Raw genomic sequence first — 70891 nt, 5'->3', positions numbered from 1 at the left:
ATCCTTATTGAACCTCATCAAATTTCTTTTGGCCCAATCCTCCAATTTGTCTAGGTCCTTCTGTATCCTATCCCTCCCCTCCAGCGTATCTACCACTCCTCCCAGTTTAGTCTCATCCGCAAATTTGCTGAGAGTGCAATCCACACTATCCTCCAGATCATTTATGAAGATATTGAACAAAACCGGCCCCAGGACCGACCCTTGGGGCACTCCACTTGACACCGGCTGCCAACTAGACATGGAGCCATTGATCACTACCCGTTGAGCCCGACAATCTAGCCAACTTTCTACCCACCTTATAGTGCATTCATCCAGCCCATACTTCCTTAACTTGCTGACAAGAATACTGTGGGAGACCGTGTCAAAAGCTTTGCTAAAGTCAAGAAACAATACATCCACTGCTTTCCCTTCATCCACAGAACCAGTAATCTCATCATAAAAAGCGATTGGATTACTCAGGCATGACCTTCCCTTGGTGAATCCATGTTCCTGATCACTTTCCTCTCATGTAAGTGCTTCAGGATTGATTCTTTGAGGACCTGCTCCATGATTTTTCCAGGGACTGAGGTGAGGCTGACTGGCCTGTAGTTCCCAGGATCCTCCTTCTTCCCTTTTTTAAAGATTGGCACTACATTAGCCTTTTTCCAGTCATCCGGGACTTCCCCCGTTCGCCAAGAGTTTTCAAAGATAACGGCCAATGGCTCTGCAATCACAGCCGCCAATTCCTTCAGCACTCTCGGATGCAACTCATCCGGCCCCATGGACTTGTGTGCGTCCAGCTTTTCTAAATAGTCCCTAACCACCTCTATCTCCACAGAGGGCTGGCCATCTCTTCCCCATTTTGTGATGCCCAGCGCAGCAGTCTGGGAGCTGACCTTGTTAGTGAAGACAGAGGCAAAAAAAGCATTGAGTATATTAGCTTTTTCCACATCCTCTGTCACTAGGTTGCCTCCCTCATTCAGTAAGGGGCCCACACTTTCCTTGGCTTTCTTCTTGTTGCCAACATACCTGAAGAAACCCTTCTTGTTACTCTTGACATCTCTTGCTAGCTGCAGCTCCAGGTGCGATTTGGCCCTCCTGATATCATTCCTACATGCCCGAGCAATATTTTTATACTCTTCCCTGGTCATATGTCCAACCTTCCACTTCTTGTAAGCTTCTTTTTTATGTTTAACATCCGCTAGGATTTCACCATTAAGCCAAGCTGGTCGCCTGCCATATTTACTATTCTTTCGACTCATCGGGATGGTTTGTCCCTGTAACCTCAACAGGGATTCCTTGAAATACAGCCAGATCTCCTGGACTCCTTTCCCCTTCATGTTAGTCCCCCAGGGGATCCTGGCCATCCGTTCCCTGAGAGAGTCGAAGTCTGCTTTCCTGAAGTCCAGGGTCCGTATCCTGCTGCTTACCTTTCTTCCCTGCGTCAGGATCCTGAACTCAACCAACTCATGGTCACTGCCTCCCAGATTCCCATCCACTTTTGCTTCCCCCACTAATTCTACCCGGTTTGTGAGCAGCAGGTTAAGAAAAGCGCCCCCCCTAGTTGGCTCCTCTAGCACTTGCGCCAGGAAATTGTCCCCTACGCTTTCCAAAAACTTCCTGGATTGTCTATGCACTGCTGTATTGCTCTCCCAGCAGATATCAGGAAAATTAAAGTCACCCATGAGAATCAGGGCATGCGATCTAGTAGCTTCCGTGAGCTGCCGGAAGAAAGCCTCATCTACCTCATCCCCCTGGTCCGGTGGTCTATAGCAGACTCCCTCCACTACATCACTCTTGTTGCACACACTTCTAAACTTAATCCAGAGACACTCAGGTTTTTCTACAGTTTCGTACCGGAGCTCTGAGCAGTCATACTGCTCCCTTACATACAGTGCTATTCCCCCACCTTTTCTGCCCTGCCTGTCCTTCCTGAACAGTTTATAACCATCCATGACAGTACTCCAGTCATGTGAGTTTTCCCACCAAGTCTCTGTTATTCCAATCACGTCATAGTTCCTTGACATCACCAGGACCTCCAGTTCTCCCTGCTTGTTTCCAAGGCTTTGTGCATTCGTATATAAGCACTTGAGATAACCTGTTGATCGCCCCTCATTCCCAGTATGAGGCAGGAGCCCTGCCCTCACAGACATTCCTGCCTGTGCTTCCTCCCGGTATCCCGCTTTCCCACTTACCTCAGGGCTTTGGTCTCCTTCCCCCGGTGAACCTAGTTTAAAGCCCTCCTCACTAGGTTAGCCAGCCTGCTGGCAAAGATGCTCTTCCCTCTCTTCGTAAGATGGAGCCCGTCTCTGCCCAGCACTCCTCCTTCATGGAACACCATCCCATGGTCAAAGAATCCAAAGCCTTCTCTTTGACACCACCTGCGTAGCCATTCGTTGACTTTGACGATTCGACGGTCCCTACCCAGGCCTTTTCCTTCCACGGGAAGGATGGACGAGAACACCACTTGCGCCTCCAACTCCTTTATCCTTCTTCCCAGAGCCACGTAGTCCGCAGTGATCCGCTCAAGGTCATTCTTGGCAGTATCATTGGTGCCCACGTGGAGAAGCAGGAAGGGGTAGCGATCCGAGGGCTTGATGAGTCCTCTAGTGCCTTCCCACTATTCCCCTAGAGTGCCCAGAAAGGACAGAGAAGTTCTCCCACAATTCATCTCTAAGAGCGACGGGACATGCCCCCAGAATCCACAGCCCCACGTGCGAGCGAGTGTAGAGCCAGTGGGGGCACAGCAGTGTGGCTGTTCTCGCAGGAGCTCGGCTAACTCGAGAGGAGTCACCAGAGGTGGATAACTTAACTCTGCCAGGCAGGGAACTAGGCATTCGTGATGAATTAGATGAGAAACACGCTTGGCTGATGGAACGAGCTGTCTCTCTTCTCATTGAAATTAAAATAAATATGGTGCAAAGCAGGAGATTTAAGACTAATTCAGTCTAGTGCAGTACCCTGGTCTCATTAATACACTCCTGTATTAGCTCCAAGCCTGCCAAGATTTACATATGGAAAGTTTGTTAGATATGTATCCCAGTGACACTGGGCCAGATTCCCGGCTGGTGTAAATCGGCACCACTCCATTGGAGTCAGCAGAGCTATGCTGATTTATACCTGCTGAGGATCTGGCCCAAGTGTGCTTCATTTCCAGTCATATTTATGGTGTGGCACTGTGAGAAGTCCAATTTACTGTTTGATTACGAGGATTTCAGGCAGCAATCATGCAAGAGGCATTCCCCACCCATCCCCCTCCTACACCTTCCCATCTGCCCTCCTGTTGCCATTGTCAGGAGTTTCACTCCTTTCTGTGTCTCCCCTTCTTCCACGTCTCTTATGCTTTTGCTCACCAGGGGAGCTGCAGGGCTCCTGGCCTGTGACCCCAGCACCTGCACCAGACAGCAAGAGAGCGGTGAGTGGCAGTCCCTGCGGCTCTGACAACACACACAGCTACTCTGGGGCAAAGTTAACATTGATAGTTAAGCAAAGAAAAGCCAGAAAACCCCAAGTTAAGGAGATTGCAAGATTTGTAGGCCCCAATCCTTCAACAGGACACGTGGATTTGATTGAAAGATCAGTCACTTAATGGGCCCTAGCCCGGTCATTGGAGCCCCCACACCAGTGCAGATACCGTTCCAATTGAGACAATATCGATACAAATATAACAATACGGGGCTGAGCCTCAACTGGTGGAAATGGGCACACGGCACCGACATCAGCATGGACTTCCACCCGCTGGGGATTGGCTCATTGGGCAATACAATCCCTATGACACAACATCAGAGTCATAAATCACTAGGTCATGGCAGACACGTTATTAGCTGGATTACTGTGAATGCTACAGAGAGAGATTAAGGGTATGCCTACACTACGAAATTAGGTCGAATTTATAGAAGTCGGTTTTTTTGAAATCGGTTTTATATATTCGAGTGTGTGTGTCCCCACAGAAAATGCTCTAATGTGCATTAAGTGCATTAACTCGGCGGAGCGCTTCCACAGTACCGAGGCAAGCGTCGACTTCTGGAGCGTTGCACTGTGGGTAGCTATCCCACAGTTCCCGCAGTCTCCGCTGCCCATTGGAATTCTGGGTTGATATCCCAATGCCTGATGCGGCAAAAAACATTGTCGCAGGTGGTTCTGGGTACATGTCATCAGGACCCCGTTCCCACCCTCCCTCCCCCCGTGAAAGCAAGGGCAGACAATCATTTCGCGCCTTTTTTGTCTGCTGCCAGCCAAAGATGTAAAGGATCGATGGAGTGGGTCAGAACAAGACATAGACCAGATTTGTTTTGGACTCATTTTCCTCCTCCCCTATCTAGATCACACTGCAGTCAGTCACAGAGAAGGCGCAGCGAGGTTAATCTAGCCACGTATCAATCAGAGGCCAGGCTAACCTCCTTGTTCCAATAAGAACGATAACTTAGGTGCACCATTTCTTATTGGAACCCTCCGTGCAGTCCTGCCTGAAATACTCCTTGATGTACAGGCACACCCTTTGTTGATTTTAGCTCCCTGAAGCCAACCCTGTAAGCCGTGTCGTCAGTCGCCCCTCCCTCCGTCAGAGCAACGGCAGACAATCGTTCCGCGCCTTCTTTCTGTGCGGACGCCATACCAAGGCAAGCATGGAGGCCGCTGAGCTCATTTTGGCAATTAGGAGCACATTAAACACCACACGCATTATCCAGCAATATATGCAGCACCAGAACATGGCAACGCGATACCGGGCGAGGAGGCGACGTCAGCGCGGTCCCGTGAGTGATCAGGACATGGACACAGATTTCTCTGAAAGCATGGGCCCTGCCAATGCATGCATCATGGTGCTAATGGGGCAGGTTCATGCTGTGGAACGCCGATTCTGGGCTCGGGAAACAAGCACAGACTGGTGGGACCGCATAGTGTTGCAGGTCTGGGACGATTCCCAGTGGCTGCGAAACTTTCGCATGCGTAAGGGCACTTTCATGGAACTTTGTGACTTGCTTTCCCCTGCCCTGAAGCGCATGAATACCAGGATGAGAGCAGCCCTCACAGTTGAGAAGCGAGTGGCGATAGCCCTGTGGAAGCTTGCAACGCCAGACAGCTACCGGTCAGTTGGGAATCAATTTGGAGTGGGCAAATCTACTGTGGGGGCTGCTGTGATGCAAGTAGCTCACGCAATCAAAGATCTGCTGATATCAAGGGTAGTGACCCTGGGAAATGTGCAGGTCATAGTGGATGGCTTTGCTGCAATGGGATTCCCTAACTGTGGTGGGGCTATAGACGGAACCCATATCCCTATCTTGGCACCAGAGCACCAAGCCGGCGAGTACATAAACCGCAAGGGGTACTTTTCGATAGTGCTGCAAGCTCTGGTGGATCACAAGGGACGTTTCACCAACATCAACGTGGGATGGCTGGGAAAGGTGCATGACGCTCGCATCTTCAGGAACTCTGGTCTGTTTCAAAAGCTGCAGGAAGGGACTTTCTTCCCAGACCAGAAAATAACTGTTGGGGATGTTGAAATGCCTATATGTATCCTTGGGGACCCAGCCTACCCCTTAATGCCATGGCTCATGAAGCCGTACACAGGCAGCCTGGACAGTGGTCAGGAGCTGTTCAACTACAGGCTGAGCAAGTGCAGAATGGTGGTAGAATGTGCATTTGGACGTTTAAAGGCGCGCTGGCGCAGTTTACTGACTCGCTTAGACCTCAGCGAAACCAATATTCCCACTGTTATTACTGCTTGCTGTGTGCTCCACAATATCTGTGAGAGTAAGGGGGAGACGTTTATGGCGGGGTGGGAGATTGAGGCAAATCGCCTGGCTGCTGGTTACGCGCAGCCAGACACCAGGGCGGTTAGAAGAGCTCAGGAGGGCGCGGCACGCATCAGAGAAGCTTTGAAAACCAGTTTCATGACTGGCCAGGCTACAGTGTGAAAGTTCTGTTTGTTTCTCCCTGATGAAACCCCCCGCCCCTTGGTTCACTCTACTTCCCTGTAAGCTAACCACCCTCCCCTCCTCCCTTTAATCACCGCTTGCAGAGGCAATAAAGTCATTGCTGCTTCACAGTCATGCATTCGTTATTCATTCATCACACAAATAGGGGGATGACTACCAAGGTATTCCAGGAGGGGTGGTGGAGGAGGGAAGGAAAATGCCACACAGCACATTAAGCACAGCACTTTAAAAGTTTACAACTTTAAAATTTATTGAATGACAGCCTTCTTTTTTTTGGGCAATCCTCTGTTGTGGAGTCGCTGGTTGGCCGGAGGCCCCCCCACCGCGTTCTTGGGCGTCTGGGTGTGGAGGCTATGGAACTTGGGGAGGAGGGCGGTTGGTTACAGAGGGGCAGCAGTGGCAGTCTGTGCTCCAGCTGCCTTTGCTGCAGCTCAACCATACACTGGAGCATTCTGGTTTGGTCCTGCAGCAGCCTCAGCATTGAATCCTGCCTTCTCTCATCACGCTGCCGCGACATTTGAGCTTCAGCCCTGTCTTCTGCCCGCCACTTACTCTCTTCAGCCCGCCACTTACTCTCTTCAGCCCTCCACCTCTCCTCCCGGTCATTTTGTGCTTTCCTGCACTCTGACATTATTTGCCTCCACGCATTCGTCTGTGCTCTGTCAGTGTGGGAGGACAGCATTAGCTCAGAGAACATTTCATCTCGAGTGCGTTTTTTTTTCTTTCTAAGCTTCACTAGCCTCTGGGAAGGAGAAGATCCTGTGATCATTGAAACACATCCAGCTGGTGGAGAAAAAAAAAGGGACAGCGGTATTTAAAAACACACATTTTATAAAACAGTGGCTACACTCTTTCAGGGTAAACCTTGCTGTTAACATTACATACATAGCACATGTGCTTTCGTTACAAGGTCGCATTTTGCCTCCTCCCACCGCGTGACTACCCCCTCAACCCTCCCCCCTCCCCGTGGCTAACAGCGGGGAACATTTCTGTTCAGCCACAGGCAAACAGCCCAGCAGGAATGTGTCCCTGAAGAAAAGCACCCTATTTCAACGAGGTGACCATGAATTATATCTCACTCTCCTGAGGATAACACAGAGAGAGAAAGAACGGATTTTGGTTGAATGCCAGCAAACATACACTGCAATGCTTTGTTCTACAGTGATTCCCGAGTATGTGTTACTGGCCTGGAGTGATAAAAGTGTCCTACCATGAAGGACGAAATAAGGCTGCCCTCCCCAGAAACCTTTTGCAAAGGCTTTAGGACTACATCTAGGAGAACCGCAAATGCCAGGGCAAAGTAATCCTTTCACATGCTTGCTTTTAAACCATGTATAGCATTTTAAAAGGTACACTCACCAGAGGTCCCTTCTCCGCCTGCTGGGTCCAGGAGGCAGCCTTGGGTGGGTTCGGGGGGTACTGGCTCCAGGTCTAGGGTGAGAAACAGTTCCTGGCTGTCGGGAAAACCGGTTTCTCCGCTTGCTTGCTGTGAGCCATCTACAACCTCCTCCTCCTCCTCCTCATCTTCTTCGTCCCCAAAACCTGCTTCCGTATTGCCTCCATCTCCATTGAAGGAGTCAAACAACACGGCTGGGGTAGTGGTGGCTGAACCCCCTAAAATGGCATGCAGCTCATCATAGAAGCGGCATGTTTGGGGCTCTGACCCAGAGCGGCTGTTCGCCTCTCTGGTTTTCTGGTAGGCTTGCCTCAGCTCCTTCAGTTTCACGCGGCACTGCTTCGGGTCCCTGTTACGGCCTCTGTCCTTCATGCCCTGGGAGATTTTCACAAAGGTTTTGGCATTTCGAAAACTGGAACGGAGTTCTGATAGCACGGATTCCTCTCCCCAAACAGCGATCAGATCCCGTACCTCCCGTTCGGTCCATGCTGGAGCTCTTTTGCGATTCTGGGACTCCATCATGGTCACCTGTGCTGATGAGCTCTGCATGGTCACCTGCAGCTTGCCACGCTGGCCAAACAGGAAATGAGATTCAAAAGTTCGCGGTTCTTTTCCTGTCTACCTGGCCAGTGCATCTGAGTTGAGAGTGCTGTCCAGAGCGGTCAGAATGGAGCACTCTGGGATAGCTCCCGGAGGCCAATACCATCGAATTGTGTCCACAGTACCCCAAATTCGAGCTGGGAACGTCGATTTAAGCGCTAATCCACTTGTCAGGGGTGGAGTAAGGAAATCGATTTTAAGAGCCCTTTAAGTCGAATTAAAGGGCTTCACTGTGTGGACGGGTGCAGGTTTAAATCGATTTAACGCTGCTAAATTCGACCTAAAGTCCTAGTGTAGACCAGGGCTAAGACGCAGGTGATAACAGCAATTCAGCTTTGTTGCCTAAACCAGCGGAGATAAAAGTAACAGTTCAAAGTTCCTGCCCAACCTCTGAGACCTTTCCACCTCGCCAGGTTTCACAGCCCACGCTCCTGCCCAAGAGGGAACGTCTACACTGCTATTTTCAGCCTCGTAGCTTGAGCCCCACAAGTCCAAGTCTGTGGACCCAGGCTGTGAGACTTGCTGCCATGGGTCTTTCTTTGCAGTGTAGACACTGTCAACTTTGAGACCATCTCTCACTAATTCCTTTGTCCTCAATATTACGTGTACACGTAGGGTCCTATTTCCAAAGCCCTCTCGGGGTATGGTGGGAGTTGTGTGTCCAAATCCTTTGAGCGGCTTTGAAAATCTCAGCCATAGAGATTATTATACATTAGCATAATTACAAACAATTTATATAACCCCCAGGGTATTAGCTGTACTGCAGAACAGGGGATTGTTACAAACATCTCCTGAGGGCTAAATATTCTCTCTGATCTGCCTCAGGAAACTTGTGCCAGGAATTTATACCCAGCTTCTCACTCCTCCTGCACCGTGTGGCTCCCAGTGACCCATCCCCACATTCCTGCTATTCCCCACTTGTGGTGCTCACCCAGCCCGGTTCGCATGTTCCCCCGGTCCAGGCAGAGCCATGAGCCTGCCTCTCCCCCTGCTCCCCACCTCCCGGAGACCCCTTTCCCAGTCCATTGGAAGGGAGCTCTCCCCAAACTCACAGAGCAGCCACAGCAGGATCATGGGGAGTGGGAGCCAGGGACCAAGCCAGGGACCCTGCAGCAGCATCTGGGCCTCCAAAGAGAATCCACCGCGGCTCTGTGCCCCCGTCCCCTCCTTCTCACCACGCGGTGGGGAGCAGAGGAACCGGATGGGCTGTGGGCTCTAGTAGCGTGTCTGGGAGCAGCCCGGCCCTCCCCCACTGAGACGAGATGGAAACAACTCTCAGATGCTTCTCTTGTGAGGCTCAGGATGGGCTGTGTCTTGGAGTGTCAGACACGCGGGTTCCCCAGAGACAGCCCTCCCCCATATGACAGGCACAGGGTCCCCCAGGTGTGACAGGGTCAGGACCCCCAGGTGTGACAGGGGCAGGGCCACCTGAATGACAGGCACATGGTCCCCCAGGTGTGACGGGGCAGGGCCCCCCGGATGTGACAGACACAGGATCCCCCAGGTGTGATAGGGGCAGGATCCCCTATGTGTGATGGGGCAGGGCCCCTCAGATGTGACAGGGCAGGGACCCCCGGATGTGACAGGGGAAGGACCCCCCTGGATGTGACAGACACAGGATCCCCCAGGTATGAGAGGCGCAGGGTCTCCCCCGTGTGACAGATGCAGGACACCACCACCACCCTCCATGCAGATATGACAGGCACAGGGTCTCCCCCATGTGACAGATGCAGGGTCCCCCAGGAGTGGCAGGGGCAGGGCCTCCTGGATGTGACAGGCACAGGGTCCCCCAGGTGTCACAGGCATAGGGTCTCTCCCAGCTGACAGATGAAGGGTCCCTGCGTGTGCTGGGCCAGTGTCCCCCAGGTGTGATGGAGCCAGGTTAAAGGAACACCCTGCCTCTCACACTGATTTTTCTCACAGTCTAGCCCTGTGGGTACATCCAGAGCCACAAAGGGCAAAGACAGAGCAGAGACACAGAGACTTCTGGGCAAAGGGTTCCTTGTTCTTTGCAAACAACCCTCAACTCAGACAAACTCACAACACTGAACATACATCTTACAGGATATTATCCATAAAGACAAACGTCTAAGATACCTACAGAGACTGAGTAACTTGTCACGACTCATAATCATTGTGAGATGTTTGTACGGGTAATCTTTAAGGAATAATGAATTTATTTCCAGACTTGGAGTAGAAACTAGTCACCAGGGGAGAATATGTCTCGGTAATGGTCCATTCAGGTACGGGGAACCTACTTTATTAGCTAGGAAAGGTAACTTAATCAGTGTATTAACTATTTTTCATTTGGGGACAATGTATACCTTCAGATCAGCGGCACTGCTATGGGTACCCGCATGGCCCCACAGTATGCCAACATTTTTATGGCTGATTTAGAACAACGCTTCCTCAGCTCTCGTCCCCTAACGCCCCTACTCTACTTGCGCTATATTGATGACATCTTCATCATCTGGACCCATAGAAAAGACGCCCTTGAGGAATTCCACCATGATTTCAACAATTTCCATCCCACCATCAACCTCAGCCTGGTCCAGTCCACACAAGAGATCCACTTCCTGGACACTACCGTGCTAATAAACGATGGTCACATAAACACCACCCTATACCGGAAACCTACTGAACCGCTATTCCTACCTACACACCTCCAGCTTTCACCCTGACCACACCACACGATCCATCGTCTACAGACAAGCTCTGCGATACAACCGCATTTGCTCCAACCCCTCAGACAGAGACAAACACCTACAAGATCTCTATCAAGCATTCTTACAACTACAATACCCACCTGCGGAAGTGAAGAAACAGATTGATAGAGCCAGAAGAGTTCCCAGAAATCACCTACTACAGGACAGGCCTAACAAAGAAAATAACAGAACGCCACTAGCCGTCACCTTCAGCCCCCAACTAAAACCCCTCCAATGCATTATTAAGGATCTACAACCTATCCTGAAGGATGACCCAACACTCTCACAAATCCTGGGAGACAGGCCAGTCCTTGCCTACAGACAGCCCCCCAACCTGAAGCAAATACTCACCAACAACCACATACCACACAACAGAACCACTAACCCAGGAACCTATCCTTGCAACAAAGCCCATTGCCAGCTGTGCCAACATATCTATTCAGGGGACACCATCACAGGGCCTAATAACATCAGCCACACTATCAGAGGCTCGTTCACCTGCACATCCACCAATGTGATATATGCCATCAAGTGCCAGCAATGCCCCTCTGCCATGTACATTGGTCAAACTGGACAGTCTCTACGTAAAAGAATAAATGGACACAAATCAGATGTCAAGAATTATAACATTCATAAACCAGTCGGAGAACACTTCAATCTCTGGTCACGCGATTACAGACATGAAAGTTGCAATTGTTCAACAAAAAAACTTCAAATCCAGACTCCAGCGAGAAACTGTTGAATTGGAATTCATTTGCAAATTGGATACAATTAACTTAGGCTTGAATAGAGACTGGGAGTGGCTAAGTCATTATGCAAGGTAACCTATTTCCCCTTGTTTTTTTCCTAACCCCCCACCCCCCCCCAGATGTTCTTGTTAAACCCTGGATTTGTGCTGGAAATGGCCCACCTTGATTATCATACACATTGTAAGGAGAGTGGTCACTTTAGATAAGCTATTACCAGCAGGAGAGTGGGTTTGTGTGTGTTGGGGGGGGGGGGGGAGAAAACCTTGATTTGTCCTGGAAATGGCCCAACTTGATTATCATACACATTGTAAGGAGAGTGATCACTTTAGATAAGCTATTGCCAGCAGGAGAGTGGGGTGGGGGGAGGTATTTTTTCATGCTTTGTGTGTATAAAAGATCTTCTACACTTTCCACAGTATGCATCCGATGAAGTGAGCTGTAGCTCACAAAAGCCTATGCTCAAATAAATTGGTTAGTCTCTAAGGTGCCACAAGTACTCCTTTTCTTTTAATCAGTGTAGACCGGGGTTTGTGGTTTATGATTTTGTTCTCTGGTATAACCATTTGTTGTTGTCACTTTCTCTTGTTTCTAGTTAAATCTTTATCCTTTCTTAAATAACCCTGCCTGGGTTTTATTGTAAGTGCTCACGAGCGCTGCATGGTTTACAGGCATGGGGGGTTAAGGTAAAACCAGTACATTGGGGTACCTTGCTCCTGTGGGGGGCAGAGGCTCTGGAATTTCTGTGAGTAGCCAGTGACAGGGGCTAGGTATCACCAGGGAATGAATCACAGGGACTCAGGGTCTGGGCTGCACCTACTGTTAACCTTCAAGGTGTCACCCACACAAGAAGGCCTGAGCAGCTGACAGGCTGGTGGTGTCAGGGAGCCGGGCACAAGCAAGACTTTGCATGCTGGAGGTGGGGATGGTGGTGGACGGGCAGTAACAAGGTGACTCACAGTCCTGGGTACCTCCCCGCCCACCTGTCTCACCTCCCTGCCCACCAGAATCAGTCTGTGCCCTCCCAGCCCTTCCCCATCACAGCTCAGCATTAGTATGGGCTGGGTGTAGAGAGTCTCACACACCCATCAATATCCTCAGTGATGTCACTAGAGATGAGCTTTGTGGAACGTTTCCTCTATCAGCTAAGAGGTTAATTAGTTCTGGTTTAGAATTTGAGTTGGGCTGTGCACCCACCCGGGAGAGGAAGTAGGAAAGAACCCCCAACACGGGCCACCAGGCTCACCGGTGTAATAGGCCTGACCCACCCCGATGCAGAGAATGGGCTGGGCTGTGTCTTAAGCCAATGAAAGCAGGATGGAAAAGACCACTGGGAAGACACAAAACATGATGGCTGACTGATGTCAACAGACACCTCTCCTTCATAGGCATATTACCCTGTAAGGCACCAGATCTGGTTCAGGAGAGAACATTATGGAGGTTCATGATGTGTTTGGTGGCCACAAGAATGATTACAGGATTGGAAAACCTGTCTTATAGAGATAAACTCCAGGAGCTCAATCTATTTAGCTTAACAAAGAGAACGTTAAGGGGTGACTGGATCTCAGTCTATAAGTACCTACAGGGGGGACAAATAAGTGATAATGAGCTCTTCTGTCTAGCAGAAGAAGGTCGAACACGATCCAATGGCTGGAAGTTGAAGCTAGACAAATTCAGACTGTAAATAAAGCCTCAATTGTTAACAGTGAGAGAAATTACCAATTACCAATTACAATTTACCAGGGGTTGTGATGGATTCTCCATTGCTGACCATTTTTAAATCAAGATAGGATGTTTTTGTATGAGATCTGCTCTAGGAATTACTTTGGGGCAGTTCTCTGGCCTGTGCTACACAGGGAGTCAGATCAGAGGATCACAAAGGTCCCCTCTGGCCTTGGAATCTATGATTCGGTGTTGTCCCAGACACCAGGAGACCCGACTAACTTGTCTCAACCCCCCCTGCTTATGCACCTATCAGCACAGCTGAGCCCGCATATGGGGGAGGGGAGAGGTTGCCATCACTGGCTGCTGGTTTGGGCCATATCCAGTGTCACAGCCGTGCTCTAGCCTTGTGTCTACGTCAATAGCCAGTTAACAGATAAGTGGCTCTCAGGAGCGCTGGCGTAGTGCCTGGGTGCTCAGTGAACAACCACACTTGCTGTGGGAGCTACCGGTGGCTTCCTCTAGCTGCTCTTTGCACCAGCACTTGATATGAGAGGTTTGCAGTGGATGGGGTCGATTGTGGGGGCCCCACACTACCTGCTGGGCCCTGAGCAGGCCCATGACTGCATGTGTAAGGGCCAACCCAGGGGAGGGGACTCTGTGTCACAGGAGCAGCCTCACTCCGGGTCTGTGTTGTTAAAAATACTCCTCAGTGCCGTGGTACAAAGGGCTACGAGCTGCTAGCGAAGCCGGGCCCACAGGGGCTGGGGGAGCAGCTTCTGCACTGGAGATGCCTCTGGTAATACAGTGACCACAGCCCAGGGGCGGCCTGCGGCCGGGTCTCTGTGTTTGTGCATTGCACCAGCAGCACGTGTCTCCAGAGTCGCACAAACTCGCTTCCTGACCACAGCTCAGGCTGGGCTTATTTATAGGCGGCTTGTGGCTCTGCTCTTTCTTCCTGCGATTTCTTCTCATGTTATATTTTCTCTTCTCAACCCTGACAGTCAGTGCCCTGCTGTCCCAGAGCTGGGCTCCCAGCCACCCACCCACAGCTCTGCCGGTGCCCCTCGGATTCTGGCTTCACATTCTCAGGCCTCCTCCACTGGAGATCCTCAGTCTTGGAATGAAACACACTTGGCAGCGCAGCTGTTACTGCTGGTGTGTGGTTTTGCCCTGGCAATCAATGTGTGTAAAGTGCAGTGTCCCCTGTGTGTGTCTTTCAATGCTTAACACAATGACTGGGACCCAAAAATCCACAGTCAAAGGGCCTGTTTTTTAAAGCAAAACCTGAACTCCAAGTCCTGTCAGTTCAGAGGAGACCTCTAAATTGACTCCAGCGCCCCCTGGTGTCCATCAATCTGCAGCTGACAAAACGCTATAACAACTAAACACCATTGGGAGGGGTTCTGGTGAGAGCATTGCTATTAGTCAGCACGCAATCTACCTCCAAAGCTAGGGGGTAAATCTTGGCCCCACTAAAATCAACAGGAGTTTTGCCCTTGACTTCAATTGGATCAGGATTTGACCCAAGTGTGACCAAACTGTGATTGTTCCATATTGGGGCACTGTATTCCCACCTGGCCTCTGAGGCTTCATTGTAGTGTGGCCTTTTGGAAAGTGATGGCAGGTCTCAGGGCCATGCATACCAGTTTCTTATTGGAGGAGAATTCAGAGATGTCGACTTTGTATGGAGCCTTAGTGCAGCTTGTTTAGTTATGCACCAGCCCTGGAACAGAGATGGCCATAAATGGCACACAGACAAACCCTTCTTTCAGGGATCTCAGATCAACACCAATGCCTGGTTTCCAGGGACCAGCTCCGCTCCAAGAATCAAATATGTAGAAAGAAAAAGGCAAAGGGCAAACTCTCCTGCCACTTGCCACAGCTCACCCCAAAGTAATGTGCATCATAAAGCTGACAACAATATAGCACGTCCTCAATGACTGCGGACAGCTTGCAAGCAAAAGAACTTGTCAGACTATGTAGTGTCACTACCTGGTGACTGCTGCCAAAACAGCATCATGAAAATAACTCTGGTTTTAGATTCCATATTTTGATCCTTCAGTAAAAATTTCTCAGCATCTCCCTGTTAACACCCAGCCCCAAATTTCTATTTATTTACAAAACATGAGCCCCCACTCCCCCAATCAAAGCAAAGAACCCACCTCCCAGCTAAAGCAGGTGCCATAACTCTGAGAGTCCCTGTCTTTGATACAATGCCAGCTCAGTCGCACCCCTCTGCCGTCACATGGCAGTAGGTTAGATGCATTTGTAAGGGGTAGCATCTGCTGCATGTGTATGTTCTATTAAAGGCATCAAAATCATAGAATCATAGAATATTAGGGTTGGAAGGGACCTCAGGAGGTCATCTAGTCCAACCCCCCAGGACCAATTCCCAGTTAAATCATCCCAGCCAGGGCTTTGTCAAGCCTGACCTTAAAAACCTCCAAGGAAGGAGATTCTACCACCTCCCTAGGTAACGCATTCCAGTGTTTCACCACCCTCTTAGTGAAAAAGTTTTTCCTAATATCCAATCTAAACCTCCCCCACTGCAACTTGAGACCATTACTCCTCGTTCTGTCATCTGCTACCATTGAGAACAGCCTAGAGCCATCCTCTTTGGAACCCCCTTTCAGGTAGTTGAAAGCAGCTATCAAATCCCCCCTCATTCTTCTCTTCTGCAGGCTAAACAATCCCAGCTCCCTCAGCCTCTCCTCATAACTCATGTGTTCCAGTCCCCTAATCATGTCCTGCTCTCTCTCCACTCTCCCCCCTCACTCTCCCCATAGACATCCATCTGGGTCAGGTTCTGCCTCTCCAGAGATGAATCCCCATTAGACTTGCTTTGCTGCAATCTAGGGGCATATCTGCTACAGCCCTGCCAGTGTATTATAACCCCAGCTGCCCTGGTTACGGACGAGGTGGCAGTGACTTTCCCCCACTGCACAATCAGGTGCGACGCGGTGCAGTCAGAACTCGCGGCAGGAATAGCTTCCAAAACAGCTTTGTTGTAAATCTTGTTTTCAGGGGATTGTAGCTTCGCTCAGAATTCAGCGGTGTGAATGAAAATTACCAGGCTTGGTTGCTGCCCAGAGATAAAAGTTTGAGCAAAAACAGCTGATCTGCTTTGGAGTGGGAGGAAAATGGAAAAATGCTCATTCTCCAATGATCAAACCATTCTCGCTGCCATTATTCGAGCTGCCCCATAGACACAGGGCCAGGGTTTCCACAGTGCTCTGCTCCCAGGGAGGCACCTGAGTGGAGTTCATTGCAGGGACTGGCCCCAAACGGCTGGCCCCTGAGATGCAGTTTGGTCTGGAAACAGTCACCTCTCCAGTTTCAAATTCCACAGCCCAAGAGCTCAGCCCAGAGGAGCTAACGTGATCCAATATCACAGCCTATGGCCTGGGCGTTGGGCTCCAGCAAAGGGGCCCAAAGGGCTCAAGGAGTTAACATGGCTCGGTCACGCTCCAATATTAAACAGTGACCGAGTCACATCAGCATGTTAACGCTTTAGGCCCATATAGTCCCCGAAAGTAACACGCCACTTCGGGCACCCTGTGTAAGCGGCTGTAGCAGTGAAGCTTGCTTCTTCCAGTTCTTCCGTCAGACAGCGTTGTGGCCTACGGACAGCTTGATTCTCCCCTGCCACCCCTGTCTTTAAAAGATCACAAAAGTGTGTGGTGGGCAGCATAGCCCACCCCCTCGCTATTTTGTTCACCAATTAGGCCTTGTTCTCTCCCCCTTCACAGCTGCTGCTTCTCCTTCCCCGCTGCTGGAGTCCCAGCGATGCTGCCTGCTTTGCAGACCATGCGCTGAGTCAGGGGGCAGAGGCCGAGGCAAAGTGTGGGACTCCAGCAGCAGGGAAGATGAAGCAGCCCCATGTGGAGGGGAGGGGCTCAGTCAGCAGCCAGCCACCTTGCTGCTTCCTCCCTTCCCCGCTCTGCATGGACACAGGGAGAGTGCCACTGCCAGGGGGAGTGCGGCCTCCTCCTTGCTAGGCATCCCCACCAGCGGTGTGCTGAGAAATGCTGGGGTGGGGGGGGCACATGACTCCCTCAGAACATTTCATTTGTGCTCCCCCATGAGCCACAGTTGTTGGATGTCGCCTCTGTAAGTAATGCACATTGGAAAACACAATCACAATTCTACATGCAAAATGATGGGGTCTATATTAGCTGTGACCACTCAAGAAAGAGGTCTTGGAGTCATTGTGGGTAGTTCTCTAAAACAGCTGCTCAATGTGCAGCAGCAGTCAAAAAAGCTAAGGGAATGTTAGGAGCCATTAAGAAAGGGATAGAAAATATCACAATGCCACTATATAAATCCATGATACGACCACATCTTGAACACTGCATGCAGTTCCGGTTGCCCCACCTCGAAAAAGATATATTAGAATTGGAAAAGGTGCAGAGAAGGGCAACAAAATTGAATAAGGGTATGGAACAGCTTCCATATGCAGGGAGATTAAAAAGAGTGGGACTTTTCATCTCGGAAAAGAGAAGAGTAAGATGGGACGTGATAGAGGTCTATAAAATTATGAATGATGTGGAGAATGTGAATAAGGAAGTGCTGTTTATTCCTTTACATAACACAAGAACCAAGAATCACCCAATGAAATTAATAGGCAGCAAGTTTAAAACAAACAAAAGGAAGTATTTCTTCATTAAGCGCACAGTCAATCTTTGGAACTTGTTGCCAGGGGATGCTGTGAAGGCCAAAACTATAACAGGGTTAAAAAAAACCAAAAAACCACAGATACATTCCTGGAGGATAGGTCTATCAATGGCTATTGGCCAAGATAGTTTGGGATGCAATCCCATGCACTGGGGGTCCCTAGCCGCTTCTTGCCAGAAGCTGGGAGTGGATGACAAGGGATGGATCGATCGTTGATTGCCTCTTCTGTTCATTCCCTTTGAAGGACCTGGCATTGGCCACTGTCAGAAGACACGATACTGGGCTAGATGGACCATTGGCCTCACCCAGTATGACCGTTCTCATATTCTTATCCAACAGGCCTGATTTCTGACACACCAATTTTGATTAATTAATTTCCCATCCCACACATCTCCTGTTTATCAAGCGTGCTCTTAATACAGTCCTTGAATTATATCACTAGGCCTTTTTATTTGGCTTAATTCAATCTTCCTGTGTCCCCTTTTCAGCTTTTCCCATCAACCTGTCTTGTGGCACTTCATAAACGTTTATCCTCTTTCCCAAAGTTGGGCCCATAGTAGGATAAATTGATAGGCCCGGTGATTACTGAAGGGATCTGATCCTGAATCAAACCAGCCCTTCTGAATGCAGCTCCCAGTCTTTGGGGTTCTCTGAGGCTGTGGGGTCTGATACAGAAGAAATCCAGTCTGTATGAAAATTGAAATGCTGGGAGTTCAGCTCAGAGGGGCTGATCTGATCCAGCATCAGACCCCAAAGGCTGGGAGCTAGGCTCAGAAGGGCTGGTCTGACCCAGTAACCAAATCCCCAACACTCAGAGCTTGGGGACAGCAGAGAGCCTGCCCAGCACCTGTGAGAGAAGAGCTGGGAGAGCAACTTCCACCCGCACAAGGGAGCAAGTGTCCCCCTGGCCGCAGCCAGGCGCATAGCAGACACAGCCCCACCTTAGCAGAGAGTCTGTGGCTTTTCCTACGTTAATCTTAGGGCCAAGATCCAGACTAGAGAGCGCCTGCCGCTTCTCTGCTCTCTGCTTCTTGGAGATCAGAAGGGGAGAGGTCAGATGAGAGAGACACGGCTCACTGAGACTCTGAGGAGCAGAGAGACAGGCCTTCCCTGCTGCATCGCCAGACCATGCTGTTATCACCTTGTCCCCTGAGCATCCCGACGCTGGGTCTCTGGCTTCTCTGTGAGTATGGCCAGCACTGGCCGGGTTTAGCTGGAAGGGTGAGATCACGGGGCAGAGGATCGTTTGCTTAATTAGGCTCCAATCCTGTGAGGTTCTGAGCCCTCTGGTAACGTGCTGTGTGGATCTGAAAGTGCCAACACTGCCCGGGATGGGATCAGAGCTTGCCACCTCGCATCGAAGCTTCCAAAAGATTTAATAATAGCAACTGCATGTTTAATTACCACCACCTGACTCAGGGTTAAGGACGATGGAAATCGCTGGTTAGATTCCAGCTCTGAACCTCAGCAACGAGGTCGTTGCGTCACCCCGAAATGCTCTGTCGTTTTCCAAGGGCTGCACCCTGGCCCTGAGCCCACATACACCACCCTGCACTCACACCCCAAGGTTGCCAGCGTGTGGGTGTGTTTGTCACCTTCACACCCACAGCATGTCACATCGGGGTGCAGATGTCTGTGGCACAATGGATTTGCACCATCCCACTCGCTGCACACACAAAAGGTACTAGCCCGTGTGAGCTGGCTGGGCTGGACACAGAAGGGGATGCCCATTTTCACACTGGGATGCTGTTTTGCACACTCAGATTCAGGTGTAAATCTTGGCATGCATGAAATCACTGGCTCAAGATGACAGACATTTCGTTTGATGAAACCTAAACTGGAGATGACGTCCAGGAAGGGAAAATGCTACATGTTCACCTCGCACATGGGCGCAAACAGCAGAAATGCTGCATACGCGGCTAAATGTGATTAGATTTTAGGGGGTAACGATGGGATTTCCCTGGGATCTGAAAAGCCCAGCTGAAATTAATTAAAATATTCTCTGATTCTACTATTCTATGAAAATAGCAGTTAATCATTAATCACTGTGATCATTACCAGTACCAGAAGGCTGGTCCATGGTTGGGACTTTAGAGGCGAGGGATGAATTCCCTGCTCTGCCACAAACTTCCTGGGTGGCCCTGGGCCAGTCACTTAGCCGTTTGGTACAAAGGGGATACCAGCTCTGCCTGCTGCACGGGGGGGGGTTCTGTGAATTGCTCATGGCTCTTTGCTGATATTTATAGTGAATGCAAAATATGCTGAGCTAAAGATCTGATGATCAGGAGACAAACCTGTGTTCAGCCTCCCACTGACTCGCCTAGCTGTGTTTCCCCAGCGTGTATGTGCTCATGGGCCTGATCCTGCACATTGCTTTGCTGGTATAGGCCCTGACGCCTGCCCAGAGTCTATTCAAGTCAAGGGATGCCCATACGAGTGGAAGGGATGGATCATCGGCCTGCAGGATCAGGGCCATGGACATGTCAGCCCTGACCCTGCTCCCACTGCAATGAACGAGAGAGCTCTCAGTGACCCCAATCGTGCAGGATCTGGCCCATAACACGGCACGGGGTCAGGGTCAGCTGTTGGCCTAACCCATCTCCAGCGAGTCTCTGGCATGCTCACACCAACCTTCAGCCATGGGTCTGGGGTCCAGCCAGCTCTACATGCTGGTACAGGGAGCCGTTCCTTATCCGCACTCAGGCTGAAACGCACCAGCTAACCCCGGACTTCTCCCCGGGCAAATAACAAGTTATAGACTGTGGATCAGATCCCCGGCTGGTGTAAATTCACCTGGCTCCATTGCTCCAAGAGGGGCAGATCGCTAGCTGGGATCCTCAGGCCGATTCACACTGGGAGCTGGACACCAAGCTGCACTTTGTGCTTGTGAAAATCCCCCACTGTGCTGAGAGGAAATTGGCTCCAGGGAGCTTAACAGCAAATTCATTCTGTCTCTGGCTAGGGGATAAACACAGGGGCAGAACGTGGCCCATTGTTAGTCTGGGACTGAATTTCTCTCTACTAGCTGGAGCTAGATTTGCCTGGAGACGCTCACTTTCCTTTAAGGAGTACTTGTGGCACCTTAGAGACTAACCAATTTATTTGAGCACACGCTTTCGTGAGCTACAGCTCACTTCATCGGATGCATACTGTGAAAAATACAGAAGATGTTTTTATACACACAGACCATGAAAAAGTGGGTGTCTTTTTCATGGTCTGTGTGTATAAAAACATTTTCTGTATTTTCCACAGTATGCATCTGATGAAGTGAACTGTAGCTCACAAAAGCTTGTGCTCAAATAAATTGGTTAGTCTCTAAGGTGCCACAAGTCCTCCTTTTCTTTTTGCGAATACAGACTAACACGGCTGTTACTCTGAAACCTGCCACTTTCCTTTAGAGGATGTGACTGTATTTCCAGCTCCAGTCACTATAATTCCCTGTTCCACCTCCCCTCCTGCACTGAGACCCTTTGTGTTTATTTCACAGGCTCCCTTGTCACAAGCCAGGAAATCTGCAGCTCTCCCGGTGAGTGACTGGTCCTGGGAGCACAGCAGGGATTGGAGGGTTCGGGTTCAGACACGTTCCACTGGAGTGAGTGAGTCAGGTCCCCAGCAGGTGTAAATCGGCCCCGCTCCAATGGAGTGAATGGACCTTTGCTGATTGACACCAGCGCGGGATCTGGCCCCAGGTGTTTAACACTGATGTGTTTGCTCCCCAGGCACTCTCCCCGCCCCGCGGCTGTTCCTCGACAGGCTGTCTGCTCGCCAAGGGGACACAGCCATGCTGTCGTGTTTAGTCCCTTTGGACGCCCCCATGACCCGCATTGTCTTCTGCAAAGACGGGAAGGAGATTTCTGTCCAGCCCAAGGGAGGAAACATAATAGTCTACGACTCACCCTACACAGTGTCCAAGGAGAGTGCAGGGGCCTTTTCCTGCCTCTATCAGCTCAAGGATGACAACAACCAGGAGAACAATTCTCTCCCCAGTGACCCCTGGGACCTGCACGTGGATGGTAATGCAAAGCACTAATGGTGGGCTTGGGGAATTGTTTCGGACTCACTTGAAAACAATTTTTTTCAAAATTTTCAGTGAATCAAAAAGTTGGAAAAAAACCCTTCTTGAGGCTGCTGTTCTACTCCTCATTGGTATGAGGCTTTTGGCATTTGAAGTGATGTGTAATCGCTGTGTATCTGCCCCACAGATGGTGAGGGCTCTGGAGAGAGGACATTGCTCCAAGGTAAATGGTTTTGCTCCCTGCTGTGGGATTTCCCTGTAGGAAAGCGGGAGGGCTGGGCTGGGACGAGGGGGGAGCACATGCCAATCTCAGAGGGGAGACTTTACCGCACCGCATGTGCCTGGGGGTGGGGGGGCAGGAGGCCTCAGGGGCTCACCTCCGTGTGGGGAATGTAAAATGTCCAGGCAGACCCACATGCCACTGTCTGCTCCCCAGGAGGCTGGGGCCTGCCATGTCCCCATGCTGTGGCTGGCGGTGTGGAGGGAGCCGGACTCTTACCCCATGGCGATGGAGGTCACAGCTGTGCAGAGCCTGGCGGGGACAGAGACAGGGGTTCGGATTCCACAGGCAGCGGAGCCAGGAGATAAACGAACTAGCCAGTTCTCCTATCACAGAGCCCCTAGCGATGGCCTGGACGGACGTGTGTCCATGGGGCAGGGGCCTGGGGAGGAGGCAGGGTCCGTGTGGGCTCTGGCTTTGTGAGGCAGCATCAGGCACAAACATCTGGCCAGGGAGTCAGTGGCTGCCGGGCTGCGATCCTGCCCCACGCCGGTCAGCAGCAGACCTTGGTAGGGTTCCCATACGTCCAGGTTTCCCTGGACATGACCTCTCTTTTGGTCCTCCCTTGTTTTTGCGCTGCTCTGAAGGCAATGCCAAGCCCACTGCAGGGCTCTGCGCCCTCCCATTCAAAGCAGAAAGAAACTTTGTACCTTCCCTCCCCCTTCAGCTCCCCCTTCCCCCAGTAGTGTCCTGTGTTTGGGAACTTGAAACATGGTAACCCCAGACCATGGTGTCAGTGCTGCCCCTTGGAAAGGGCTCCATGGCACAGGTGAGGGGCCGACCCCAGTTGCCCCTGCCTTGGTGCTGGGTACAGGGCAGCAAAGAACCAGGGCAGAGCGGGGTGAGGAGCCAGGGACGAGGTCTCTAAACAGCTGGGCTTGGGCATTCACAGGCTCCCCGAGGCTCGTTAGGGACGTATCAAGGCCAGGTGCAATGTCCCCTGTGCAGAAGGGCCAGCACTTGGCAGAGGCCCCTCCAGACAGGCTGTGAGCAGGACTCATGTTGCAAGTTCACCTCCACCTTCAGACCGCTCACCCTGCTCCATCCCCTGTCCCAGGGCCTGCTATCCCGCTCTGGGTCTGGATCCTCTGCTCTGCCCTGGTCCTGCTCCTGCTGACTTCTGCCCCGATCGTCACCTGCATCCAGAGGAAAAGAGCCATCATTCGGTACGATCCGGAGGGCTTTAGGTGGAATGGCATGGAGGAAGAGGAAGGAGAGGTGACTGAGGGCTCTGGATGTCTCCCCTGTCCTGGGCAGGTTGGAGGGTCGTCTGGGATTTCAGAGAGGTCTGTGGTTTATGCCTTTCTGCAGAAACCCGTCCATGAGGCTCAGGGGGAGTAACTCATTGATCAGACTTGGGGGGGGGAGGTCGCTGATAAATGTGTGACACCAAGCAGCCCCCATAGGTTCCCCTTACATGGGATATGAAAGTTAGCTTAACTCCAGACCCACCCATTTCCCCCTCTTTCCTGGCCGGTGGCTAGGCCAGCTCCTGCTCTCTGTGCCTGTATCCTGGGGCAGCAGTGGTGAGCAGGGCCCATCTCCTCACACTGCCCTGCCCTTCAGTCACACCAGTGTGTGTGGGTGTAAATCCAGAAAACCTCATGGCCTGCAGCAGCTTTACTCTGGGGTCATGTGCATGTCACCAGGCCAGGATCCAGCCCCTGTGTTTGAGCAGAGACATATTTGCTTAATAAGGGTTTAATTTTCACTCCTGCTGGGCCAGGCTTGGGGCCAGGGATGCTGTGGGCCCTGCTCCGGTATGGCACGCACAGACGGGAGGGCTGGGAGCTCCCAGTGATAGCTGGAATTTTCACAATGGCTGAACTCTTTGAACACCCCCCCGTGGACACACACACACACACACACACACTGTTCCCCACACACACACACACACACACACACACACACACTGTTCCCCAGACACACACACACTGTTCCCCAGAGGCTGTGATTTCTATCCTTGGTTGTTGTAGCATAGGGGCAGACACTGAAGTACAAGCCCTGTTCCATACAGCTCCACGTCCCACTCTGCTCTGCATTACAGGCGTGCGCTACAGGTTTATGCTGTAAAGAGCTGAAATATTTGTTGTCTAAATATGAAATCGTTCCAAGTGGTTGCAGAAAATAAGCTGCGGTTTGGTGTTTTACTCTGTCAGGCCAGACCTTGAACAATACGCACTGTCACCTGCTCTACCAGGGGCTGGACTGGGGGTTATTCTTCCAGCCCCTCAGCCATGCTGCGAATGCAGCACTGCAATCATCCCTGAGCTAGAAATGAGCGTGGCAGACAAGTGATGGGGGATCATTGTGTCCTGAGAGCAGCATCGCTCTGAGACTGTGTCTATAAATACTACCGGGCTGTGGGGACAGGGTCGCAGGGGGCGGGGGAGAGACTCCTGCGCTGAGAACAGGACCACAGCCAGTAACCACAGGCCCGTCTCTCTGCTCACCTCACAGGCAGGGGGGCTCTGTTTAGAACTAGGATTGGACGGATTTGCTTCTTATTGGTAAATGTCAGCAAACATCAGTTTCCCAGGACGCACACAAACCCACGAGAAAATATTTCCATCGATAATAATAGAAATATGCAATTAAGCGAAGTAAGAGAAAGGCTGTGTGAGACATTATTAGAGGCTGATTTAAGGATATATACTGTGTATATATGACAATTTATGTTTTAATAGTTATAAAGCTTTAACTTTTGAATCTCAACGTCTACTGTCATTAAATAATTATTGTCTGACCCCTCATTGTAATTTCCTCCACTGTGAAATATAAATCAATAAATATACAAACGTTGCCGAAACCCCATGATTTTAACCAATAGTGAACATTTAAATTGATAACAAATGTTAAAAACAAACCTTCAAAATCAATATCGACATTATGTTTCAAAATTGTAATAAAAATTGAATTCTGAGAAGGCTATTTATAACCCTGGGCTGGGACCTGCGGGAGCCACCAGGGGACGTCATCCAGAAACAGACACAGCATATGTTATGGGATCAGTCATGTGACTCAGTCACACCCCCAAGTGATGTCCCAGCACCCCATTGTGATCTGCCTATGGGCAACTAAGCATACAGAGAGGGATGGGACATGGGGTGCTCTGGATCCAGCATCCTGGCAATTAGATGGAGGCACAACGCTCAACACGGTCCTCTCCCAGGGCACGGGGGCAGTGTGGGGAGAGGGCGCAGTGTCACCCCCACATGGCTAGAAAAGGGACAAGGGGATTGTCTGGTGGCGGGATGGAATGGGGGCGGTTGCTTAGAATCATAGAAACATAGAATATCAGGGTTGGAAGGGACCCCAGAAGGTCATCTAGTCCAACCCCCTGCTCAAAGCAGGACCAATTCCCAGTTAAATCATCCCAGCCAGGGCTTTGTCAAGCCTGACCTTAAAAACCTCTAAGGAAGGAGATTCTACCACCTCCCTAGGTAACGCATTCCAGTGTTTCACCACCCTCTTAGTGAAAAAGTTTTTCCTAATATCCAATCTAAACCTCCCCCACTGCAACTTGAGACCATTACTCCTCGTTCTGTCATCTGCTACCATTGAGAACAGCAGCTTCTTTATGAAGCTTCTTTATGAAGAGCCCTGGAGAGCCCTCCTGGGGAAATGGAACAAACTGGGGAATGGGATGAATTCTCGGGGGGGAGGGCAGGAGCAGATGGTACTCATGCAGGAGGGGAAATGGAGGCCATTGTTATGAAACAATGTTCCCATGTTGGAAACAATGGGAAGCAGCACTGCCATGTCAGTGATACCTTCGGGTATGACAGGGAGGGTGCCCCAAGTAAAGATGGCCACCATTTCCCATTGTTTCTAAGGGAAATGAAGCCACAGTCTTCAATTCTGCAGGCCACAAAAAGGGCAACCTCTCTGCCACATCAGGGACATGGGTGGCCATCTTCTCTGAGGGCAGCTTATGGCTTCACTTCCATTTGAAAACAAGGAGGAAATTGGACATCAAGGCCATGGGCAGCCTCCCAAGGCTTTATGAAATGATAACCATTACCCAGAGGGCAGCCTACATCTTCAATCCTAGCAGAAACAATGGAAAATGGCAGCCATCTTTACTAGGGGCAACCTCCTGTTCACATCCATGGTATTTAATGGCATAGTAGCCATTTTCCCTGAAGGCAGCCTGTAACTTCAGACTTATTGGGAACAATGGGAAATCAGAGCCATCTTTACTAGGGGCAACCTCCCTTTCACATTCCAAGCCTATAGTCTCATGGCAACCATCTTCCCCCAGGCAGCTTCAGGCTTTTTCTATAATGGCATTAAAGTCACAGGCTTCCCTCTAGACAGATAGCTGCCATGTTGCTACACCCTTGGGATGTGAAAGGGAAGCTGCCCTTAGTAAAGATGGCTGCCATTTGTGACAGCAGGATATGCAGGGAGGAATTTCCAAAGGGGCTTGAGTGTCTGAGGTGCTGACTGCCATGAAAGGCCATGAGTGAGGGGTGCCTGACTCCTTTGGGGCCTTTTCAACACCTAACCCTAAAATAATGTTGTTATTGTGGAAACAGCTCCATTTTTAGGGGCTTTATCTGGAGAACCTCTTTCTCAAAGGGCCTCAGATTTCCTTCACACACTCTGCCTCAGCCACTCACCCAGGCTTCCACTTTTCAGGTGGATTTGACTTGTCCTGTGGATTTTAGGCAAAGTTTAATATTCTGCTTTAAACAGAAACTTTGTTGCTGCAATAACTATGGGAAGCCACCATTGCTCTGTAATTCTCTCTCTTGGCTCGCCTGGGAGTTGGGCTCAGAGGGGCTGGTCTAGTCCAGTATCAAACCCCAAAGCTGGAGAGTTGGGCTCAGGGGGGCTGCTCTGATCGGGTATCAACCCCTCAATCTTCAGCATTTGGGAACAACAGAGAAACTGCCCAGCCCATAGGAGAGGAGCTGTGCAAACAACCTCCCCCTCTCACCAGGGAGTGAGGTCCCTGGCCATTGCGAGGCCGGTAGCAGACACGGCCCCGTCTCTCACAGGGGCTGTGGCTTTTCTCTCTGAACCTTGGGGAGCACGTGGCAGATCAGAGAGCACCTGCAGCTTCTCTGGTCCCTGCAGATCAGCAGCGGAGAGGCCAGATCAGAGAGCCACGGCATTTCTCTCACTGAGACACTATGAAGCAGAGCGTGAGAGACGGTGCCTGGATCCCCGAGAGGCAGATGCCGCTATGGCATTGCCAGCCTGTGGGGTTATCACGGCTTCTCCCCATGATCCTGCCGCTGGGCCTATGGCTTCTCTGTGAGTATGGACACAACGGGCCTGGTTGGGTTTTAGGAGAAGGCTGAGATGAGACAGGCAGAGAATTGTTTGCTTAATTAGTCCTGAGAGGCATGTTCCAGGTGGGCTGTTAGACTGCCATCGCTGCCCTAGACCCCAGAGAGGCCTGTGCCAGCCCACCACCCTCATCACACACCCCTTATTCCAGGAGAAGACATTTTGGCAACTCAGAAGAAAGATCCAGCTATTGCTAAAATGCTGCCGTATAAGTTTTTGGGGCACAAACCAAATACCAAGAGAACACAGGAGGATGTGGTACATCGAACATTGTGTCACTAGAGTTTGTATGTGCACCAAGCAAAAGAAACCTCACCAGCATACCAGATTTCATCTAACTACCATAGTTACAACAAGTACCAGGGGGTAGCCGTGTTAGTCTGTATCCACAAAAACAACAAGGAGTCTGGTGGCACCTTACTTCCTTAGTTACAACAGAAGCATTTGTACTTGTATCCATAGGCTTCTTCCATCTAGGAAGAAGCAAAGAAAGATATGAATACATCTGAGCCTCGGTGGATCACTTTACTTGGTTTGTCAAAGTCTACCCTACCACCAAAAACTCAGGAAAGACAGTGACAGACAAGATCTTCAATTAGTTTGTTTTAAGATTTGATTTCCCCAAAAGAATCCATCCTCAATAAGGAGCAGAGTTTGAAAATAGTTTTTTCTCAAAGGGTAGAGTACTACAGTAAGATTTAAACTTCTCCCATAACCCCATACCACCCACAGGGCAATGGGCAAGTAGAAAGGCTGAATCAAATTCTGCTGGCTACATTGATAACCTTGCCAGAAGAACAAAAATCATACTGGAAGGACTCCCTTAATAAGACCATCGATGCCTATAACTGTACACAAAATGATGCTACGAGTTCCCACCCTTCTATTTATTATCTTGAAGATAATCACATTTGTCTATTGTCATTGCATTTGTTCTACCTATGAACTCTGAATCTGCACCTAGGAACCATAAAGAATATGCTGAGAGACAGAAACAGCAATTGAAAGATGTTTATGAACTGGCCTCAATATGTTCTCAAAACTCTGCTATTCGTGGTAAGAACCATTATGGTCAGCAAGTGTATGGTGCTGTCCTCTGGCCAGGGGACAGGAGTACTTGTCAGGAAGGGGACCAGGCAAACTAACATCCTATTGGGAAGATAAAATTCATGTTAGAACATGAAAGGAAAGGGGAGAGTTCACAGAGTAAAGGCAGAGGGTGGAGAAGGAGGTGATAGAGTTTGTCACCACAAGTTTTGGCTTCTCTGGGTTTTCTTGCCCTTGGATATGACACTGTGCTGCACAGCACCACTGCAGAAGACACAGAGATCAAGGTAAATAAGCAAAACTGGAAATCTAAGGGCGAGTCTCTGCTACATAGAGGCAGTAGCTATGTGGACGGGAGAGCACTGTCTACACAGGGGGTTAAGGTCGGTATAACTATGTCACTCAGAGGGTGTGGATTAATCACACCCCTGAGTGATGTAAGTGATACTGAAGTAGGCTGTAGTGTAGACCAAGCCTCTATAAGGACAGAATTTGGACTCCAGTGATTCTGACAGTGAGAGCGAAGACAAACAACATGGTACCCATGGCATGGTGACCCTGAATTCAGAGGCAGAAACATTCCTTCCACGGCTGGGAAATGGAGGTGTTGTTGATCTTGTAAACTTGAAGACAGATGACTAGTCTGATGTGACATCCACATCAGCCAATGAAAGACATGAATGGCAAAATGTGACCATGGACCCTGAAACCATCAGTGCACAAGAGGACAGATCTCGAGAACAACCCATTGTCACCTGAGGTCCTCTGACTAGAGAGGGAAGAGCCCCCCAGACACTGACCTATGAACCTACTCATCAGTGTCTAATTCCAGCTACTGGTGAATGCACCATGGCTTTATCCTTGTGTTTACATGCTGTACCTAGTACCTATTCCTGTATCTTATCCTGCATTCTCTCCAAGATTAATGTAAATGAAGAGACATTGGCTTCTGGTTTGGATATTGCTCTAGAAAAGGGGTCGATAGCGCTACATAGTTAGTTTTATGTTTCTTGAGTAGATGTTTTTTATGTCTAATGACTTTGTCTTACATGGTTATACCACTTACCATGTGGGAGCTGGTATTTCATAAGATTTGAGGATCTCTGGGGATTTAAACTGTTCAGAACTGGCTATTTGGTTGGGCAATGGAACAACCCTTGACACAGACATTTCCTGCTTAATGTGAATTAAACCAAAGAGAGATGCAAAAGTTTCCAGATCTGATGAAAAAGGAGCAAGACAAAAGCTCATCTGAGACCGAAAGCACGAGCTTGTGGAAGTCATAGGTGTCTGCTAATAAGCCAAATGGCTGGACGGAATGTTTTATATTTTGTTAATGGGAATATTTGGGGGATATTATATTTCCACAGGAGGAGTGTAGCACTGATATGGGAATGTCAGGGTTCTACATACCTGCATCCTGTATCTCTAAGGCTGTGTCGTGTCCCTTTAAGGGTTTGGAGATCTGCTAGCGAGGCTAAAGAGGAACAGTGGGGATGCAAGCTGCACCCCCAGGAGGGTTTCTGTCATTCTCCAGGGGGACCCAGCGGGTTGCAGCCTGCGTTTGTTTGGGGAGTTGGACATTAGGTTTAATAAAATTCCATTTTTAAAACCATCCCTGGTCTGGCAGTGTAACACATGCTCTGACCACCAGACCCCTACAGTCCCAGATCCAGCAGAGTTGGGGGTAACAGCTTGCACCCAGATTCTGGTCTGGTCAGGTTGGTGGAATTAACACAGCTCATCCCCCCAGTTCCCCTGGGTGTCCCCTGTGCAGCACAGAGACGTGGGCAGCAGTTGATGGGGTTGTGGTTTGTTGGGAGTGGCAGGGACCTTGGTTTGCTCTCACTGAGCATCACAGGCTCCCTGTGCCTGCCGCCCCCTGCTCAGTTCCTCATTTGAGCTCCTGGGGCATCAGACTCCATGGAGCTGGGGACTGGGGTATTTGGAGCAGCACTGAGGGGTCCCTCGCTGTCCCATCATGTGGTGTGAGCTCACTGCCCTTTTTCTCCATGAGTGCCAGCTTGGGCGAGGGTCTGAGGCCAGCACTTGTGTCAGTGGGGCAGGATCGGAGACAAGGGTGAGTTGGCTGTTCAGGCAGCGTGAGAGGCTGGGTGCTGAGTACCAAAGGGGCCAGAGGGCTGGGGGAACGTTTGTCTTAATAATGGGGAGGTGAGTCAGGGAAAAGAGGAGCTGAGACCTGAACCTTCACTCCAAAATGGAAACAATATCCTGCACCCTGATCAGGTTGCCCGGGGTCAAGCCAGAGTCACTCATCGCCTGCAAAGGCAACAGGGCTAGATTCTGATCTCAGCTCCCCTCAGGTTTCAGAGTAACAGCCGTGTTAGTCTGTATTCACAAAAATAAAAGGAGTACTTGTGGCACCTTAGAGACTAGCCAATTCATTTGAGCATAAGCTTTTGTGAGCTACAGCTCACTTCATCCGATGAACCCAGACCTGGGCTTTGAGATTTGTGGCTGCTGGTAATTTTTGTAATGTAGCCATAACCTAAGAGCTGAGAACACTTGGGGCTGGAGCAGTGCAGAAACTTCAGAAGGTGACAGAGGTGTGCAGTGGCAGAGTGGGCAGTGACCGGAGTGGGCAGAGGCATCATTTGATTTTCCTGCATTCCTCCCCTAAGGCTGGAGCTGAATGCACCTAATGGCACCCCTAGACCCTAGGACTTCACTTACGGTGGACAGCAAACTAAGAGTGCGGTGTCATGGACAGAAAGGGGAGTGGTGTGTTAACGGGACATTTGTCCGCTGGTCTTTCAGAAAGGGGGAAACTGAGGCAAAGCCACTGCTCCACCTGGGGCCAGGGATTTACCTGTTGTTTGCATACGTTTGAGTCATTGTTGTCATGTTTTCTCAAATTAATGCCATTCTTCCTTCTCCCCTTAATAAAATATTTCTTTTGTCGCACACAGACTCAGTGCTTGCAAGACAGGAAGTATTGCTTCTTAGAAACACCCAGGGCTGGTGTTTAGTTTTCCCAGATTTCTGGGTGGGAGCTCAAGCCAGTGTTGTGTTATAATTTTGAGAGGAACCCCTATATATTGAAGCCAGAGCTGGAACTGGAAGAAGGGTTACGTATGTATTGCAGAGGAGTTTAATCTCCTCCTTTGTACAGAGCAACCCTTATGCCCTGGCACCAACTCTTTCAGAGGATGGTCACAGCTCCTCCCAGGGCCATCATCCGCCCTGGGGCTCACAGAGATGGTGGGTTTTGCGCAGATCTCTGTATGCAGAAAGACACAGGACTTCAAAGCGGGAGACACAAACCCTGCCCCTCAGTCTGTCATTCTGTCCCACAGAGGGGTATTCTGGTGCCTCCCCTTGTCTAATGTCCCCTTGGTAATAAATCCAGTGACAACACAGGTCTGTGGAGTTCTTGGAACTGGCGGTCTTGGGTTCTGATCTCTTCTCCCCCAGGGTAAAATGAAAGAAACCCGCTGAGTGCAATGGGGTGAGGGCCAGATTCTGATACATTACCCTGAATCTATCTATCTATCTATCTATCTATCTATCTATCTATCTATCTATCTATCTATCTATCTATCTATCTATCTATCTAATGAACACAGTTCTGATAAGGCAGCTGCTGGCTGGGAGCCTCCTCTGTACAGCCTCAGATCAGGGTAAGCCTGGGGAATTTAGGAAAGACCTCCCTGCTCTACAGCTAGCCCCTCCATCCCAAATGTAAAGGTGCTCCTTTAATCTGAGATTCCACAGAGTCTTCCCATCCCAGCCCCAGTACCTGTCCATGTGGTCCCTGGGCTGGATGGAGCTGGTGATGTTTCAAGCCCGGTGGGGTGGCAGCTTGGGAAAGACAGGGCCGCACCTTCCTGGGGGCCACCGACTCGGCCGTGCCCTGTGCCATCCTGCTGGAACTGGCCACGGCCTTGGACGTGGAGCTGCTGAAGGCCAAGGAGCAGGTGAGAGCTTCCCAGGTTGGGGATTCTACTCTTGTCTTGGGGAAAGGAATGGAGTCTAGTGTGCAAAACCGGGAGGGATGGGAGCCGGGACTCCTGGGTTCTATCCCGAGCTCTGCTGCTGTCCTGGGTGCAGTCCCCTCACCTGTCCAGCAGTGCCAGGTGTTGAGTGATCCCCGTGTCTCTCCCCAGGGCTCTGAGGTGACGCTGCAGCTGCTGTTCCTGGACGGTGAGGAGGCCTTCCGGGAGTGGAGTGAGAGGGATTCCCTGTACGGGGCTGTCCATGGCCAAGGCTCAGCACCAGCCGGGCACCAGCCAGCTCCAGGCTATGGTGAGAGCTGCCCGCCTGCCCCTCTGAGGAGTTCTGCATGGGGGATCTTTCAGGCTGGAGGGAGATGGTGAGGGTGCCTGTCCGGGGTAGGCGGGGGGCTCAATCTGTCTGCACTGGATCTTGTACCAATCCCTCCCTCAGATCCTCCTGGGGTGACTGGGCCCCTACAGATTTAACCCCTCATTGCCTCCTTGCAGAGCCTGTTTGTCTTGCTGGACCTGCTGGGGGCCCGCCACCCGACCATCCAGAACCACTTCCCCTTCACCGCCTCCTGGTTCGACCGGCTCGTCGGCATCTGTACCAAACCTTCCTTTCTTCCAGGGGTGGGAGGGGGCTTGCCCCCCCAGACACTTGTAGCAGGACAGCTACCTCCTCCCCCGCCCGCCAGTCCTGATGGTCCTGCGTCTGTCTGACAATGAATAAAGGTGCCTGGGTTCTAGGCCCAGCTCTGGGAGGGGAGTGGGGTCTAGTGGTTAGAGCAGGGGGGCTGGGAACCAGGACTCCTGGGCTCTATCCCCAGCTGTGAGACAGAGCTGGGAGTTGGGGATTCAGTCCCCGGGGCTGTTGACCTGGCATCTTTCACCAATACTTTATTTCCCTCAAACACGACTTGTCAGGTTTGAAATCTCCCCTCCCTCCCTGGCAGCGTCTCCAAGTCCTCAGGGAGCTCTGTTGTGAGCGGCCAGGTGTAGCCCCCTGTGGGGCTCATTCTGCCGTGCCCCAGCCTGGCAGGTCCCAGGAACCAGTCCATTCCTCACTCTCTTCTCTGTGTCGCCCAGAGAAGCGTCTGCACCGGCTGGGCCTGCTGCAGTCCCACCCCTGGGAGCAGACGTACTTCCAGAGGGAGCCTGTCTATGGGCCTGTCGAAGAGGACCACGTCTCCTTCCTTCGCAAAGGTACCTGTCCTGCCCCCTGCTACCGTTCATCCAGGTGCAGAGCAGTGTGGGATGGACAGCTGGGGAGGCCTCCCCAGGGGAGCCAGGGAGGAATGTGTGCAGACAAAGTGTGGTGAGACTCCCCCAGGCTGCCACACAAGCCTGGCCTCATGAGTGGAGCAAGGGACTGAGACCTGGGTTCAGGTCCTGGCTTTGCCACTGCCCTGCTGGGTGACTTTGCTGCTGTCTTCCTCAGTTTCCCCATCTGTGAAGTGGGGGGAATCATTCTGACCCCCTTTGTAAAGTGCTTTGGGATCCCCTGAGGACAAGGGCTATGCAAGAGCTAGGTGTTATTTACAGGGGTAAAATGCTTTATAGATGATGTTTGCCTGCCTGGCACACTTCACCCCAGAGGTGGCTGCATTTTGAACTTAGGCTCTGGGATCCTTGGGGTGAAAGACTTTATAAACATATCATTGCTATCTAGCCACTTGGCCCTGACTCGCTTGATGTCTCTGGCCAATCTGGTTCCCATAATGCACCTGGGCCAGCTGCTCGTTGCTAGGTCAGGGGAGCACACGGCTCCTAGATGTAAGGTCAGGTCGTGCCTGAGGGCCTGGCTCCATCTACTGAGACAGTGTGCGCATTTAGAATGTCGCCCGTCGCCCGCTAGTGGCTGGGCCACATGGGGATAATAGTCTACTACTGCTGACAATAGTGGAATTACTCTTGTAGCTCCAGCAGTAGAGGCTGGTGCTTGCAGTGATGCAGATCCTGGGTTGGATCCCTGCTGACTATCCATGTATCTGTCTGGCCGCAGGAGTGCCGGTGCTGCACCTCATTGCCATCCCTTTCCCGTGGGTCTGGCACATGATGGAGGACACGGAGCAGAATCTGCACCCCCTGACTGTGGAGAACCTCTGCAAGATCCTGGCTGCCTTCCTGGCCGAGTACCTGTGGCTGTGGCTACCCAGAGCCTCCCCTGGCGAGGGAACCAACCCCTCTCTGGGCCTCGCAGGATCCTTCGCCCCTCCTAGGCCGAGCTCCATGGGGCCAGCAGCCAAAACACCCTAGGGACCAGGCAAGGTGGCTTGGGGGGCCCGGGCTGTGGCAGCCCCGCAGGGTCTTGGGGAGGTGTTACAATGCTGGGAGGATGGGAAGGGAGATTGTGCTGAGTCTGTTCCGGGGCTGCAGCGGGGCTGTGGCCGGCCCAGGAGTGAAACCTCTTGCTTGAGCCCCTTGAGCCCCTTCCTGGGCTTTACACGCCCCCCAGAGCTCCAGCCGCCAGGGCCTGGACTAGCCTTTTCCCAACAGGGAGCCTGGATCCCAGCTGGTCGCGTCCCCCAGGGTCCACGGCTCAGAAGCAGAAATAACTGGGCTGAACCTGGACTGTGCCAGGGGCAGGACACGGGGGGCTGCGGGGGGGCCAGACCTGCACTCTCTGCAGCACGGCCTCCAGCTGCCAGCCCACCAGGGGTTGCTCCTGTTTACGGGGCCCGTCCAGCCCTGGGGTGCTGGGCTCCCAGCCTCGCTCGGGGGCTGCTCCACAGCGACTCTCGTAACAAAGAGCTGCCCTGTCAGTGCTGTTGCCCCCTTCCCACATGCTGGGCAGCCCTGGGCACTGTGGGGCTGGGACACTGCTCCTGGCATGGCTGTTCCCTCCGCTCCGGCCCCTCCTGCCAGTCTCCAGCCGCAGCCCCAGCTCCCATCAGCAGGCGCAAACCCCAGCTCCCCTCCCCTTCCTTCAGCTCAGGGCTGCCGGGCCTGACTGTGTGTGACCCATGCGGAACCAGCACCCCCTTGGTTCCTCTCCACCTCCTCCCTCTGGATTGAGAGGCAGCACAGCCTAGTGGGCAGAGCACTTGACTGCACCCATGGGATCTGTTCCACGCTCTGCCACTAACTGGCCCTGTGAGTTTGGGTAAAACCCTTTTCCCCTCCCTGTGCCTCAGTTTCCCCTCCCATCCGTTGTCTAATTAGACTGTGAGCTATTTAGGGCAGAGACTGTCTGTCTCATGTTCTGTGTATATAGCACCTAGCCCAAGGAGGCCTCTTAGTGCTAATCTGACAGACCATAATCACACCCTCTCAGCTCGCCCAGCCCAGCCCAGCGGCAGGGTGGTTATGGTTTAACAGGAGATGAAATGATTCCCGGCACTTCAACTTTTCATGTGCTAGAAGCTGGTTTATTGTCACTGCTCAGTAGCTCCCAAGCAAAGCAAGCACTAAGCCGCGGGGCGCTGAGGTAAAGGCAAATTGCACTTGAACTAAAAACCCCTTTGTGGGACTCTGCGACCCACCCGACGGGTCCTTCCCCGTCCAAACACTTTGCCCCCCTCGGTAAGATAGGCTCGTGGGAACGGACTGTCGGGGCGAAAGGGGCGAGCGCTGAAAGCTTTGAGAGGCAGACCCTGCGGGGGCCAGGCAGAGCCGAGTGTCAGGGCTCAGGGACACTTGGGTTCCCTTTGTGGGGGGTTAACTAGCGACTGGTTTCTGGGGGATTCCAGATGAAATCTTCGCTGCAGAGCTCGGGGGGGCTGGGGGCAGAGGTGGATTTGACTCTGGAATTGATAATTGCTCAGACGTTTCACACGGGAATGGAGGCGATGTTTTCTGAGCTGCCCAGGGATTGGCAGGGCCGTCGCCACAGAGCTCGGCTGAGGCTTGGCCCCACCCCCCTGGACGCTGTAAGACCCTGGGCGTGGCTGTGTGTGGACCTGGGCTAAGCTGACATGCTCGTTGCGGGCGGGAGCGAGGGGCTAGGCCTGGCGTCTGCCGAAGGAAGTAGCCTGGGGGAGGCAGGTGGCTCCCAGGCGCCATTAGAAATCTGAGCCCCCGGGGGTGGGGGAGGCAGCAGAGCCCAGGGGAGATGGGAGCGTAACCCCAACTCTCAGAGCCCTGCTCTCCGGGCCCCAGGAGGCAGCAGGTGGGCGAGAAGTGAGAGGCCGCCCCCTGCTGGGGGGCAGAGGTGTAGCTCAAGCAGGCAGAAGCCGCGGGCGGGGTCACCGATGGGCGCAGGGGCTGCCCCGAGGCTGCAGGGACTCAGGCTTCAAACTCAGGCCACTGGCTTATGGCCTCATAGAGGGCGTCCCCGGGGCATTGGGTTGACTTCACGTTGCAATGCCCCTTCAGGGTGTAGCTTTCACTCAGGAAGCCCCTGTAGACAGCACATTGGATCAGGCTCTTGGCAGCGGTCAGGGTGGTGTTGTCAGGGGCTGTTTCTGCAGGACACCAGCAGCCCCCTGTTAATTTCACACACGCCCCTGGCCCCTCTCTGCTGCTCAGGGGATGTGAATGTGGCCTGAGTAAATAAACACCCTCTAGCCCCGTTCTTGATTGGCCATGTCAGTGTCTTTCTCCCCCACCATTGTGTTTGGTAATGCGGCTCCCCGCCTCCACACACACATTTGCTTCGCCACGCTCCCCCTCCCCCTCCCTTTCCTGACCCTGTGCCCCAGCCCAGTGCCCCACCGTGGTGGAACCAAGAGCAGCTGTGAACTTCCCAGTTCCCCTGGGGGCCTAGCAGGGAAATCTGTACAGACGGGAGAGAAGCTTCCCAGGAAGCTGATTCCCAGTGACTTATCGTTCCAGTTCTTGGCATGGGCCCCCATGCTGCTCCAGCCTCTGCCCTTGTAGACTCTCGTCTTCACCGATCAGGAAGCTGCAGGCAGAGCGCAATGTGAGACCCGCATGGGCACGTCGGCCGCACCCTCCCCTCCCCATCGCTCTCGGCAGCTCCCCCAGGGTCGTCGCTGGCCCGGCCCGGGTTTGAACCTGGGACCATCAGAGCTAGAAGCTCAATCCTCTGCCATGGAGCTAAAGACCCACTGAGGAAAAGGACTGGAATGGAGGGGCCCTAACCTGTATTGCACTGTTTGGCCATTAGGTGGCGCTGTGTGTAACACCCCTTATGGAAGGCACCAAGGGCCCCACCTGGACAGAGCTGGGGGTCGAGTGAGGGCTGTAGCGGGCCCAGATGTGGGGCAGGAGAACAGCGCTGGGAGCCGCTGCCCTGCAGGAAATTCCCAGCTGGGTTTCCATCTCCTGACATCACCATCTCAAAACATTTCACGGAGCAAAATCTCTGGCCAGGTTTTCGTTGCGGGACGTCAGGACGGCTGCTGGGAAACGTGTCAATAACGCCGGCATGGGGCGGTGTCACAGAGGCCTTTGCTGGCCCCCACCCCACCCCATTGCCACGGCTCCAGCCCCACACACAAATGCTGTAGGAGTGTAACTGTCCCAGGCTAGTTAACACATTACAGCACCAGTGGGGGGACAATCCTCGGTGCTTACGGTGACAGCACTGCCAAGAACACATGTTAAACCAATCAGCGAACCCACCCGCCTGCTAATGGGCTTACCAGGGATCCCTTCCCTGACTCCAGCCAGGGCTCCGGCCGGGGTGCAGCCCGTCAAACCCACCCACGGGCTTTTCAGTGCTTCCAAGCTCAGCACAGCTTCTGCTGCGAACATGACCCCTGGGAATCTGTGAGTGCCGCAGGCCGGTCCCTCGATCTGGGAACAGGTCATTCACAGCCAGTGTCTCGCTCCCCAGGGCGTCGCTTCGAAAGGCTGGGGGCAGAGGTGGGAATTTGCATCCCCGCCTTGGCTGGTCGGTCGTTTTACAAGTGTCCTGTGATGGTTCTGACCCTTCCCAGGGTTTGCTGGAGTCACGTCTCCCCCAGAAGAATCACGTCCCATCCTCCCAGACTCCAGACCCATTTGCATTTGTAATACAATGAACTCTGGAAATACCCACACTTCGTCCAACCTGCTTTGTGCAGGGTCTGGGAGGGAACTGCCGTCTCTGGCCCATTTCCCCCTACAGAAATGGGTGGAACCAAGCGCTGTCCGGCATCCTTGGGGAACCCATTGACTTAGTGCCTGGACAGGTTTCTCCTCTGTCTGGCATTTCTGCCATGGCCTGTCACAATGTCAGGTTTTGACGTTGCGTTTAAGAAGCATTCTGCCATCATGCCAGCACCCGGCCTCCACAAACCCGCCCGGTCGGCTGGCAGCCTCCTACCCCAGTTCTCTCTAGAGTCCCTGAGCCGATCTCTCCCACGCCCCTCCTTACTCGGGGTGCCCCCAAACCTTTTCCTTCCAGCACACAGTTCATTTTCTTAACTTCCAACACGGCTCGGCTGCATTATTAACGATGAGGCTTGTCCTGCTCCATCACATCCTCCGGGTCCTCCTTGCACTCAGCCGGCTTCCCCGGTGCTCCCAGTGTCACCGCAGCCAATTGCTCCTGTGCTGGCCAATGAGCACTTCCACCATCCTCCGCCCGTTTCTGACAACCCCACGTCTGCACCGTCTCCTGAGCTCCTTCCCCTCGCCCGCCTTCCCCTTTCCTTGCGGCGCTCGCCAGCCGCCCATTGACTTCCCCATTTTGCAGCTTCCCTTTCTGAGCATTTTCTGTCACTTCCTTAAGCTTCTGATTAAAAGCCTCGCTCGCCTGATGCTGAGCTGCCGCCCCGGGTCATGCTTTCCCCTCCACTCTCTGGTCAGCCTCAGAGACAAGCAGTGCACACGTGTGATCCCACAGGCCGGCCGGCCGCTGTGCGGCCCCAGATCCTCCATGCATAACAGCACATTTCTTTACAAACAATCCAAGCCCTCCTTTACTATTTCGGCCATTCTTTGCCCGCATTTTACTCTTGATGGAGTTAACGTTTCGCTGGATCTAGTCTTACATCTCTTCTTCAAACTTTTCCCCTCCCCTGTAGGCCCCTAGACCGTCCCAGCCAGAGTCTCCACACACGGCTAGGTCTTTACTCCCAACACAGAGGTTGTTACCCTGCCCGGTCCGGTTCCAGCCGGTAAACTTGGGTTGGAGGATCCCCCAGGGAAGCAGATTTATTACCAATTCAGCTTCGATCTTACTTCCTACTTAAAGAGACCTCAAGGACCCAAGCCCCAGCCAGTATTTATTAGTTATTAGTACAGCGCTCAAACAGAAAGGCAGATCCATTACCAAGTCTGCTGAACCAAATTTTGCAGCCGTTGACGTAAACGACAGACTGATCCCCGTGATGTCTTTTGCCACGGCTTGCATACAGCCTTGCATTGGGAAAGAGGAAGAGATAAGCTGGAACTAAGTTACCTATAAGTAGTCCAAGCTGTATGCAAGCCATGGCAAAAGACATCACGGGGATCAGTCTGTCGCCTGCAAAATTTGTGTCTGGTAAATATCATAGACTTCCCAGCACACAATCACACATCTGCTGCTTAAGCATAAACTTTTACCATCACTATGTTATTTATACATTTCCATTTGTTTGTGGTTAGTACATTTCTCGCATAGTTGCGTGGCTATGCAAATAACAGGGCGCTAGGCTACAAACTTTAGCAAACTGGCATTTTTCACTGCCTGTGAGAGTTTAGCAGCATTCCCAAAGCATCTCGGGAGTTTGGGTCACCAGTTGGCCTGAGGTCTGTTAGTAATTTGGCCTCTACCAGTCAACAAACCTTTGTACTGGTTTTACGGCATCCCCATGGATGGGGTTGGGGGGTGTTGTAATGTTTTAACTAGACCGGTCCAGTTAAAGTCCTCAGGCTTTTGCATACACACATGGTCGGCCTGTGGAGTGACCTTGGTTAAGTCACGTCCCCCTTGTGTGCCTCAGTTTCCTCATCTATAAAGTGGGGATAGTGATGCCAACTTCCTTTGTGAAGGGCGTTGAGATCTGCTGGAGAAAGGGGCTAGCTCAGGGCCAGGTGTTATAACTGGGGAGCAAGAGGGTCTGTTGCTGCCCCAGGCAGGTCGTGGGAGCTTCGTGGAGCGGAGAGATGGTGGCAGACATGGGTAGCAGAGGGCGCTGTGCTGGGCTCCAGTGGGGCAGGTTGGTGGCAGAAGGGGTGGTCTCTCCAGAGTCCAGCAACGCACCCAACAGCCACGTGCCCTGATGCCTGACCCCACTGTCATCGCCCCCAGCACAGCCCCCAGCACCTCTCTCATGTGTGTCGGGGGGGAGGGGATTTCTGCTTGGGCTGCCCCCACGCGCTGGTGCTTAAACTCCAAAAGGAAGCTTACAAGCAGTGGAAATTTGGACAGATGACTAGGGAGGAGTATAAAAATATTGCTTGGGTATGCAGGGGTGTAATCAGGAAGGCCAAGGCACAACTGGAGTTGCAGCTAGCAAGGGATGTGAAGGGGAACAAGAAGGGTTTCTACGGGTATGTTAGCAACAAGAAGAAGGTCAGGGAATGTGTGGGCCCCTTACTGAAAGTGGGAGGCAGCCTAGTGACACATGATGTGCAAGAAGGTGAAGTACTCAATGCTTTATTTGCCTCAGTCTTCACAGACAAGGTCAGCTCCCAGACTGCTGCACTGGACAACACAGTATGGGGAGGAGGTGAGCAGTGCTCAGTGGTGAAAGAACAGGTTAAGGACTATTTAGAAAAGCGAGACGTGCACAAGCCCATGGGTCCAGATCTAATGCATCCAAGGGTGCTGAGGGACTTGGCTGATGTGATTGCAGAGCCATTGGCCATTATCTTTGAAAACTCGTGGTGATCAGGGGAGGTCCCGGACGATTGGAAAAAGACAAATATAGTGCCCATCTTTAAAAAAGGGAAAAAAGAGAACCCGGGGAATTACAGACTGGTCAGCCTCACTTCAGTCCCCGGTAAATTCATGGAGCAGGTCCACAAGGGATCCATTTTGAACCATTTGGAGAAGAGGAAGGTGATAAGGAACAGCCAACGTGGAATCACCAAGGGCAAGTCATGCCTTCTGTGATGAGATAACTGGCTCTGTGGATATGGGGAAAGTGGTGGTTGTGATACGGCAAAGCTTTTGATACGGTCTCCCAAAGTACTACTGCCGGCAAGTTAAAAACGTATGGATTGGATGAATGGACTATAAGGTGGATAGAAGCTGGCTAGATTGTCAGACTCAATGGGTAGTGATCAACAGCTTGATGTCTAGTTGGAAGCCGGTATCAAGCGGAGTGCCCCAGGGGTCGGTCCTGGGGCTGGTTTTGTTCAACATCTTTATCAATGATCTGGATAATGGGATTAATTGCACCTTCAGCAAATTCACAGATGACACTAAGCTGGGGGAAGAGGTAGATACACTGGAGGGTAGGGATAGGGTCCAGAGTGACCTAGACAAATTGGAGGATTGGGCCAAAAGAAATCTGATGAGGTTCAACAAGGACAAGTGCAGAGTCCTGCACTTAGGACGGAAGAATCCCAGGCACTGCTACAGGCTGGGGACCGATTGGCTTAGCGGCAGTTCTGCAGAAAAGGACCTGGGGATTACAGTGGACGAGAAGCTGGATATGAGTATCAGAGTGCCCTTGTTGCCAAGAAGGCCAAAGGCATATTGGGCTGCATTAATAGGAGTGTTGCCAGCAGATCGAGGGACGAGATTATTCCCTTCTATTCGGCACTGGTGAGGCCACATCTGGAGTATTGCGTCCAGTTTTGATCCCCCCACTACAGAAGGGATGTGGACAAATTGGAGAGAGTCCAGCAGAGGGCAATGAAAATGATTAGGGGGCTGGGGCACATGACGCACGAGAAGAGGCTGAGGGAACTGGGGTTATTTAGTCTGCAGAAGAGAAAAGTGAGGGGGGATTTGATAGCAGCCTTCAACTACCTGAAGGGGGGCTCCAAAGAGGATGGAGCTCGGCTGTTCTCAGTGGTGGCAGATGACAGAACAAGGAGCAATGGTCTCAAGTTGCAGTCGGGGAGGTCTAGGTGGGATATTAGGAAACACTATTTCACTAGGAGGTTGGTGAAGCACTGGAATGGGTTACCTAGGGAGGTGGTGGAGTCTCCATCCTTAGAAGTTTTTAAGGCCTGGCTTGACAACGCCCTGGCTGGGATGATTTAGTTTGGATTGGTCCTGGTTTGAGCAGGGGGTTGGACTAGATACCTCCTGAGGTCTCTTCCAACCCTGATATTCTGTGATTGTCTGAAATGCAAGTGGTGCAAAATAATAGCGAGATGGCACCCTGGTGATGCAAATCCAAGGCAGCATCCACACAGGGGCGGTCAATCTGAGCCAGGGGTGATGGGTTTTGTGATATGGTGACGTATCCAGGTAGGGGTTTCCTATCCCTTTTCCAGGGCTGGGATAGAACCCAGGAGTCCTGGCTCCCAGCCCCCCTTTCTAACCACTAGACCCCACTGTCATGGGGCCTCCTGGTGATACTCTGGAACTGCTCCAGACGAAGCCAGTCAGGACTCTGGGGAAATCTCCTTTCTGTGAGCAGCCAGTCTTCAGGACACACAGCTCACACAACTTCCACCTTCCTGGGTCTGACCTCGGAGCATTCAGCATCCTCTGCCCCTCCGTGCACTTCCCACGGCGAGTCCACCCAGGTGGAGTCCTGGGGAAGCCAGAGGGTCCTGCACCCCAACTTCACAGTCAGACGTGACTCTCAGCCAGCCAGTAAAACAGAGGTTTATTAGATGACAGGAACATGGTCTAACTCAGAGCTTGTAGGTGCAGAGAACAGGAGCCCTCAGCTGGGTCCATTTTGGGTGGCAGTGAGCCAGAGAACCACGTCTGCACTTCACTCCACTTCCCCAGCCAGCCCCAAAGTGAAACTATCTCCAGCCCCCGCCCTCCTCTGGGCTTTGTCCCTTTTCCGGCCCAGGAGGTCACCGGATTCCTTTGTTCTCCAACCCTTTCGCTCTCACCTTGCAGGAGTGAAGGGCCAGGCCATCAGTTGCCAGGAAACAGGGTGTCGGCCATTCTCTGTGTCCAGACCCCTGCACACACCTGCCCTCTAGTGCTCTGCAATGATCATACACCCTTATCCCACCACCTAGATACTTAAGAACTGCCTAGGGGAAACTGAGGCACCCCCACAATATTCAGAGGAAACATTAAGAACAGTCCCACTTCGTCACACCCACTCCCCTCCCAGGGCTGGTGACAGAACCCAACGGTCCCAAGCTGCCGGGGGCTTTGGCCATGGGGTGTCAAACGGTCCCGTCTCTGCTTCCTCTCCCACCGCTGCAACGGTGCAGAAGCTGCTTTAATAGCAGCCTCCCCCTCCCCCGCCGCACGCCCCACTGAGTCTCAGGCCTTGCTAACGCTCAGTGCCACAGCAGCCCCAGGAGATGATTGCTGCGGGGGTGTCAGCCCAGGGGGAGGTAATGACTCCGAGAAGCAGGGAGAGCAGCAGCACCATAGATCAGGGCTGTCTGGCAATGCCAGTGGCTGTCTGGGGTCTGGCACCCCAGGCACTCAGAGCAGATTGTCAAAGGCCAAACCCCTCTCACCACCGGCTCTGTAGCTCCCCCTTGCTTTCGGTCTGTCTTACGCACCATCCTGGCCCTCATCCCCCTGGCATCTGAGCACTGCCCAATCTCGATTGCATTTATTCTAACTGCCCCTTCAGGGCAGGGCCTGGCTGCTACCCCCACTGTAGAGGCAGGGAACCGCAGCACAGAGGGAATAATGGACTAGCCCAAGGCCAAACAGAGCATCTGTGGCAGAGCTGGGAAATGAACATGGGTCTCCTGGGTCCCAGGCTGGTACGTTCTCTTCCAACCTCCTGCCCCCTTCGTCCCTGGTTCAGTGGGAGCTGTGGGAGCTCTCTGGGGCACAGGAGCTGGCTGGTGCCCAGATGGAGCTACGTTGCCTACTGCACAGATCTCGCTTTTTCCAAACATTGAAAATGCTGCTACAACCATACCTGGGCCCGCCAGGATCCTTGCAGCTTGTCAGTGCTTAGCTGTGAACTGTGCTAGGTAGGGAAGATGAAACAGATCTTCCCTCACTAGCGGAGCTCTGTGTTACTGGGGATTCACTGCTGGCTCAACACAACCAGCCCTCCTCAAATGGAGCCTATAAATCCTCCAGCCCTGCTGTTCTCCTTTGTATTTCTGTAGTGCCCAGGGGCCTCAGTCCCGGATCAGGGCCCCGCAGTGCTAGACATTGTACACACACAGCCCTATTCCCCCCACACTGGGTCTTCTGAATGGCCCCTGCTTGGGGGGTGGGGGGGCTCCTTTCCTCACCCAGTGTCTCCTGCTAGCAGAGATGCTCTGAGAGACGTCTACGCTCTGGGCCTCTGGGCTTCCCAGGCTGGGAGGCAAGCGTGGCTGTCTCCGAGCAATTCTGCTGACTCTCCAGCAGCTGCACGGCAGGTGTCCGAAGGCACCTCTAGTCCTCTCCAGAGCTCAGGGGGACTGTCCTGGCATCGGACTGTCCTGGGGAATGGAACAATGGCTCCGGGCAGACGGAGAATGCCTGTTCCCCCGGCAACCTCAATGCCATTCCCTCTGGAAGTGATGGTGTCAGCGAAGGTGCTGGAGGTGGTCAGGCCTCGTGGTTGGAGCTGGACTCAGGATGCCAGGGCGTGGGTGGAGCGAGGCTGGAGTGAGAGCAGGGCTGGAGGAGGACCAGGAGCAGGGCTGGAGCAGCCTAAGACTGTTGCTAATGTCAGGCAGGAGAGAGCCCAGCACAGGACGGACCCAGGGCCTGACAGATGGCTCCAGGGGGCGCTTGGCTCCCGGCCCCGCTGGGTACTGACATGCCAGGCACCCCAGGGCATTATCACCAGCCCGTTCCCAGTCTTGGCATGGCAGTACATTTCCTTCCCAGTCCCTGTCCCCTGCCGTTAAACCAAGAACTCCACGCTGGGGAGCTGCCTGAACAGCTGCCTGAGAACAGACAGGCCAGGGTGCAGGGTGAGGGCTCCAGAGAGAAACGGCAAGAGGGCAATGCTGGGAACCCCCAGGCCGTCTTCAGCTAGACCATGAGGGCACCCTGGCATCCTGGAGAGCATGAATCTAGCTTCATCTCAGCCTTTATGTCCCCCTGTTCTCTGCTAGATGGGTTGGTCTCCTGGAGGGATGAAAGTGCCGATCAGGAGTTCCTGGCTTATCCAACGTCAGTTTCCCGCTCTTGTGAAAAAAACGGTGACTTCCCTTACACCGGAGCTGGTCTTCTTCAGGCTGGGCTGGGCTTGTACACGTTCCCCTGCAGGGTGTGTGCACCCAGGGCCCGTGAGTCGCAGACGTTTGCCAATGAACATTTGCCAACAGACGTTTGCCCCCTGCTCTCCCCGTGTGCTCAGGGACCGCCATCAAAAGGGCACGTCTGCCACCTCCCTCTCAAGTCCTTCGCACCTGCATACTGCCAGGGGAACATCCCCATTTCTACTGAGGCCTCAGGGACATGGTTTATGATGAACCAGCTGGAGTTGATCTCTTCCCCCCCCGCCCCCCCGGCGTGTTGCACCCCTACGGCTAGCTGGGGATCCAAACTGACACTCCCCGGTTTGAGCCCCTGCCTAGCCAGGCCTCCCCCCAGGCAGTTGTTGGCCCTGAACTCCTGCAGGCAGCCATGACACAGAGGTGCTTGGGGGCTTGAGAGAAGGGCTATCACCAGCTGAATGACCCCTGCCTGTACGGTGGTGACTGAGGCCACTTTGCCAGCAGGTGCCCCCCAAGTCATGTGCTATGCTGAGTCTGGGGAGATGGGCAGGTTCAAGCTCATTAGAAGGGATCGGCCAGACAGAAAGGCAGAATTGGGTCCCCGCACGGAGCCCCTCTACTACCTGCCTGTGTCCGAACCACCAGGACAGTGGCCAATCCCAACTTCAGGTCAGGTTCCAGCGTCGGGCCCTGTCCATACCCACAGCGTGTGGCACCCAGCATGCGCTGATAGACTCCGGTACATGCAGTAAGTTCACAGACACTAGAAACTGCCTAACACCAGGCTGGGGGCTGGGGATGTGTAGGGTACAGAGCACAGCACCCCCTAAGGACGGGCAGGAGGGCTGGGAAATGCATATGATACAGAGCACAGCGCCCTCTAACACCTGGCAGGGGGGCTGAGAGATGGGGGGTGTAGGGTACAGAGCACAGCGCCTCCTAACGCCGGCCAGGGGCCCTAGAAGCTGGGGGAATATGTAGGATCCGGAGCACAGCATCCCCTAACACCAGGCTGGGGGGCAGGGAGAGGGGGGATATGTGGGGTACAGAGCACAGCGCTCCCTAACACCAGGACACGAGGTCTCGTCCATCTCAGGGCGGAAATGATCACACCCTTCGAATGGGGGATCTGCCACGGGCACTGGCAGGAGCGCGCTGCTTTACATTAAGGTTCTTTGGCTGATGGGCGAACCTCACCCCGCCCTGCGTTTCGAGTGTGAACAGCTGTGGATGGAAACCCAGACGGCAGAGATGGAGCAGGACTAACCGGGGTCACTGAGTCTCGCCCTCACCCCGTGTCTACACTGTACAAGGGTGGGAAATAGCAGGTGCCTTTTCTTGCTCTGATACGATTTTGGAGATGCCGACGCTTGCGACAGCTTTCTCCCTGTGTGGGTTGTAGGATCCAGGGGAGCCGTCTGTGTGCTCTGTACAGAACAAGGTGTGTAGATCGTTTATACCTCAATATATCACTGTAAATACAGTTATTTAATATATCAAATAAAAGCAGAACAATACGTCAAAAAACATCAAAATGAAACAGAGGATTGCTATGTACAGGGGGGATTGCTATGTACAGGGGGGATTGCACGTGACTAGTTAACTGCTCGAGAGCTTTCATCACCGTGTACTTTCTGACAGGTTTCCGCGCCCTGTGTAGGGTTTACGTCCCGCCCTCCGTCCCCGTTTCCGGTCATGTACATTTTTGGTGCCGTCGGCCCTTTTGAACATTTCTTTTGTATTGTTTTCTGTGTTTAGCCGGGAGAAAGTTGCGTTCTTGTGTTTTGACATATTTAGAGAAAAAGTATGAACAAGTAGAAAGAAAGGCTGTAAGGGGTTTGCGGCTCCCTCCCCGTCCATCAGGGTGGGAGACCACGCCCCTCGCTACGATACTTCCGGGGTACCTTGGTTCAGGGGAAAATTAGCCCAGTGTTAATGGTTCAGGCCTGCAGTCAGGCCAAGCAATGGTAGAGAGTCTGTTTGCCTGGGGCCCTCATTCAGGGCAGGGCTGCAGTCAAGTAGGGGCTCTGGCCTACAGTCAGGCAGGCAGAGCAGCAGAAGGTCCATTTGCCTGGCCCTTGATCAGGGCGGGGCAGCAATCAAGTAGGGGGGCTCTGGCCTACAGTCCAGCAGAGCCGTCGTCGTCTAGGGGCGGTTAGCTCTCTGGTGGGAGAGTCAGCACAACCGTCTGGCATCCTGATTCAGGCGGGTGCCAGACCAATCAGGCCTCCTGACAACCAGGTGGGGAACCTGCCACTCCTGACGGTGGCGTGGCGGTGGTAGGGGAACCCAGGCCTTCCCGCTCCACTGTGTCCCCACCCAGGGCCCTAAACAGCAGCGGAGTGGTCCGCCACTGGGTCAGCGGGGAAAATCCGATCACAACACGCTGGCCGGCTTGTAGTCAATAACAGAGCTGAATCCGATTCGGCTGCCCTGGGCTCCTTCCTACACACCCATTCCGTGTGTACATGGGTCCCAGGGTTGTTGTTCGCTTCGCTGGGGTAGACGGCTAATGGCAGCCCCACCAGCTCCTTGGAGTCCCCGGCGTCTGACAGCTCCGGCAGCCCCTCTGGCTCTCTGTCAGGATAGCGCTCTCCATTAGGGGAGCAGGGAAGAGACGTCCTGCTCCTCCAGCAGCTCTCTCCCAACTCAGCTGGAGGGGCGGCCTTTTATAGTTCCGCTTCCTGTCCCGCCCCTCTGCTTCCGGCAGGGTGGCATGCGGTGGGAGACAAGCCTGCTTTCTGCAACCCTCCTGCCCCCAACAACCCACTTCAGCGAGTCCCAAAATCAAATCCACTTACCAGGGGCCTCCTCTCCACTTTGTGCTTCGCCAACATCCGGGGTAGAAAAGAGCTCCTGGCCGCAGGCATCTCTGACCTCCGAGTCATCTTCTGCCTCTGGGTCCCCCTCCACATCCTCGTCCAAGATTTCCTCCTCCTGGCTCGGTCCACTCTCAACTGACATGCGAGCCACCGAAGTATCCACAGTGGTGTTCGCAATGGAGGTGGGGTCGCCGCGGAGTATCATGTCCAGCTCTTTGGAGAACCGGCAGCTCATAGGCGCAGCACCGGAGTGGCGGTTTGCCTCCCGCGCCCTGTGCTCGGCGTTCCGCAGCTCATTCGCTTTCATCCTAAACTGCCGTGTGTCCCGGTCATCGGCCCTTTCTGTCATGCATCGTGAAATCTGTGCGTAGGTGTAATGATGCTGGTTCTGGCGGGACCCAACTGAGAGTGCCAGTTCAGGACAAACTGCTTCAAGCAGGGCACTTACAGCCGAAGGCTGGGGGTTTTTTCACCTCTAAGGCAAACCAAACCAGCCAAACAGAGCAGACTTTGGTCTCACCCCACTGGCTCACCACAAGTCACACAAGCAATTCCCTTAGACGCTCCAGTTTCCCAGTATCACCAATTGTTATGGGGACAAATGGTTATGAAAACCAATACCCCAGGAAAAGAAAAAAGGCTCTCTTGATCCCAAAGGACCAAGCCCCAGACCCAGGTCAATATACAAATCAGATCTTGTCCCAAATCACGCTGTTGCCAATCCTTTAGAATCTAAAATCGAAAGGTTTGTTCATAAAAGGAAAAAGCTATAGATGAGAGCTAGAATTGGTGAAATGGAATCAGTGACATACAGTCATGGCCAAGTTTTTGGTTCAGACTTGCGGCAGCGACAGAATAAACTGCAGGTTCAAATCAAGTCTCTGGAGAACATCCACAGCTGGGATGCGTCTTTCAGTTCTTGGTTCAAAGCTTCAGTGCAGCAAAGTCCCTCCAGAGGGATGAAGCAGGACTGAAGACAAGATGGAGGAGCTGCAGCAGCTTTTTATATTCTCTTGCCATGTGGTCTTTCTTTCTTTGTCCCAAAACAAGCTGTCCATCACGTGGCCTGGAAAAACCTCCGAGTTCTGTCCATAGGCAGGTCCCTGCACACCGTGCTGAGTCCCAAGGATTGTCTGCCTTCTCTCAAGGGGTCAATTGTGTAGCTGATGGTCCTTAATCGGTCATCAAGCAGGCTAGGCATTGCATCCGATGAAGTGAGCTGTAGCTCACGAAAGCTTATGCTCAAATAAATTTGTTAGTCTCTAAGGGCCACAAGTCCTCCTTTCCAACTTGTCTGGGGTGTCACCCAGAAGCATAGTACAAGTTTGAACCACAGACAGTATCGAGTCAATACTTATAACTTAAAATACAATAATGACACAAGCATATAGAAAGCATAATCATAACCAGCAAACCATAACCTTGCCTTAGACACCTTATTTGACCCCCCTTTATACAAGATTTGGTGCCACTACAGGACCTTGGTTGCAACAATGATCTATATGGTCCCAGTTCAAGTCAATAACGTCACAGTAGGTATCATAATTGCTACGTCCGGAGTGCAGCTGGGACTGTACAGCCTCCTCTCCCCAAATGCTGATGAGGTCCAGCAGCTCGGCATAGCTCCAAGCAGGTGGATCGCCTGGTGCGTGGAGCAGGCCTGGCCACCTGGAAAGATGCGCTGCACTCATCACCGAGCAAACAGGAAGGGGACTGTCAAAATGGCAAAGGAGTTTACGGAGTGGGGATGATGGATGGTCACCTGAGGGCCGGGCAGTAGAGTTCAAACCGATGACCAGAGAGGTGAGAGCAGGCATTGTGGGACACCTCCCGGAGGCCAATCGCAGCGCAGTAATTGACCTCGGTGTCTACACTGGCACCGCAGCCTGTAGCCCCGGTGCAGAAAGTTTTTTAAACTGTGCGGTGCTTTTTTTAAAGCGCTGCAACTGCCCTGTTTCCGTGCCCTGAGTGGCGTGGCCGTGCGTACACCTCACCAGTTGCAGCGCAGAAAGCTGCTTTACCACGCTGCAGCTTGCCAGCGTAGACAGGACCCACCCTCTGTGGAGAAAGAAGTGGTTCGGGACTATTTAGCAAAGCTGGACGAGCACAAGTCCATGGGGCCGGATGTGTTGCATCCGAGAGTCCTAAAGGAGTAGACGGATGTGATTGCAGAGCCATTGGCCATTATCTTTGAAAACTCTTGGCGATCGGGGGAAGTCCCGGACGACTGGAAAAAGGCTAATGTAGTGCCCATCTTTAAAAAAGGGAAGAAGGAGGATCCTGGGAACTACAGGCCAGTCAGCCTCACCTCAGTCCCTGGAAAAATCGTGGAGCAGGTCCTCAAGGAATCAATTCTGAAGCACTTAGAGGAGCGGAAAGTGATCAGGAACAGTCAGCATGGATTCACCAAGGGCAAGTCATGCCTGACTAATCTAATTGCCTTCTATGACACGATAACTGTCTCTGTGGATGAGGGGAAAGCGGTGGACGTGTTGTTCCTTGACTTTAGCAAAGCTTTTGACACTGTCTCCCACAGTATTCTTGCCAGCAAGTTAAAGAAGTATGGGCTGGATGAATGGACTATAAGGTGGATAGAAAGCTGGCTAGATTGTCGGGCTCAACGGGTAGTGCTCAATGGCTCCATGTCTAGTTGGCAGCCGGTATCAAGTGGAGTGCCCCAAGGGTCGGTCCTGGGGCTGGTTTTGTTCAATATCTCCATGAATGATCTGGAGGATGGTGTGGACTGCACCCTCAGCAAGTTTGCAGATGACACTAAACTGGGAGGAGAGGTAGATATGCTGGAGGGTGGGGATAGGATACAGAGGGCCCTAGACAAATTGGAGGATTGGGCCAAAAGAAATCTGATGAGGTTCAGCAAGGACAAGTGCAGAGTCCTGCACTTAAAATGGAAGAATCCAATGCACCGCTACAGACTAGGGACCGAATGGCTCTGCAGCAGTTCTGCAGAAAAGGACCTAGGGGTTACAGTGGAGGAGAAGCTGGATATGAGTCAACAGTGTGCCCTTGTTGCCAAGAAGGCCAATGGCATTTTGGGATGTATAAGTAGGGGCATTGCCAGCAGATGGAGGGACGTGATCGTTCTCCTCTATTCGACACTGGTGAGGCCTCATCTGGAGTACTGTGTCCAGTTTTGGGCCCCACACTACAAGAAGGATGTGGAAAAATTGGAAAGAGTCCAGCGGAGGGCAACAAAAATGATTAGGGGTCTGGAACACATGACTTTTGAGGAGAGGCTGAGGGAACTTGGGATGTTTAGTCTGCAGAAGAGAAGAATGGGGGGGATTTGATAGCTGCTTTCAACTACCTGAAAGGGGGTTCCAAAGAGGATGGCTCTAGACTGTTCTCAGTGGTACCAGATGACAGAACAAGGAGTAATGGTCTCAAGTTGCAGTGGGGGAGATTTAGGTTGGATATTAGGAAAAACTTTTTCACTAGGAGGGTGGTGAAACCCTGGAATGTGTTACCTAGGGAGGTGGTGGAATCTCCTTCCTTAGAAGTTTTTAAGGTCAGGCTTGACAAAGCCCTGGCTGGGATGATTTAGTCGGGGATCGGTCCTGCTTTGAGCAGGAGGTTGGACTAGATGACCTCCTGAGGTCCCTTCCAACCCTGATATTCTATGATTCTATGATTCTGTGAAGGGTAAGTTCTCTTCCCCCTCCCGCTCCGCCCCCCCTGCAGCTTGCTATACTTTCCTTGTATAATGACAGGTTTCAGAGTAGCAGCCGTGTTAGTCTGTTTTCGCAAAAAGAAAAGGAGGACTTGTGGCACCTTAGAGACCAACGCATTGGATGCTCATGAAAGCTTATGCTCAGATAAATTTGTTAGTCTCTAAGGTGCCACAAGGACTCCTTTTCTTTATACTTTCCTTGTCTCACTAACCAAAAAGGATCTCTTCCTGTTTTCTATGCTCTCCTTCTCTCACTAACCAAAAAAAGGATCTTTCCCACAGCTCTGTGTTCTGCTTAGTAACAAAAAAGGATCTTTCTCTCTCTTTCTGTTTTCTGTACTTTACACAGCCCTGTGTCACTGACACAGGATCTCTAGCTCATTTTTCGGCCGTGTGATTTCTTTCACCCGACCTTCTCAACCTTCCTTTAGAGTTTCCTCTTTTTTTTAATGAGCCTTTGCTTTTTAAAATTGATTTCAATTTTTTTACTCTTATTATTTTTTAGTCCCAACAACAATAACCTTTTACCACGGTCTTACTAATCTATAAAACATACTCCTCTCTCTTGTTGCTTTCTATAGTTTCCCCTCTTCCTTCTATTTAAAATCACCTTTCTTTCCTTTTTTCTTCTAAGGCTAATCAATCTTTCTTTTTTTAAAACTCCTTTCCTTTAAAACTCCTTTAAGGCCTCTGTCATGAGGAGGCGTGGTCTCCTGCCCTGGCAGCCTGGGAGGGAGCTACGAGCACCCCCTGGTGGGCAGAACCAGGACACCCATGGCAGCAGAGGGGCGGGGCACGAAGCGGCACTATAAAAGGCCGGGCCTCCGGCTCAGATGGGAGAGAGCTGCCAGATGAACAGCATGTCTCTTCCCCACTGTGGAAGCATAGAGGTAACGGAGAGTGCTATCCTGACAGAGATCCAGCGGGGCTGCCAGATGCCAGGGACACTGAGAAGCTGGTGGGGCTGCCACTCACTGTCCTCCCCCAGAGCTCGCTGTTGCCGGCAGGGAAAGGGCTGGGGGGAGTCCTCCTCTCTGACCCCTATCCCAGAGCAGCCTGGCTGCACCCCAAACTCATCCCCAGCCCTGCCCCACCCCAGAGCCCACACCCCCAGCCAGAGCTTTCACCTCTCCACCACACCCTCGCCCTGAGCCCCTACAACACCCCAAACACCTTATCCCTAGTCCTAGCCAGAGCCCTCATCCCCTCATACCCCAACCCTCTGCCCCAGCCCTGAGCCCCCTCCAACACCACAAACGCCTCATCTCCAGCCCTAGACACAGCCCTCATCCCCCCACACCCCAACCCTCTGCCCCAGCCCTGAGCTCCCTCCAACACCACAAACCCCTCACCTCCAGCCCTAGACACAGCCCTCATCCCCCCCACACCCCAACCCTCTGCCCCAGCCCTGAGCCCCTTCCAACACCACAAACCCCTCATCTCCAGCCCTGGACAGAGCCCTCATCTCCCTACATTCCCCAACCCTCTGCCCTAGCCTTGAGCCTCTCTAACCCCCCAAACCTCCCAGCCCCAAACAGAACCCTCACCCCCTACACCCTGACTCTTGCCCTGAGCCCCTCCCAAACCCCTCAGCCCTGCACCCCCTCCCTCTGCACCCCCTCCCATCCCCAAACTCCCTCCCAGAGCCTGCAGCCTGCACCCCAATACTCTGCCTAAGCCTAGGGCCTGCATCCCAGATGTCCTTCCTCACCCAAACTCCCTCCCGGAGCCTTGGGCAGGTGGGGGCGAAGTAGGGGCGGGTTCTGGGCACCACCAAAATTTCTACAGACCTGCCACCCCTGAACCCATGTACACACGGAATGGGTGTGTAGCAAGGAGCCCAGGGCAGCCGAATCGGATTCAGCTGTGTTATTGACTATAAGCCGGCCAGTGTGTTGCTGTCGGATTTTCCCCACTGACGCAGTGGCGGATCGCTCCACAGCTGTTAGGGCCCTGGGCTGGGACGCAGTGGAGCGAGAGGGCCTGGGTTCCCCTACCACCGCCACCCCACCGTCAGGAGTAGCAGCCTCCCGACTTGGTTGTCAGGAGGCCTGATTGCTCTGGCACCCGCCTGATTCAGGACGTCAGACGGTTGTGCTGACTCTCCCACCAGAGAGCTAACCTCCCCCAGACTGCGACGGCTCTGCCGGACTGTAGGCCAGAGCCCCCCTACTTGATTGCTGTCCCGCCCTGATCAAGGGCCAGGCAAATGGACCTTCTGCTGCTCTGCCTGCCTGACTGTAGGCCAGAGCCCCTACTCGACAGCAGCCCTGCCCTGAATGAGGGCCCCGGGCAAACAGACTCTCTACCGTTGGTCGGCCTGACTGCAGGCCAGAACCATGAACACTGAGCTATTTCCCCTGAACCAAGGTACCCTGGAAGTATCGTAGCCAGGGCCGTGGTCTCCCGCCCAGACGGATGGGGAGGGAGCCGCGAACCCCCTACAGCCTCTCTTTCTACTTTTTCTCTAAATATGTCAAAACACAGCACGCTGTTAGGGCCCTGGGCGGGGACGCAGTGGAGCGGGAGGACCTGGGTTCCCCTATCCCCGCCAACCCACCGTCAGGAGTGGCAGCCTACTTGGTTGCTGTCCCGCCCTGATCAAGGGCCAGGCAAATGGACCTTCTGCTGCTCTGCCTGCCTGACTGTAGCACAAGCACGCAACCTTCCCCCAGCCAAACACAGAAAAATAATACAAAAGAAATGTTCAAAAGGGCTGATGGTGCCAAAAAAGTACACGACCGGAAACGGGGACGGAGGGTGGGACGTAAACTCTGCACGGGGCATGGAAACCTGTCAAAAAGTACATGGTGATAAAAGCTATTGAGCGGTTAACTACTCACGTGGCTGGGCAGGGCAGGCGGCCAATGGGGAGAAAGCCATGGTGCGGCATGATGTGTTCCACCCTGCTCCAGGCGGGCTCTGGTGCACCAAACCCCGAGAGTAGGGAGGCTGGCTTTTACTGGGGCAGCTGGGCAACTTCAATGACTGGGTTCTCCCTTGTATGCATCAGTCTCATCCTGTGCAAGAGTGTCCGTAGGCTGGTGCGGGCTGGACGGTGTTTCTTGCAGGCCTTGAGGATCAGCATGGTCTGCAAAGCCAGGCACCTGACAGAGGACTTGCTGTCCTGCTGGAAGCCTTTGAGGACTAAGATTGAAAGGAAGGAAATGGAGGTCAGAGCCATGGTGCTCTGGAAAGCCCTGGCAGAGCAAGCCAGCGCTGTACCTCTCAGCCCGCGACAAGAAGGCAGCAGGCTGGGAGGCGGGAAGCAGGGGACTAGCAGGAACAACCTTCAACCCTCACTAAACATCCCCACTGCCCTTCACACTATCAGAGGCTCGTTCACCTGCACATCCACCAATGTGATATATGCCATCATGTGCCAGCAATGCCCCTCTACCAGGTACATTGGTCAAACTGGACAGTCTCTACGTAAAAGAATAAATGGACACAAATCAGATGTCAAGAATTATAACATTCATAAACCAGTCGGAGAACACTTCAATCTCTGTGGTCACGCAATTACAGACATGAAGGTCGCTATCTTACAACAAAAAAACTTCAAATCCAGACTCCAGCGAGAAACTGCTGAATTGGAATTCATTTGCAAATTGGATACTATTAATTTAGGCTTAAATAGAGACTGGGAGTGGCTAAGTCATTATGCAAGGTAGCCTATTTCCCCTTGTTTTTTCCTACCCCCCACCCCCCAGACGTTCTGGTTAAACTTGGATTTATGCTGGAAATGGCCCACCTTGATAATCATACACATTGTAAGGAGAATGGTCAGTTTGGATAAGCAGAAGAGTGAGTTTGTGTGTGTGGTTTTTGCAGGAGGGGTGGGGGGTGAGAAAACCTGGATTTGTGCTGGAAATGGCCCAACTTGATTATCATACACATTGTAAGGAGAGTGATCACTTTAGATAAGCTATTATCAGCAGGAGAGTGGGATGGGAGGAGGTATTGTTTCATGGTCTCTGTGTATATAATGTCTTCTGCAGTTTCCACAGTATGCATCCAATGAAGTGAGCTGTAGCTCACGAAAGCTTATGCTCAAATAAATTGGTTAGTCTCTAAGGTGCCACAAGTACTCCTTTTCTTTTTGCGAATACAGACTAACACGGCTGTTACTCTGAAACCCATTCACTCACTATTTCTAGGACTGCCCCGTCCCTGCAGGATCTGATGGCCTCATCCCTGCCTGTATTTACGCTCCCCCTTCCCCCCAGTGCACAGATGGGCACTCAAGCCCAGAGAGGGGGAGATTCACAAAGGGGGCTTGGGCATTGTTAGGCTACGCCTAACTTCCGGTGCCCTGCTGCCCTCCAGCAAATGCCGAGGAGGGAGCTCAGCCATTCTCTAGCTCTGGTTGGGGCCCAGCTGTGAACCTGCTCTGGGAGTGAGGAGCCTGAGCTATGTCACCCCCCATCCCCCTTTTCCCCAACAAATGTGGAGGAGACGCTGCTCTGCCCTGCGCTGGCCCAGGGGTCCGGGCACGCAGCAGGGAGGTAGATGACCGGACGTCACCTCAGTCTCCTTTGGAGCAGTGGCTTGACACCAGGCACCCCACTTGGAGGTGACTGCAACAAACCCTGGGCTAGTGAGTGCAAGGCGGGGAGGCAGGACCCCACCTTTGCTGTGTTGCGGGGGCGGGGGGGGGGCAATCATCTGCGAAGGCCAGCCAGCTCAGGCCCAGTTTGGGGATTTGCCAGGCCACAGCTCTGAGGTCAGGGCTAAGTGCCTGGGCACATGCCAACCAGCAGACACCACAGGGTGAGGGGGAAGCTGATCAGGGGTTTGGGGATCTACAGTTTGCAACCCTTTGTGGCTCTAGCCCAAGATCACATTGCTGGCGTCGGAGATTGAACCCAGCCCGCGGCCCTGGGCCATTCGTCCCTCTAGCGCTCAGTGCTCAAAGCAGACACCGCTCACCGTTGCAGATGGCCTCCAACTTCTCCTGGCTCTGCTGGTCCAGCTGCCGGGCAGTGAGCCCTACACACACAAACAGCTCGTCACATCCCTGCGTCCCCAGCGAGGGTGTCAAAGCGTCTGTCACCCTCCAAGCAGTGGGGCTTTCCCCTGCCCCTCGCTGTCCAGGACGCACTCCTGAGTCCCCAGGGGAAAGGGCGAGGCCCCAGGGATGGCTGTGGGGCTGGCTGCCAAAGGAGAGCACAGCGCCTTGAGGTTCCGCTACCAAGAGCCCATGGCGGGGTGGGGGAGGGGGGATGGGGACTGCATGGGGAGCAGTGGGGTTCGAGGGGCCCATCAGCCGATCAGGGCAGTTTGGGGTGAGCTTGCTCCTGCGGGTTTCTGACACCCCTGAGCCTTCATTCGGCAATCAGGAGCCCAGGGGTTACTTCTCGCTGCCGGCAGGGACTGAGGAGAGCCTGGGACTGGATCCAGCCCCCTGCTTAAGGGACCCCTCTGCTCTGTGGTTACCTAGAAACCTGATGGCCGCTTCTCTAATGGGAGCCTGCGGGTTTTCCACAAAGGCCATGGCCTGGCAGAGGAAGGTTTCTGCCCTCTCCTTGTAGCACGCCACCTAGGAGCCAGAACAAGGGAGCACAAGGTTATTAAAGGCCTTTCCATCCTGCAGGCCAGGTTCCAGATCTGTGGAGTGTCCTGCTTTCGGCCCTCCTTCCTGTGCCGGGGGGATCACGCAGAGGGACTACAGCCAGGGCCAGGTGTGGTCCCGGGGCTGGGGCTCGGTGTGGGCACGGAGCCGGGCAATGGAGGGCTCCCTCACCAGGCAGTCACAGCCTCGCCAAAGCTCCTTTTTCTTGACAAGGGCACTGAGCTGGCTCCACCTTAGGAATTTCACCGCACTCCTGAGGGTGTCCCAACACACCTGCAAAACAAGAGGGGCCGGGGCGAGCCGACAACGGTTATGGGAGCTGGAAGCCAGGGCTGTCCCTCGGCAGACGCTCCTGCATAGGGCACCATGAAATTTGGGGCACCAAATTGCCCCAAATTTCATGGTGTCACTAGGCGGCTGCATGCTGCACATGCAGCAGCCCCAGCCCCAGTGACCCGCCCTATATCTTGGCCAGCCCCGCCGCGGGCTGCGCCCACTAGAAAGGGCAGGACCATCCTTGCGGGGGGCCCAGACAACTCCCTCCGCCCTGCCTCTTCCCCTTCCCCCCTGCTCCGTCCCCGGCCTCCCCCATTCCACCTCTTCTCCGCAAGCCTCTTCCCCCAGCGACCCCACACTCACCGGGACTGGCAGGAAGTGGAGTAACCTGGTCCCAGCCCGCTCTCCTCCAAAACGATTGCCCCCCGCACTCACCGGCGGTGGGAAGCGGAGTGCCACGGCTGGGAGCTGGCAGAGTAGAGCGGGCTGGGGCCAGGCTGCTCCGCTTCCCGCTGCTGTCAGTGAGTGTGTGTGTGGGAGGGATCCCTTTCCCCAAACCCCCTCCCTCGAGCCACACGGCTGGAGCCGGGGCGAGGGAAGCAGAGCGGGCTACTCCCAGCTCTCCGCTAATCCCCCAGGCCACTCTGGGCCCCCCAAAAGTGGCCCCACACAGCTCCTGCCTCCCAGACCCTGGTGGGGGGGAGGGGGAGGCCTGGGACCCCACACAGCCCCACTGCCGGGGGGCTGGATAGGACACCCAAATGGCTAGGGACAGCCCAGCTGGAAGCCACTAACATAGTTACTGGAGGCCGTGTGTGCTGAACGGTTCCCGGCCCGCGGCTGCTCGCGGAAGGGCGGAGGTGTGGCTAAGGCCATGGCTGGAGACCTGACTCAATTCCCAGCTCTTCCTGCAGGAACTCAGGCAAGTTGCTTCGGCCCAGGGCTACAAAGGGATTTAGGTGCCTAATGCCCATGGGCATTCAATACTTTTGAGGCACTAGGCCTCACACTGTGCCTTAGTTCCCCACCTCATGGGGGTAGGAGGGTGAATTCATTACTGCCGGGGGCATTTGGCTCCCAAGTGATGGGGGCCATGAGAGCGAGCGTGTGCACAGGCACCTGGGGCGGGGCGGAGGGGGGGCTTGGGCATGTCACGGCTAGTAAGAGCTGTCCGGGCTGCTTGGCCAAGGGCACATTGGGTCTTGGGCACCATCCGGAGGCTGGGTAGCTCTGCTCCTGGTAGGGACCATGGCCAGGGTTGTGCTCTTCCCACCAGCACAGCCAGGGGAATGTGCGGAGGCCAGTGGCTGTAGGAGTGGTGAGCTGACCCCTCCGCCCACCCATTCTCTCAGCCTGGCTGCGGGGGGGAGTGTTGGCCTCAGAGGAGGCAGGGAAGACTCAGCAGTTGGGTGGGGCGCCATGGTCATGGCGCTACTGGACTCAACGTTCAAGTGGTTTTGAGCACGTGATTGTCACAGCACTGAGCCCCTGCCCTCTGCCGGCCAGACCTTTTAAAGGGGGGTGTCACATGTTGGCTCCCCCCAACAAATTCCTGGTCACTCTGTAACGATCTCAGCTGCAGGCTCCAGCTCTTGGCCTCACCTGGGACACATTGGGACGCTCATCGTGCAGGAGGAGGAGCAGCGGGACCAGGCTGCGGAGGACGTGCTCCTTCATCTTCCTCCTGCTGGGCCCCCTTACAAGCTCCAGCAGGTGTTTAAAGAGGGTGATGGAGAGCACCCGGAGTTTGCTGGACTCCTGCAAGAGAGGATGTGGGGAGGAGACGCTGTGACGGTCGTGCCCACCCAGCTGGGTGAGTGCTCACTGTGACAGAGATGTCTGCCCTGCAGGGGGTATTGCTAACTCACCCCCAGTCTTACAGGCACAGCTGGGGGCCGCAGTCCCATAGGCATAACGCCATTGAAGGCAATAGAGATTCAGGTTTCCACCAGCTGAGGGGCTGGCCTGGTAACTTCTTGGCCAGAGAGAGCAGTAAGGTGGGGTGAGACAGCCCCTGGGATCTCACAGCCAGCTCTGGGCACACTGACATCAGCACCCGCCTGTCAAGCCAAGGGGAAACACTCAGGGCAGAGCAGCATCAGGACAGGGGCGGCAGAGAGGGAGCGATGAGGAAAGATTCAAAGAGCGAAGGGATGTGTGTACTTTGTCCTCCTGTTTTGCGTGCCCGACTCACACTGGTGCTGACCCACAGCGACCCTCTAGCGAGGCCAAGGGGGCCAGGCATGGGGGGCAAATTCCTACACTGGTGTTTGTTCGGGCCACGCACAGGGACCTGGGGGGGATTTAACCAGGAGCAAGGGGTGGTAAATGTGCAGGAGCTCCCAGATAGGGGGCCTTGGAAGCCATGACTGGAAACCACCCAGCCTCCAGGGGCTTGGGCTTCGGCAAGGGCTGCCCCACTCCTACACATGGGTTTCTTGTTAACTCAGGGTCGGCCCCACTTGGTCACATGATGCCCCCTCGCTGCATGGCAGCTGGCAGAGCCAGACCAGTCCAGTGACCTGGGAGGCCGGGCGAGCTGTGCCCAGCAGGGAGAACCAGGAGCAATAGCTGGGGGCTGTAGGGAGGGGCCACTGCTTTCTGGGAGGTGAGGCTGAGGGTAAGGGGGGACAGCCTGTGGGGGGCGGGTTGACTTGAGCTGTTCTGAGAGTGGCTGAACCTTTAAATGGTGCCCCCCCAATCAGCAGTTACATGTCGCCTCTGGGCACCAGGTTCTAGAGCAGGCAGTTCTCTGAGTGACGTCTGTTGTAAAAGTGTTCATAAGTTCTTTTAGTCTGTTTATCTGATTTGGCTGCGCTCTCCTGTCTGGCCACTTTGGAGACAGGCTCTTGGAACAGTAGTTCTCAGTTGTCTTTCCATCAGGAGCGGGTTCTGGACTAGATGCAGGAGCTGCTCTTGGTGTTGATCTTTAGCTGGGCCTGTGCCACTGCTAAATAAAGAGCGGCCGGGTCCCAGCAGAGTTCGGGAGGGCTGAGGGTAGGATTTAGCGTTGTGAGAGCTGGGGAGGTGGGTGTTCCCTCCAGGAGCCCCACTGGGGCGTTACCCCTGGAAGGCAGTCATAGATGGGTCCCTTTCTCCCGCCCACTTTGCTGGCTCTCGCCGTGCAGTGGGGGACTGAACATCAGTCTGGTGAACACGCTGGCGGGGGCTCGTTTGTGGTTACAAAAGGCCTGGGGAGAACTAGCTCCTCCTTTGATGCTGCCCTGCCATGAGAACGAAGGGGAGAGGAAAGGGCGGTAGCTGCAGAACCTACAGATGGAGCCGTTTCCTTATGGAGCTGACAGACCAGCTGTGGGATTCCTGGCCAGGGAGGGGAGGGGCAGGATTTTCACCAGGGTACCATCACTTGTTACCCTGGAAGCCAGCAGGAGCATTGTGGCACCTTGTGCTGCAGACGCCCCCTCGCTGCATGCAGGCTCAGTAATGCATGTTCTTCCCTCAAGGGGAGCCTCGTCCCCAGGCTGCCCTGATCCTTGTCAGCAGGCCTGCAGGACACCAGGGTTCCCACCCTTACTGCCATATGCTCTGATGGAGAATGGGGTAGCAGAGGAAGGCGGGAATGGGGTCACATCATTTACGACAATCCTTTTTCTGGCTAGTGCCATAGCATAGGTCCCGCTAGCCCACCCGCCAGCCCCCATTCACACGTCTGTGGCTTGAAGGGTCTCCCGCGGGCCGCCAGGCCTTACATCATGAAAGAACGGCAGGAGTTTCTCAGCCACTCGCACAGCCACGGGGCTGGCGCTCTGCCTGTCCATGCCGGTGAGGATGTCTCTCAGCACGGTGATGGCGTTGGAGATGATGTCCCTGTCTGCCCCGTGTAGCTGCTCCACGATGACTGGCAGTTGATGCTGGAGTTTCCCCACCTGTGCGAAAGGAGGAGCTGCTTTACGAAACACCCTCCGGTGACCCAACAAGCCATTTCCAAAACAACGTCTGCCTCCCCTGCAGACAGAGCCACGGGAACTAGGAGTGCAGGGGGTGCTGCAGCACTCCAAGGTTTTTCGCGGGGCTCTGCTCCTGGCCCCACACACAAGGTCCCAGCTGCCAGCCCTGCGCCAACTCCCAGCTGTGGCCCCAGCCTCGGCCCCCTTGCCCCATCCATCTCCCGCCCCCCTGGAGCCATGGCCCTGCTCCTGACCCCAGCTCTAGGGGTGGTGGGGTGTGTGGACAGGTGTAAGGGGGTGCTCAGCACCTCCACTATAAAAAGTCTTCTAGCGCCCCGCCTCCAGATGACATGTTAGAGCCTCAAAGCCCTTGCACAGCCCCAGGTAGGATCGCAGGCTGCGGAGCCGGCTACCTGCAACATAAGCAGCTGCTTCCTTGTACCCCCGATCTCAGGGGGTGGTATTTATTAGCAGGTATCATCTGTGGAAACTTCTCTGCACAACACCTTGACCCCAAACAAATCAAGTGTATTATTGTTAGAAGGGTTAGAATAGCACCTCCAGTGCCTATCTGCAATCAGGGCGTGTGCTGGGAGCTTTCCAAGCACAGAAAGAGACATTCCCTGGCCTAGAGCTTACAGGCCAGACACACAAAGGAAGGATTTCTATCCCCGTTGTACAGACATGGAACTCAGGCCCAGAGAGGCGACGTGACTCACCCATGGTCACCCAGGGAGTCTGGCAGAGCCCAAAACTGAACTTGGGTTCTCCTGAGTCCCGGGCCTTACAGCCCAGCCTCGGCGAGGGAGCCGATTTTGTACACGACTTCTAGGGTTGGTCTGTTACTAAAAGACAGTTTCAATCATTTCTGTGTTTGGCTTTTGAACTGTTCAAAGACAGCCCCACAAAACCTCAACCGGGATGAGGGGAAAAAGTGTCCAATACAGACTTACCGGTTTCAGAAGGAAAAATAAAACACAAGCAAGTGAAAACCAGGCTGAGGACATGGAACAATGGGAATGGTGGATAACAAAGAGAATTACAGTCATGCCCTCTCCATGTCTGATCGATTCATCGTCCGGCTTTAATAAACCGGACTGACCTGCTATTCTCAGGGTAAGTAAATTATCATTAGGGAGAGTTGCCTTCAGATGGTCTCCTCTTTGACCAGGCTGCCAGATCTGTGTATTTAAGTCCCAAGGGTTTTCTCTGCCTTCACTATACCGTGTCTATCACACTTGGTATGAGGTCTGAGCAGCAAAAGGCCTTTCTCGAGCTCTTCAGAGGAGCGAGTGCTGCGGGACAGAGCTGTGACGTCAACAGTTAAAACCTACGAGGCTCAAAAAGGGGATTCGTAGGAAAAAATGGTTCCAATTGAAGCAAAATGGCTCTGTCCGGGCGTCCCGGATCACTGGTGTCACCAGCATTCCCTGGAGGTCTAGAGTCCACAGCTCTACTGCTACTCTAGTGCTAGGGATCTTTGGATCACACACGCAGAGATGCACTCTGCAGGAGCCAGGCCCTGCCCTGCAGAACAACAGACAAAAGCCAGGCAGGGACTTGCCCAAGGTCACCCAGCAGGTCAGTGGCAGAGCCAGGAACAGAAACCAGGGCTCCTGACTCCAGGCCAGGGCCAGGTCCCCTGGGAAGCTTTCAATGACCCCAGCCCTGCATCAGCTCCCTGATGAAGGAGTTGCCAAGACTTTGAAGGAAAGAGCTCATATTCAGAGGGATCATGGTAAATTGGAGGACTGGGCTATAGACAACAAAATGAAACTCACCAAAGACAAAATTGAGGTGCTACATTTAGAGAAGAAAAAGCAAATGCACAGAAACAGAATGGGGGATAACCGGTTGTACTGCTGAGAAGGATCTGGGAGCTGCAGTGGATCACAGCCTCAGCATGAGGCAGCAAAGCGATGGTGTTGCAAAAAAAAAAAAAAGAAAGAAAAAAAAAAAAAAGCAAATGCAATCTTAGGTTGCATTAACAGAGGTATAGCCTGCAAGTCATGGGAGGTGATAGTACCACTCTACTCTAACCTGAGGGTTAGTCCTCAGCTGGAGTAAGGTGTCCACTTTTGGTCACCAATGTCTACAAAAGATGTGGAGAAACTGTAATGGATCCAGAGGCGAGTGACAAAGATGATCCGAGGGATGGAACACAAGCCATACGAGCAAAGGTTGAAGGAACTGGCTATGTTTAGTTTGGAAAAGAGGAGATTAAGGGGAGACGTGCTAATGGTCTTCAGATTCTTTGAAGGCTGCCAAAAAAAAGATGGCGAAAAATTGTTCTCTCTTGCCACAGAGGGCAGGACAAGAGGGGATGGGTTCAAACGACAGCACTGCAGATTTAGATTAAATCTCAGGAAAACCTTCCTAACTGTAAGAAGAGTAGGACAATGGGACAGACGACTAGGGAGCTTGTGGAAGCCCCTTTGCTGGAGGTTTATAGAAGGAGGCTGGAGCCATCTGTCTGGGCTGGGACAGACACAACAAATCCTGCATCTTGGCAGGGGGCTGGACAAGCTGACCTTGCGATCCCTTCTCACCCTGCGGTTCTATGAGAGGTGTCCCAGAGCACCAGGAGAGGGTTTCGGCGTGTTCTGCCTCGACTATAGCGCTGGCTAGAGTCACGCTCTCTCTCTTCGGCCCAATGGCGATACCCAGTGGGAGACAGAGAGACACCCTCAGGCCACGGTGGGGACACACGGCGCTCCTTCCCTTGCTGCAGGGGCTGGAACTTACGGCCAAGGGGGCGACGCCAGCCTCTCGCTGAGAGATGTCGTGATGCTGGCGCAGCGGCCGCTCCTGCAGCCTGTCGAGCAGCTCCCGTAGGACCTTTTCTGCGGTCTTGGGGTGGGATGTCAGCACCCTCCACATCTCCACAGCAACGCTGCAAAGGGAGAGAGCCGATTTCACCTGGCCAGAGCCCTGCCAGCCTCCTGCACCCACCGCCACCCGCACCCTGCTGGGTCTCCCGCCCCCGCCCGGCCCTTTGTTGCCCTCCTGCTGCAGCAAGGGCCCCCACTGCCTGGCACGGGCTGAATGGGGGCCGGGTCTGAGTGTCAGCCCCGGGGGAGGCCGAGGGCTGCCATATGGGGTTTTGCAGGCTGGCCTGTCTCCACGGCATGTCAGCCTGCAAAACCCTCCAGAACAAGCAGAAGCTCTGCAGGGAGCAGGAGGTCTCTGGAAGGTTCTGCACGCCCCTGTCCCTGGCAGCGGGACCAGTCCGGGGGACCTGGAGCGCAAGCGGCAGCAGCCCCAGCCCCGTACCTGTCACATGACAGCGAGCAGCCCAGCAGGGTTGTGACCACCTCCTCGCTGTACTGGTCGCCCAGCACGACAAGGGCCTTGAGCAGCTGCTGCTGGGCCAGCGGCTCGCTGATGGAGTCCAGGTTGTGGTACACGCTCGTCACAGCCTCCGACACCTGGAAGGGAAGTGGGGAGATGGGAGCCTTGGCTTCCTCGCGCTGCTATTGATCTGGGGTGCCAGGGACCTGCCGCACCTGAGAGCCATCTGCCCTCCCACATCCTCTTCTCCAGCTCCAGGCCTAGAATACAGGGCCAATTCCCGGCCTATCGATTCATAGACTGCAAGACCACAAGCGGCCATGGAGATCACCCAGACTGACCCCCCGCATTGCACAGGACCTGCCCCGCAGTAATGCCGAGTGCCCAGAGACAGAGTCTCCCACAGATGGGCTCCCCCAGCAGGCTGTTCTCACTGCAGCTCTTACCCTCTCCAAGCTTGGGCTGGGGACCCACAGGATCACATGCAGCACGTGCCTGGCTGCCACCGAGTCATGGACGCTGGTGTCTCTCATGCCCTCGATAGCAGTGAGGAGGACGTCCATGCGCTCGGATGGGTTGAAGTACTTCCCAAACATCTGAAACAAACCTGCCAGTGAAACCCCTTTTGCTGCCCAGTGCGGTTCCAGTTGGACCGAGCAGCCAGGACTGGCCCAGCCAGGAGTGCAGGCAAAGCCCGCTCTGCCGGGACAGGGCTGGGTTACTGCACCTGGGACGCACAGCACCCAGCCAGCAATCAGGAGCTGTCGTGCATGGCACAGGCCAACGTGGCAGTGCACGGGGGCACAATACTGCACAGCACGGATACACTCTCTAGTGCTCAGCAGGGGCTGGCAATGGTGCGTGGACGCAATGATGCCTTGGAGAGCATTAATCTCTGGGGAAGCTCCCACCACACCTGACAAGGAGCTGGGATCAGGTTTGGATGAGACCCAGTGCATCTTGGGATGTGGCATGGAGGGAGGCATATTGGCCCGCAATAGTAGAAGCCTTGCCAGCAGATTGAGGGAAGTGATTATTCCCCTCTATTTGGCACTGGTGAGGTCACATCTGGCCCCCCACAAGAGAAAGGATGTGGACAAATCGGAGAGAGTCCAGCAGAGCAAAACGAAAATGATTAGCGGGCTGAAGCACATGAATTATGAGGAGAGACTGAGGGAAGTGGGCTGATTTAGTCTGCAGAAGAGAAGAATGAGGGGGGATTTGATAGCAGCCTTCAACTACCTGAAGGGGGTCTCCAAAGATGCTTGAGCTCGGCTGTTCTCAGTGGTGGCAGGTGACAGAACAAGCATCAATGGTCTCAAGTTGCAGTGGGGGAGGTCCAGGTTGGATATGAGGAAACACTATTTCACTAGGAGGGTGGTGAAGCACTGGAAAGGATTACCTAGGGAGGTGGGGAATCTCCATCCGTCGAGATTTTTAAGGTCAGGCTTGACAAAGCCCTGGCTGGGATGATTTAGTTGGGGTTGGATTAGATACCTCCTGAGGTCTATGATTCTGTGAGGTGGAGTGGGCCATAGGCAGGGCTCCGGCCCAGCTGGATGGGGTCAGTCACACGCCTGGGTCTCTCCCTTCCCCCTGACTCCTAGGGTCTTAATTTCTGTCTCCTGATAACTCTGGGCACAACAATCCCAGGAAGCATTGAAAGTAGTTACCATGGCGATATTGCTGGTGTTGGTGAACCAGGTGACCCAGAAGGTGTTCTCCGCTCGCCACTCCCTGAAGACCTGCAGATACTCTGCACTCTGCTTTGCCAGCGTCGTGCCTGAACCAGGGAGGGGAAACAGACAGCAGGCAATATAAATCAGAGGTTAGCTTTGGAAACGGGAGTTTTGCAAGGAAGTTTAGAGACAAGTACATCTAAGAAACATACTGTAAATTCAGGCCAATAAACTCCCCCTCCCTCCCCAACAAAACTAAACAAACTAACCCCGCTGGAAGAGTAAAAATAAACCAGGCAGAAGTGCAGCAGCAGTGTGAGGCTCTCCAGTTGATTGCACTGAACGCAGCATGTAGGATTCCCAGCCCTGTGGGCAGGTAGCACATCTGGGCATTTGGCCCAAGGAGCTACTGCCCTCGGAGACAAGGAGGCCAGAGGATCTGAACTGGTGGAGCCAAGGGAGACAGCGAGGTACAGAGAGGAGACTTTTAGGGATGCAGTAGAGTGGTCCCACCCCCAGTCTGACAGCCTCTGTGCTGCTGAGGAGGGTGAAAGTTTCTGGGAAGGAGAACATCGAGCTGGAGCAGAGGGAGACGATCCCATAGTTGGGACCCACCTGCCAGATGAAGTCAGGATATCCTCTCACACTGAGGCTGCCCCTCCTGAGGCGGGAAGCCCAGTTACAAAGAAAAGCCAGGTAATAGTAATGGGGGATTCAATCAATAGACATATAAGCAGTTGGGTTTGTGATGAGTGGGAGAACCGCATGGTAAATTGCCTGCCTGGTGCAAAGGTTGCAGCTCTCACGAGACATCCAAACATACTTACGTGCAGTGCTGTGGTATGTAAGCTAATGTTTAAATCGGCCTCTGTATGAGATAGCGAATGTGACAGTGAATTTTATAAAAGTCTCCAGATGTGATCCCTGACAAGCCTGACTTCAGTATCAGGCAAATTGTTGAAATGATAGGAAAGAACAGAATTATCAGACACATAGGTGAACACAATTTGTTGGGGCACAGTCAACATGGCTTTTGGAAAGGGAAATCATGCCTCACCAATCTACTAGAATTCTCTGAAAGGGGTCAACAAGAATGTGGAGAAGGGTGATCCAGTGGATATAATGTATTTGGACTTTCAGAAAGCCTTTGACAGAGTCCCCCACCAAAGGCTCTTAACCAAAGTAAGCTGTCATGGGATAAGAGGGAAGGTTCTCTCATGGGTCAGTGGTTAAAAGATAGGAAGCAAACAACAGGAATAAATGGTCAGTTTTCACAGTGGAGAGAGGTAAAGAGCGGGGCACCCCAAGGATCTGTGTTGACACCAGTCTAGTTCAACATAGTCATCAATGATCCAGAAAAAGGGGTAAACAGTGAGGTCGCAAAATTTGCAGATGATACAAAATGACTCAAGATAGTTAAATCCAAAGCAGACTGCGAAGAGCTACAAAGGGACCTCACAAAACTGGGGGGGGACTGGGCAACAAAATGGCAAATGACATTCACTATTGATAAATGCAAACTGGAAACCACAATCCCAACTATACATACACAATTATGGGGTTTAAATTACCACTCAAGAAAGAGATTTTGGAGTCATGGTGAAGAGTTCTCCGAAAACATCCACTCACTGTGCAGTGGCAGTTAAAAAAGCCAACAGAATGTTGGGAACCATTAGGAAAGGGATAGATAATAAATCAGAAAAATGTCATAATGCCTCGATACAAATCCAGTGTGCGCGCCCACACTTTGAATACCGCGTGTAGTTCTGGTCGCCCCATCTCAAAACAGATATACCAGAATTGTAAAAGGTGCAGAGAAGGTCGACAAAAATTATTAGGGGTATGGAAGAGCTTCCATATGAGGAAAGATTAAAAAGACTGGGGGCAAGTCTACACTTCAACCACTCTATCGCCATAGCTGCACCGGTGCTGTAGTGTTGAAGAGAAGATGGTCCTCTGCCAACAAGCTCTTAATCCACCTCCCGGAGAGGCGCTAGCTATGTCAGTGGGAGGGGTGCTTCTGCCAACAGGGGTGTGGATTTTTCACAGCCCTGAGCAATGGAGTGATAACAATATAGGTCTACAGTGTAGACCTGGGACCATTTAGTTTAGAAAAGAGCTTACTAAGGGGGGAGATGACAGAGGTCTATAAAATCATGACTGGGGAGGAGAAAGTGAATAGGGAAGTGTTATTTACCCCTGCACATAACACGGGAACTAGGGGTCACTTTCTGAAATTAATAGGCAGCAAGTTAAAAGCAAAGAAAAGAAGGTATCTCTGCACACAATGCACAGGCAACCTGTGGAAATTGTTGCCGTGGGATGCTGTGAAGCCTAAAAGTAGAATTGGGTTCAAGATAATTAGGCCATGCAACCCCAGACTCTGCATGACCCTAAACCTCTGACTACCAGAAGTTGGGACTGGATGAGAGGGGATGGATCACTCAAAATTTCCCTTTTCAGTTCATTCTCTCTGAAGCATGAGGCACTGGCCGTTATCAGAAGACACAATACTGGGCTAGATGAACTGATCTGAGTCAGTATGTCCATTCTTATGTGAGTTATGAAGAGCAGAATATGGACAGGGGAAGCTAAAGACATCAGGGGAAACTCCATGGCTTGAAGGAATATGGATACTAAAGAGGTTTTTTTAAAAAAGTGTATTAGGAACAAAATAAATCCGAGCAATGGTGTAGGCTCATTACTAGATGGAGACTGTTTAAAAGGATGCAGAAAAGGAAGAAGTGTTCAATAAATATGTTTCCCATGTTTGGAAACCCCATTTCAATGTATTTAGGAAAAACAAGGGTCTCCAGTGCTCTTACGTTTTTGCCACAGCATGAAGGCGTAGAGGTGGTGAAGTCCCTCCATAGCCGCTTAGCAGATCTCCTGCTCCTGCTCAGCACAGTGCAGAGTGAGACAGCCCACCAGCTGGCCCAGGACTCTGAACTCCTCTGAACTCCTCCACTCCCTGACGGAGAGAGGGAGCAAGGGGAGTCACTCGCCCCTGCAGGCCCAGCGCAGCATGTCCCCCTGGCATTGCACTAGCAACGGGCTAGAACCGGGGGAGGCAGAGCCCAGCGCAGAGAGACTGGGGACAATGAGAGCAGGAGGAGTCATGGGACCCATCACCAGGTACTGAGGGAAGCTCAGCAGGGACAGGAAGTCTGGGTAGCAAAGTCAGCAAACGTCGCCCTCGAGTGGGGACCTGGGTAAGGAATGAACTAACGTCCAGTCTCCATCTCAAGGGCAAGCTCCTAATCCCAGCCCCTTCTCCCATCCCCCTCCCTCCACTGACCTCAGGTCCAGGAGCGTGAGGTCACCTTCGACTCCTAGTCGACATTGGTGAGGCCTCATCTGGAGTACTGTGTCCAGTTTTGGGCCCAAACTTCAAGAAGGATGTGGATAAATTGGAGAGAGTCCAGCGAAGGGCAACAAAAATGATTAGGGGACTGGAACACATGAGTTATGAGGAGAGGCTGAGGGAGCTGGGATTGTTTAGCCTGCAGAAGAGAAGAATGAGGGGGGATTTGATAGCTGCTTTCAACTACCTGAAAGGGGGTTCCAAAGAGGATGGCTCTAGACTGTTCTCAATGGTAGCAGATGACAGAACGAGGAGTAATGGTCTCAAGTTGCAGTGGGGAAGGTTTAGATTGGATATTAGGAAAAACTTTTTCACTAAGAGGGTGGTGAAACACTGGAATGCGTTACCTAGGGAGGTGGTAGAATCTCCTTCCTTAGAGGTTTTTAAGGTCAGGCTTGACAAAGCCCTGGCTGGGATGATTTAACTGGGAATTGGTCCTGCTTTGAGCAGGGGGTTGGACTAGATGACCTTCTGGGGTCCCTTCCAACCCTGATATTCTATGATTCTATGATTCTATGATTCTATGTGCCAGCAATGCCCCTCTGCCAGGTACATTGGTCAAACTGGACAGTCTCTACGTAAAAGAATAAATGGACACAAATCAGATGTCAAGAATTATAACATTCATAAACCAGTCGGAGAACACTTCAATCTCTCTGGTCACGCAATTACAGACATGAAGGTCGCTATCTTACAACAAAAAAACTTCAAATCCAGACTCCAGCGAGAAACTGCTGAATTGGAATTCATTTGCAAATTGGATACTATTAATTTAGGCTTAAATAGAGACTGGGAGTGGCTAAGTCATTTTGCAAGGTAGCCTATTTCCCCTTGTTTTTTCCTACCCATCCCCCCCCCGCCCCCAGACGTTCTAGTTAAACTTGGATTTATGC

At 53.0% G+C, this 70891-nt stretch overlaps 1 protein-coding gene and 2 pseudogenes across 1 annotated transcript; 1 reads left to right on the top strand and 2 right to left on the bottom strand.

The window, feature by feature from the left end:
- Positions 1 to 6120: 6120 nt before the first annotated feature.
- On the bottom strand, positions 6121 to 7782 carry LOC144929754 (uncharacterized). The gene is made up of 2 exons (XM_078850221.1): positions 7275 to 7782; positions 6121 to 6698 (listed from the first exon to the last, which is right to left on the bottom strand). The coding sequence occupies exons 1-2, from the start codon at positions 7681 to 7683 to the stop codon at positions 6157 to 6159; spliced, it is 951 nt and encodes a 316-aa protein (XP_078706347.1). The 5' UTR covers positions 7684 to 7782; the 3' UTR covers positions 6121 to 6156.
- A 13733-nt stretch (positions 7783 to 21515) lies between these two features.
- On the top strand, positions 21516 to 34559 carry LOC144929791 (glutaminyl-peptide cyclotransferase-like protein; annotated as a pseudogene).
- A 1892-nt stretch (positions 34560 to 36451) lies between these two features.
- LOC144929715 (peptidoglycan-recognition protein SB1-like) lies at positions 36452 to 38607 on the bottom strand (annotated as a pseudogene).
- Between the last annotated feature and the right edge of the window lie 32284 nt (positions 38608 to 70891).

Source organism: Lepidochelys kempii, chromosome 23 (assembly GCF_965140285.1).
Source record: "Lepidochelys kempii isolate rLepKem1 chromosome 23, rLepKem1.hap1, whole genome shotgun sequence".
In the NCBI taxonomy this organism is placed as follows: Eukaryota; Metazoa; Chordata; order Testudines; family Cheloniidae; genus Lepidochelys; species Lepidochelys kempii.
This window is presented reverse-complemented; position numbering and strand designations above follow the sequence as displayed.

Bases quoted from the DNA above. Each gene is read 5' to 3' on its own strand.
- LOC144929754 (XM_078850221.1), bottom strand. From the start codon at position 7,683: ATGAAGGACAGAGGCCGTAACAGGGACCCGAAGCAGTGCCGCGTGAAA. The intron at 6,699-7,274 runs GTGAGTGTACCT...TTTCTCCACCAG, and splicing joins AGGCGGAGAAGGGACCTCTG to CTGGATGTGTTTCAATGATC.